The following is a 60,948-nucleotide window of genomic DNA, read 5'->3' as shown; positions in this document are numbered from 1 at the left end:
TCCAAACTTGAGAACCAGACCAATGGTATTACTCTGAAGCTTAAGTCTTTACATTATTAATCAGTCAAGGGAGTTGGGGGTCTCTGACATTGATGTCTTTGGCAGCATGTGACAGGCTGTGAAGAGGGAGAGAGAGAGAGAGAATCATGTGTGCTAGTGAGTGATTAAAAGGTGTTATTTAGAATAAATGTGATACAGAAACAGGAGGTAACAGGAACTTTCGTCTTGCCATCACATAAGAAACCATATAAAATGACAAAAATCATATTAACAAATAATATCTTGTTTTCTATAGATGTCTGTCCATCTTTTACTGCTTTCATTTTTCTTTTGTGTCCTTACATTTTTAAAAACACAAAAACACATCCCACCCCTGACAGTTTGTTATTCTATATATATATATATATATATATATATATATATATATATATATATATATATACACACACACACATACTGTATGTATAATACATGTTGTGGGGCATGTTGTCCTTTTACTCTTTAATCACCAACTCTGTCACTCTCTGCTAATTTAACACCCCTATTTTCAGTAACCTGTCACTCATCCTCTCACTACACAACATCTCCTGATAGCTTTAGATGTAACTCACAGTCAGCTAATTGCCTTTTAAAAACACAATCTGAATGTCAAGCACTTGAAAGGTTTTTGGAGGGTTGGGGGAGTAGCTGACGTAAAACAAAAATGGAGGAAGGATGAGCGACTGCAGTCCCTCCAATGCCCTGTAAAGTTTTCATCCACTTAAGTGTATGTTAATTTAATTGCAGTTCATTTTAGTTTAAATACAGTTAGCTGAATGGTGTGCTTTTTGACCCAAATAGGGCTCAATTAGTTTTATCGCCTTAATAATGTTTCTGCTGAAACATATGTAATTTATAACAACACATCAAAATAGGTGTCCTCAAAAAGCTTTATAATAAACAAAAAATAGATTATTGCAATATAAAAAAATTAAAATCAACTTTTTCATCTGGCTTCATTAAAAAAATGACTTTTTAAAGAAACAGTCGTTAAAATGTGTTCTCATTAAGTACACTTAACTGATATTTTATCGGTATTAAATTATGCAGTTTTTGATACACCTGCATTAGTGGATCCTGAACTGTTTCTGTCCTTGCACAAAATGGAAGCCAGAACTTTGCAAGAGTACAGTGCGCTCTATGAAAAACATCATTAGGTATCCAGACATGGTTATTTCTGTCCCATTTGCAGATGTGGATAATTTATATAGAGACCATGGGAGTTGGTTCAGTGAAGAGCTGTTGCATACAAATGGGAATAAACCCATCTACACTCTTGAATGAGGCAATTTTCTGTAAATAAATCTTTAATGAGAACATTGGATAGATGAAAATATTTTGTAGCATTATGCCTCAGCTATTTGACTGCTATTCTGAATACATAACACATATATATAAAACGCGCACACACACACACACACACTGACATCTGACATTTAAAAATAACAAGACATCTTATCTACAGTGAATTATTAAATATTAGAGTTATTTGAGCTACATGAGCCTCCAAGAACGGCCTTCGCATTTCATTTTCATATATTTAAAAGTAGATTCACATACTGAAACAGCAGAGCTGAAATGAAAAGCAGCGTAATCATGCCTTCATTTTACTGAATCGTCCATGAACGGTCCATTTGAGAGCGGAATATACGCCAGTATTAAATGCAAGCGAGTGGCCAGGGTCATGTTTCTGATTGCAGAAGCGGTGCACTGAAAATTCCTAAGTGGCTCAAAAATGAGCACATTTGCACACAAATTAACACCTAAAATAGGCTCATGCACCACGCTCACATTTACATTTGTGGAATGTTCCATTGACAGAATCTCTTTCGCTTTTTCTCAGCAGTCATGCTGGGAATTCTATAAAGGCTTTAGTACAACAAAAAAGATGTAGAAGTACCCACTTACAGAAACAAGCATACATACACCTATCAGCATTTACATATTCATACATACCGAGATAGCAATTAAAGGAATATTCTGGGCCTTACGCAAGTAATCAACAGCATTTGTGGCATCACATGTAACATGTTGAATAATTAATGTTCACCTTTTTCCCTCTAGTTTACTTTAAAGGGGGTGTCTAGTGCCGTTTAATGCATTCTGACTTTTTCCACAGTGCTAAAGAGTTGGATTCTCATGCTAAAAATGAGGAAAATCTCCAAAATAAATACATAAATAAAAGCTTGAAGTATTTCTGTTCAAAAGATACTCCTTGAGATTTTTCAGAAGTTTCAGAAATGTATTTTATTTCATTTACGGCCACTTTGAAAATAAATAACTAAAGGTTTTAGGTGTTCTGCTTTCATTGCAGAGGAATTTACACAAAATAGATTTGTCTGTGTTTTTATTGCTTCATTTTGTGCTTGATTATTTTAACATTCACATATTTTTATTTTACGTTTTATTTCAGATGTCTGCTTCTTTATCAGAGGTTCAAAAGTAACTTTGTGACGCAATCAACCCAGAACATTCCTTTAAACAGTGAAACATCAGACAACACAGCGATGGACAACACCTTAACCGTTTTATGCAGAGCAACACAATTGAAAAAAAAAAAAAGATGTACACATTTGGAATGTTTTATTTTAGTATGCCATATGGTTTCTGCCTGAGCTAGAATACTAAAATGTATTTTTTTTTTTTTTTGGCACACACCCTCGCAGTCCCGTTCTTTATCCGTCTCACCACAAGAGCACATACTCATGACAGTATTTATCCTTCTCTATTCAACTCTCTCCTCAAGCTTTTCTGTCTATGCTCTTACATTTGCATTAAATAAATGACAGGACATTCCTTCTTCGTACCCAGTAACCTTCACTTGAACATATACGTCACTTTCATCCACTCAAGGGCTTCATCTTTATTCTCCAGCGCTTCATTCAAACTGAGACACGTCCACTTCTAACAGTCTGAGAGTAACCATTTTAGTTGTAACCCCCGATCTATCATTGCTAATCAAGGGCAAATCTGAACAAACCAACTCTCTGTCTCATCTTGAGATTTGTTGCATTTCTGCTCTCACTTTATATGCACGTTAGCATATAAATCGCTTCCCTTTCCAAACCTGCAGCTCTTCCTTGTGACATGCTAACCTTGAATTTTCATTCTAAAGGCATTCTCATCGTGCATCCAGTCTATTTTTATCTCATAATTGCTTCCTAAGGCAAACAGTTTAGCAGACAAATGCCTCTCTTGTGATTCCTTAAAGTGGATTTTCATATTGTGACATCTGATCTTGCTGCTAACTCTAGTGCTTAGATGCTAATATTTTTAGGCCTGGGTGCTTTAATCTACTATGAATTCTATGAACCTTCATCACAATCTTTCATCCAAGCCTTCTACTTCTTCTTAGGGGGTTCTCAGCCCATTGGTCTGTCCTGGTGTTTCTGTTTATGTCAGTTCCCCTGATCACCTGCCTGCCTCCTATAGGCTTCATTAAGCAGCTGTATTTCCTCCTGGTAACCTCCAGCCTCCTGGTGCTGTCTCCGGCTGTTCTGTCTATGAGCTTCCACTGTATCTGGAATGTGTATGTTAATGTTGTCCGCATCGGGGTTACTTGTGGGGATCAGCAGTGAGTATGAGGCTGTTTCACCTAGGTCACACGAGACAAAACGGTTCTCACGACGAGAGTAGCGCAGTGAAGGTGAGCGTGCGTGTGTGGATGACTGGCTGATGTTGGAGACAATAGACACACTGTCCATGGCCTCCTCATTGTCACAGATCTCCAGAACCTCCAGGTGAATTTTCACATTGGTGTCTGCGACTCCACCCCCTACTCCAACTCCACCACCCCCAGCGCTAGAGTTGTGTTCTTCAGCGCTAGGTTCGTGACCCACCGATTTGGAGCGGTACACCTCAACTTTCTTGGCATTGTTGGGGGAGATCTTCAGGCCATCGCTGCTGACTTCATAGGTGGAGAGGGACAGTGTTTTGCCCGTGGGGGCGTGGAGGGAAACAGTACCCTGGAAGGCACATAATGGAATGGCCAACCCAGCTGTGGATCTCTGTTTGGAAATGGAAAAGATAGAGAGAGATATGCTGTCAAGTCAAGCAAACAAAGAAAATGGAAGTGTAAAGGGTTAGTTCACCTAAGAATGAATGAAAATTAGGCTGTGTGTTACTCGCTTTCGAAGCATCCTGGGTGTACGTGACCTTCATGACCTTCTTGTATTAAAAATGGTCCTGGTCCTTCTAAGCTCTATCATTGCAGTTGGTGGGTGTTTCCCGTTAACCGTCCAAAACAGCTCCGAGCTTAGGGGTGGGACGTTTAGGCATGCATGAGAGACAGTTTAACCAATCACAACACACTCGGCCAGCTAACCATTTAGAGCCCATTACGAATTTCTGAGAGAGGGGCTTCATAAAACCATTAAAAATGATCAGCGCATGTTTCAGAGAAGTGATATAGAAGTGTGTAATAAAGGTAATTTAGGTGAAAAATAATGTTTTTTTATAGAATGATGCATTAACACATGTTGGGCTACACCCCAAAACACAATCAAGCCTAGAAAAAAAAAACTACTAGTCAATAATATGAATAAATATAATAAAAATACCATATAATAAATCGAATTAAATATATAGTACATTTTGAAAGTCCAATGCTCTAGAACACACAAAGTCAATGACATTTAAAAAGCAATCCAATAAATGTGATTCTTTTCGCCAGGCGTTTTCTGAGTTAATGAACCCTGTGCATATATCAGGCTCAGCGAGAACAAAAGCTCTGGTCAAATTATGACAAACACCCATGGCTCCATTGTGCCATCTTTCCCCTGTCTTCAGTCATATGCAGTAACGTCGCACTACAGAGAGACTCAGTTTAGCGTCATTGTCACTATCATTGATATGCTCCTTTCACGATAAAGAGACACGGTCGGCATGGAGCTTGCGCATAATAGATTGAAACGCCACGCTTGACTGAGGACTGCGAATAATTGAAGCATCTGATCTGATGTCATCTGACCATTCTGCACAGATAGGATTTCATTCCACCTTCTTTCATTCCTTCTCTCTGCTTACATTATAGAAAGGCTGACGAACGAGATGTCAGCAATATGATTCGTGCCTCCAGCAGGCTTTGCCCAAAACACAGCATATCATTCAAATGAAATAATGCTCATCAGAGGTTGTAGAGACCATGTGACTGGGGAAAGGGTATGAGCTGCATGTGAGTTCACCCACCAGAGGAGTTAGAGGCACTGGGGCGGTGAAGGATAATAACCACATCAGAGTCAAGGCAAGAAAGCAGACAGAAAAAATGGCAAATGCAAACAAGACCCAGGCTTTTTTATGATGTTTATGATTACGTGTGCGAGTGGCCTAGTTTCCCATAATTCCCCTGCGAGTCAGTCTATATGCAGCGAGTAGTGTGGATGCATACACTCAATCACATAAATCTCCCGTCACACCTACATAAATATGATGCCTCACTCATACTTTTAGAATTTGAATATCAGGGTGAATTTGACTTTTGTCTTCTGGGAAACTATGTTCTGTAGCCTCTACCGAACAAAAAAAAATATGATGTAAAATAAAAGTACACATCTCCATTTTGATTTAATTCAAATCAATTTTGCATTTACAATACGTTTTGTGATGTGTGCAGACCTTCTCTTTTGCACGTGCATCGTTTCAATAGCTTGCCCCCCTGATGTCCGCTCTCAACCCAGCATCACAATATGCCATAATTCCAACCAATCAGAGACGAGGCTGATAAATTCTGACTGGCTGCCTTGAAAATCTACTGCACTTTAGCATGCGAGTCTTAATAAGCAGGGGTCATTTTTTTAGGATTCTTTACTTAACCTAAGTCTCTGAGAATCTCACACCTTGTACTTCAGGAGACTCCAGGAAGGTTGCATTTATGGAAAATAATGTAGTTGGCGACTAAATGGTTCCTGGTGATTTCACGCCTAATTATTTACCTTATTTCCTAATTCTTTTGCATGTTTTTTCTCCACATGTTTTTGTCTGACCCTGCTGACCCACTGAGCATTTTGCTTTCCAATGGCCAAAAGATGGTTTGTAGAGTTTTAAGCAGTAAAACTGTCCCTAAGTTGTGAGCTAGCTTCCTGCTTTCAGCAGCGGATACACAGTGACAGTCTTAGTGTGGAGCGGCCCAGTGGGGTTTCCAGGTCACAAGAGACTATTTTATAAACCTGCTGTTTTGGCACCAAACATGCTAAGAGCCTAAACTAACCCAACTGTATTTTTCTCTTTGCAACTCCCAATTACCCGCTGTTTCAAAGTGATGGCTTGAAGCAGACCACTGCAGCGGGGCACATAGAGGAACTGCCTTTGTTGTCATCAATCCTATATTTCTTGTAGCAAAAGGCTTTTAAAAGAGAAATACAAAATTGTTTTCATCATACTGAAAGGTACCAAAAGAAGGGAAGAAAACACAAGACTTCTGAAGAAATATCTCATGTGTTTAAATGGGTCATATATAGTAAAAAAAAAAAAAAAAAAAAAAGAGTTTTGTACTATGAAAAGAAGCAAAGCGACAAATTTGCCGGAAGTAAAAGCAGTTAAAATAAAAAGGAAGTTTATAATACAACACAACCAAGAAGCATGTCTTAGCCTGTTGCATAGCTAAATTGATAGCTAATGTAATACAAGTTATATGGATTATTATTAGCCTACAGTTGCGAATCGTAATGAAAAATGCATTTAGGTGAATTAATTAAATAAGATTGTGCCTCCAAGGCTAATACAGAAATCAAAATGATGTTATTGGAGGAATAAAATCAGATCGACGCCAGTCCCCGTATTCCATTATTCACAATATATAAACCTTTAATACATAGGCATACATTAAGGCAGCATTAGTTTACGATAGAATTGACCCCACACTGGAACAGTGAACTGGATGTGTGACGGTGAGACCATGCCTGTCCAAGCCAGCAAAGCAATTCTTAGCAAAACGGCAGTCAATCATGTCAGTGTGTCTGTCTAAGAGTATCTGCTTGTCTCAGCGTGCACTGCGTTCCTGACACTATACATTCAGTGTGGAAATACACATAAACGGCTTGCTTGTGTATTGTAATAAACACAATCCACGTAATAATTTGTTCAGTTGGAGGAATTGTCTACGCATGAACACTATTGTAATGTTGATTGAATGACTTGTTTTTGCGCGGCTCTATTATAACTGGATAAATCCGTTTTGGAAAGCATGAGGTAATTTATTTTCTGTTAAACTCATCAGCTCCATTAACACTCAACGTGAATAATCCTTCTTTTTTTTTTTCACAGCACAGTCCAGCTCCCGCAGAGCAGTGTGTATCTAAGCTTTATGATTTGCCCTTGTAAACATTAAATAAATCACTGATGTAGCCAATGCAGCTGTCTAGAAGTGATTCAGATATTTAATAATAACCATCCGAGGTTGCCGTGGTAGTGAACATCTAGTTTAATGTTATCAGCATAATTCAGAAAAGCCAGAAGAATACAATTATCAGCAGTACTGAGTGAGAAAAGTTCTTGCAGAGCTTGATCAATTCATAAACGCGGTATCTGTGGTAGACTATACACTAAATGCTGTGATGGAATGGAAGTAGAGGGATCTTTTCGTCCATAGTTTGATGAATGTGACCGATGAAACAATGAAACAAAATGTTTTTACACATTGGATTTTAATTGGAGATTGGAGAACCCAAAAATGAATGTGTAGATGTCAACAACCTTACAGTATCCGGTTGAAAATTGGAATATCAGAAATGAAATTTGTTCCAAAAATCCTAAAAAGCAATATTATTTAGAAAAGTCTTCATGGTTTCAATAAACCTACATAACATCCTCATAAAAAAGCGTAAATTATCTCATATAATTATGAGAACTTTTTATTGATGGTTGGCAGTGATATGTACAATTTCCTGTTGATGTAACTCTCATTTCTCATTGCATTACTTCCCTTAAATAGTTTATATCTGTTAAGTGGGTATGCTCTCACCTGTCTGGGCGTCCTTTCTGATTTGCTCCTGCACCATTCCCAGTCAGTCAACTCGATTTTACGACACTCCTCGTGGGAAAGCCTCCTCTCTGGACCATCGAAAACAGATGAGTTGTCGAGGTGAAGATCGTCATGATCGCAGGTAGAAACACGAGGTGAGACACTGCACTGTCCATCCCTTTCTGTGGAGCTCTGAGGCTGGCTGTCAGCTCTCTCTTCAAGCAGCAGCTCGCTGTGGAGGGAGCTGTCCTCCGCTGCTGTGGTGCTGAACTTACCAATCTGACCACTGTCCAGCACCGCTACTCTGCTCTCAGAGAAATCGCAGCTGTACAAACTGTTAAAAGAGGGTTTCTCAATGGAAGGTGACTTGATGTGGGAGATCTTGTAAACGCCGTAGCCTTGCTGGAATGAGAGGTTGAACTCAAATCTCCTTTTCTTCGCTGCAAAGAACACACAAATGATAATGTGGCAATGCGGAAAGCTATTTTCATTGTATTTCTCACACAGACATAAGGTATATTTATAGAAGTAATGTATCAAAATATGCCATTCGTACTATAAATGGATTGTTTGAAACAAACCACCGGGTACTTTGTAAAAAAAAAAACACAAAAACAAAACTGATGAGTTGCTTTATTTGTATACCAACCGTTGGAAACCTCCGATCCTAAGCCTTGATGGCAGTTGATGAAGCAGCCGCATGGCAGATGGATCCAGCGCTCCGAAAGCACAAACACAGGGGTGACCGCCGCGGAGAGCAAGGTCAGGAAAAAACAGAGAGTCTCCAAGGACGAGCTGTGCATGTGAACAGCATGACTCACCAGGATTTGGGTCTGCAAGGGCAATGTTTTCCAGCGAAAAATATAGGTGAATCACCATTCATTTCAGTTTAAACCGAGTAGAACAAATAATAATCATTTTAAAAAATGAAATGAAAAGAAACATTTATATTGACAGCTTATAAGGTCAACCGACCTATATCATTGCCTTTATACCTTCCCTGACGTCGAACAGAAATATGAATAGAGTTGAAGATGACATTTTGAACACTGTTACACACTGTAAGTAAAGGTACTTCCTGGGGTTTCTCAGATTTCCAAATGAGTAAAAGCCTTATGAAAATCACAAGACTCTCTTTCAAAAAAGGCCAGTTTACATCATGGAGTTCCTGCTTGAAATCTAAAAGTTGTCAACAGTTTTCACAGTCACCCACTGTAAGGGGACAGCAAAAGCTCGGAGACACTTGAAATATTAAGTTCCTTGACTACACAATATGATGAACTCCAGAGTATTCTGCCCAGTGTGTCAGTCTAAGAAAATATGGTGTGTGTTTTTGCAACAATCATTAGATATCAACATTAATCCACAACGCGCATTATGAATAAACTGAAAAACAATAGTGACAATAGCCTTTCTATAGCATGAGAAAAAAAACACACAAAAAATGCAAGCAGCCTTCCTTTTTTTTATTTTGACATTGTAACAATAATTAATAGTTCAGTGTAACAAATAAATGACTTTCAAGTGAAAAGTAATCGCCTTTAGATCTCACCATCATTGGCATCCACAGAACCATTCGCGCCATGGCCAGAATCATCGAGAAGCGCTTCTGAGAGAAAAACACAGGGGAACGTCGGGCACTCCGAGCTTCATCTTTCTGGAAATGACCGGTTTCTGGAGAGTACGAGAAAGAGCACGTCTCCGTTTTGTTCTTAAAACTGCCCGCGTTTGAGCTGAATTCGTTGTAGGCGTCCAAACTTTTCTCCAAACTATCCCGTGACAGAGAGGGGATCTCACAAAGCGGAGCCGACCCGGCAATTTCAAAATAGCTCGGGTAAAATGTTCTCAGGGCCTCCGTGGAGCACATGAGCTGGTAGATGAGAGGAATCGAGCAAACTACGAGCCCGCAGAAGCACAGCGAGTAAACGGCGAACAGCAGTAGCACGTACAGGCTGTCGTTCTCCGGGAGACAGCCGAGGGAAGCGGGGGCGAAGCGACCCCAGCCGCATACGGGCAGGACGCTGACCGCGAGACTCACTGTCCACACCGCCACCACAGCCACAAACACCCCGAGAGGTCGGTGAGCCGTCTGATACACTCCAAAGCGTTTTGTCACGTAAAAAGTGTAGGCAACTATGAGACAGGCTTTCATATTGCTTGACAACCCTTGGAAAACGTAAAGGAGCCCGGAAAGGGTGCACATTGCGCCCGACCGGTTCGCGTCTCCGCTCCTCCATTGCAAGATCATGAAAAGCGTGAGCGGCACGACGCTGATCAGGTCGTCTATGGATAAAGAAGCCACTATGAGACAGAGGGGAGACTTGCTTCTCATCCTGAGCAGCGATACAAGCGAGTACAAACCTCCCAAGCAAGTGACCGTGGCGATGGCGAATGATAACCCAAAGAAAAGCCGCCAGTTGCCCTCGACCGCGTCCTCGTCCTCATATTGGTTGGTTTTGTTGGACAAAGGTGAGGCGTGTGTCGCCGACATTTTCCTTCGGGCTAACTTTCACGACTTCACTCTTCCCATTCCCTCTCAGAGGATCCGGTAATCAGACAGAGCGCGTGGAAGTTTCCTCCAGCCACAGCGCGCCACGGAGTGCTCGTAGTTCTCCATCTGTTGGTCTTTACGCACTTGCGTTTAACAAATGCAGAGCACAATACAACCGTTTCCATTCAGTCTGCTGCTTGTAAGGCGTTGGGATTGTGGTTTCTTCTCCGGGCGCGGATAGATGTGTCGCGCGCGCTTAGGTTGAGCGCGACTCGTGCGGCACGTTTCTTCAGTATGAATGAGCTCTCTGATGGGAGATGTTAGTAGAGGGGTGGAGCCACCTTCCTTCATCTGTCACTGCCGAACCGGGAACGTGCGCTTTGTGTAAAAGACTAACACTGTATGTTACATTTGCTAGGTACCAGAATAAACCAACCATTCGCATTCTGAGCAGTTCACGTTTAGGCCTATTGCAGAATAATCACGAGCAGTGTGTATGGTGCACGCAAAATGCATTCTCTAAAATAATCTGGTTAAATTTACAGGAAAAGATGGCAGCTGTGGTTGGAAGAAGAAGCTTTTCAGCATTGGAGATGCCATGGTATGTGATGCCAGGAATCTACTTTTTATTATAAAATATAGGCTACTAATAACTGCAATAAAATTGCATATCAAATTAGGCCTTTCCTTAAGCAGTATAGTTTGAGGATAGGAATGTATACAGTACAAGGTTTTGCTACACACACACACACACACACACACACACAAATTATATTATTTTATGTTTCTTCTAAATCAAATAAAATATCTATTATACATTTAGATCAATATTTTTTAAATATCAGAATGTATGAAATGTAATACAGATTTAATTTAGTTAAATATAATACAATGTTTCACCAGCATGTTTAAATGTATACTGTATATTTTGTTTATCTTTTCATTTTTCTTCTTGTTTAATTTTTTTTTTACAGAAAATATGAACAAAGTGTAAATTGTGATCTAAATTACTAATATTTCCAAATTGGATATCCCGGCGTTTCTAACGGTTGCTAACAGAATTCAGAATTCAAGGCAAATAAATCAAATAGGATACAGTCTGGAGTGTCTAATAAGTTCTCTCTCTCTCTCTATATATAACTCTGGTTATATTCTGTAAAAAAAAATTTTTATCCACAATAGGGGAAATGACATGCACCATGGTTCTTTTGATGTTTATACGAAGATAAGTATGTATTATCTATGTAATTTAGGGTTCGTCATAAATGTACATATTTCATTAGTATAATAAAAATACGCAGCTGCTTGAACACAACATTAAATACAAATATCTTTAAAAAAACATTGGATTTAAAAAAGCTAACTTTGATTTAACAATCTTCAAGCTACAGAATTCAAGATAAACAGCATATTAGTAAACTGGTGAGGCAACTCTCAAAAGACTCGTATTTGCTCACATTTTTTTAAACCGGACTTTCTGCCCGCAATTAAAACAGATATCATAAACTTAACGGTGATAGGCCTTCACCTACGGTACACCAGCTCAGGCGTCCACTTTGTCCTTGAAGCATATAATCGTCATAATCGACTCCTATATTCACCCTTACTCAGTCTAATGGGGCAGTGGGAGAGGGCATAATACCTTCTTCCCTAAAGCTGATTGTTTTGTTATTTCATACACAATTAATGTAATACAAGAATTGAAGCAAATGGCAGTTTGCGTGTGCAACAACGTGCACTGTAACGTGGTTAAAGCCAGTCTCATGACCTCTACAGGCAGAGCACAGACACAGCTGGAATAAGGGGCAGAATTGATCAGCGGCTCCGCTTAGAAAGCTTGGACACATTGATTTTTGAATTATTCTGCATGAGACGGTACCAGGGTGTGATAGTAATCTAACCTTGGTCAGCGCAATGGGGAAAAATAAAGTTTGACAAAATGGCCAGTATTGTTTATTGTTGTACAAAGAGAGAAAGGAAGAGAGCGAGAGATATAATGAATTAGATGTTTGTCATTAAGTGTCTACAGTAGTTCGCTTTTTTTTTTTAATTTGCCAGATTGATATGTAATGTGTTTGGTCAGGTTATGTATTCAAGGGTGAACAGCGCCGTGTGCGTAAGCATGGCCTTGTCCTCTCTTACTGACATGCTCAAGGCTCAAGCTTGAGTAATGCACTTTTTCAGCATTCGAGAAACAACTTTAGTGGTTTCATTTTATTTGAAAGTCTACTTTTACTGATTTAATCTCGTTTGAAACGTTGCTATTTTGTTTGGTAATTTTCACTGTTCCTGCTATCATTTTAAAATGCTCTTCTTTTTATTTTGTTGCATGCCTGGAGATCTTTTATTCCAGTTTCTCTTGGATTATACAGCGTGCAAAAATTTGTGGCAGATATGCCTTTCATATTTTGTTACATGTCAGGTGCAGCTTTTTTTTTGGCTTTGTGAACAGCATTTCAGAAAGGTTTGGATGCCTAAAAATCTGGTCACATTTACTGCAGGGAGCTGTGGATGTATTTTATTTATTTATTTACGAATAAAGAGATAGAAACTTTTGATAGAAACTGCATTAAGGTATATTTTAGTTTTCTACAAATTCTTCTCAGTACATACTCTTTATCTACATTCAATATAATTAATTATAAACATTTAATAGGATTAAACTATGATTTATTTTCATTGAACTGTAAGTAAAATTCAGTTAAGAGTCTGATAACATTATATTCAGTTTGTACCTCTGCTTTATCCGTCTATAGTTTGTACTTCTAGTATTTTATTATACTATTAAAGTATATTAAGTGACCATTTATTATTTATTTATCTTTCCATGTAAGAACACCAAACTGTCTGGACTCTAAGGAGACTAGTTCTTTTATTACTTGTCCATTTGTCTCAAAGTATATTTGATTCATTTGCATGTAAGTGAATTGGGATTTTTTGTCATTTACTTCAGAGCGATTTCCTGGCAAGGTGAAGTCTAAATGGGGCCATAGAAACAGCACACAGACATGATTCACACCTACGATCTCTGGAATGCCAAGGGGTCCTGAAGATTGTAAGTATCGAGTGAGAGATCTATTAATAAAAAATTCACATTAAAGCGCACTAAGGAGGTAGATTTCTGAGTAAACCGAAAGATTGCTTTCTTCACCCTCTTTTTCAGCAAATGGATCCCAGCATGTAGAAGCGTTCTCTGCCATGTTAACCATAACAAATCTGCTAATGATTATATCGGATGAAAACTAGGCCAACACGAAACATCAGCGTGTATGTGAGTATTAAAAAGAGACTTTTTTCAGGTTGCCGTACAGCAGTCCTCTCTTCTTTTGAACATCAGCGTGAACAAAGCGGTCTAAATTAGACACAAGGCACGTCAGCGTCTCTCTCTGCAGACCCTGCGTGAGGGTGCCAGTGTGCAATCTCCAGCTTAAATGACAGAGTAATAAAGGTCCTGCAATTTTATGCTCGCAGACGAGCCCTGCTTTTTGAATTAAGCATCTCTGATGGAGAAATAATACTTCTGGCTCTCCTCCGCTATCACTCTCTTGTGATTTCGTGGTTCTTTTACATATTCAGCCGCCGTACTTACGCCTGTCACCTCTCCGCTGAATATGTGAAGGTGTCTGAAACGCTTAAGGATCATGTGTCATAATTTCATCCCTCTCTGCCTGTGTTGTCGTGGAAAAATGCGAATCGAATGCGAAAAATATTACCTTTATACGCTCATCATTTGTATGCCATTTCCACACTTTTTTTCTACTTGCGCTTGACACGCGCACACAGACCCAACATCAATCAAGAAACAGATTCGTATGTGCTGCCTGGCTTCATCTGGAGTCACTTAATCAAATTCTGGATCACAGTTGGTGGGTCAGCCAAAGGAGCGTGAGCGAGGGGAAGCCAGTTGATGAGCTCCATGCCCTGGGTCTTCTAAATCCCTCTAGTGCTCAAATTCAATTTGAGACGCTGGGGCGAAAAGCATGTTGGGGTCTCCTGTTGCTCTGGCCCTTTAGTTTGAAATAGGTTCACGGTTCTCATCTAAAAACTAGTCACCTGCATAGACCCAGGCACAGTGGCGCATATGAGTGAGGCTCTTGAGGGATAGCTAAGTTTATCCAACAGTCCGCTGGGTGGCCTGGCATGCTAACAACAACATATGACATTCCTCACGATGCAGAGAGTGGGAGAGGTAGTCCATATGAGCTTGTAGAGGGCAGTCCTCTGCATGAAATATTCACCATGCCAGCAGTCGTTCGCACGCAGACGTCTCGCAGACCACATACGCACATATTTCCGCCAAAGCAGATGGTTTTGGAGCACAAAGAGCCTCCGCAAGCGTGCGATTGTGATACTGCAATGAAGAATAACAGAATTATGCGAAGCTTGATGGGGAACATCCAGCTAGGCAAACCTGCAGATCAATTATTGAAGTACACCGGCAAAAGAAAAGTAAACAGATATGAATCTTTTAGTGGGCAATGTCAAGTTTTACACTGTGGAAAATGTGAACTGAAAGAAGAAGACAACGAAGCACCAAGCGATGGCACTACATAACATTGACTGCAGAAGCCAAAGTGCGCTAAAGATTCAAGTGACCACATGTGCATGGACACAGACCTGCATCTGCTGTTATAGTTAAGGCCAGCCAGTGGTAGCAGCGCGTCACTGTTAGCACAGCATGATGAGCTGGGACTTTCACGTCAGTCCACGTGTGAATTTGTGTGAATGTGTGCTATATAAAGATCAGTCAGCTATAAATAAGATGGGTCGGGCCTAACGCATGCATGTAGTAAGTAACATCCAGAGTATGCAGCATATGACACTGTTGTTTTTATGCTCAGCTTTATGTCTTTATACAATACGATATGAAACTATATTTGACGACATGATGAATTTTAATAAAATTAGGAGCCATCCATAAAAGCCAACTAAATATAATAACACATGATTTTGCAATTGCAATTCGCAATTTATATGATAAAATATTATGTTTTTTATGCTTACTTTACTTTACCTTTTGGTCAAATGATTGACCTTGATGAGCATATAAAACTTTTGTAAACATCATCTTGGTTTGTGAGGGTGTGAGTATCATGAAAATCTTTTTTGATCCCAAGGCACCTCTATCTTAATCTCTCCTTTTATCTTCCATAACGCTCTTTCTTTCCTTGAACTCCTGAACTCATGTTTACAAAATGTAACCGGAATATCTGAGCGGTCTAACATAACGGCGCATGCTGTATATTAGAGTATGTTTAAATAAATGCTTTCATATCTCTCTGACAATGTCTTTCTGATGCACTGCCGGTGGGTAAAACAGACACACACAGATTCATTGTGACTTATGTGATGGTGAAAAACATTACTCGGTAACAGCAGCGATTAGTTTTATATGTATAATTTAGTTTATGGCGATTAGAATCCTCGACTTACCTTGTCTTGTCTGTTTATGTGTGTATGTGTACTCTAGAAGTGTGAAACTCTAAATGATATGTGATATAAGAAGGCCTCCTAACACCCTGCCTAACACCAATGACTTGTTTCTATGGATACAGTGAAGTCACCGAACGCAAACATGGGAGTGTTTGATTGTGGGAAATAGGCGTTACGTCATTCGTGTAATAAGAAAAGTGAACGGATATGCCATCTGGCACCACCTAATCCATAGTTGATCCATATTATACTTTTGAAGTCAGAGCATCGGTATAAAACCATACTGAAGAAGCATGGATGTCTGCGATGGCGTAACCTTTCGCAGCCTACATTTATAAACAAGAGCGGTCCACTTGCAACCTGTCCTGCTCTTGTTTTTTCGGAACTCTATCGGTTACCATGGAAACTATCAATTTTATCTAACACTTCAAGGCCGGTGTTAGAAACTGCTAATGAATTTGACCGATTTGTCAGCGGTCGGGACTCAAGAACCCAAGCCTTGTGAAATGTTGTCTTGAGGCGCTAAACTTTCCATGTGTCTTCACCCTAATGATTAGATCAGACAAACAGCATGTTATTTACTAGCCTAATTATACCGTGAGGTTAAAAACACACAGGGACCATTTGATTCCTGTATCTGGTCATATTTTTGCTAGAAATGTGTGTGTGCGCATTCAGTATGAGAGACTCATTTATACATATATATATACACTCATACATACATACATACAACATTTTTTTCCCATGCATATTCTATAGAAATTTCTGTTGTATCAGCTATGTGCCTGTTCAGTACTTTATGATTTGTCATTTCTTTGATAGTCAGTTGCATTCACACTGCCACGCTTGTTCTGTTATTAGACAGAAAAACATACATCTAGCAGTCCAGATCCAGATATTGACTCTTCTATTCAGACATTCACTGACGTCAAAGGTGCCAGCAGGATCGGACCCCACGACTTATACAAGGAGCACCCTTAAAGTGGCAGTGTGTAATATTTAGGAGGAAAATTCAATAAAATATTTGTTAATTTACCTATGTAAATAAGCCTCATTAACTACAACATCTTAATTCTGTACTTGTCACAGTAGCTTCTCTAAAGTGAGGGTGAGCAATTCAAAATCTCAACAGCTAGATGCTGCTACAATTTACACACTGCACCTTTAAGGTTGTGCCACTATATGGACCTGTTGGAATAAACGTCAGTTATATATATAGTGTGTGTGTGTGAATCATATTTGTGAAGCTCTAAAATTTATTTGTCAATCTCATTGTATTTATCTGTCAATATGCTTTTGTTCATCTATTTATCATATTAGATTTTCTAATTAAAGATAAGTTCACACAACACACACAAACACGTCACGTTCTGTTTGCATTCTTACGCTTTCAGATTTACAACATAATGTACTCTTTTTAATATTTCTTTCCACAGGATGGTCTCCACAAAGTTAAAAAAAAAATGTTTTTTAACAGAATCAATTAGCGCGATTAAAAAAAAACCCCACTTTGAGTAATTATCAAGAAAGTGCCTGCAACAACAAACATAAAAGAATAGTTCAGAACACCAGACGCCTCCTGGAGAACCTGTATTTCGAGTGCTAATAGAACAGACCGATTGCAAGGTTTATGTGGCCTGGATCATGCGTGCACATGCTCACTCCCACACGTCTTTCACACCCATCCATCTGGACACTTCAAAGATCAAATCGCTGTAAAAAGAACCCAGATCTGAGGGATTAAACATCAGCCGTTACAAGAAGGTGAAAAGGTGGAGGAGAGAGTGGCAGAGGGGTGATTTGATGCAGGTAGAGGGATCTCATTCAGAGTTAATAAAAAGACCATCTGGTGGAGAGGTCTGGTGAGGTGTGTGTGTGTGTGTGTGTGTGTTTGAGAGAGTACATGTGCGCTAGTCTTTAATAAGCAGTCTGGAAACAATTAATTAGCCGACACCTGCACTTTTGGGAATTGCGCTTTGATCTCCTGACAACCGCAATCATCTGAGCATTTGAGGAAGTGTATATGAGTACATCACCTCCTTAAGTGTAAACATACATATCCTGGGAGTACTGCGTAATAGAAACACTTTGCACCCATATTCACTGCTGTAGGCGTACTGTAATTATAACAGGACTAGCAATAATAACTCGCGTTTATGCGGCAAAATTCTAAACAACTTACAGTATATTAAATGCGTGTGTTTATTTATTTATTTAACATCCATTTTCTGAGAACTGAACACACAACACCGAGCTACAGGAAAGCAATAGCAGATATAGATCAAATAGAATTATTCCAATAGAAATTCTCGAAAGAACAAAACTTAATAAATAAAGTTGCATTGGTGATTTGGAACGTTTTAAAATCGTTTTAATGGCGCGTTAGAATTCTTCAGTGGTTGGTTTCCTGTGTTGAAATGCAATTTGCAAAATAGTAAATTCCATTCCATTTTGTACACTAGAGGGCAGTGGTTTTGCATGGTTTCTATAATGGCTGTCATCAATTACGCTTCATGCATACTGAGAAATGTATTGTTTTGTTTTCAGACCGAAGTAAAAAAAAAAAGATTAATGCTTTACTATAAACAACAGTGATAATAAAAAAAGGACAAAGTAGTTTAAAAGAGCGCACACTCGCAGTCGCTTTCTGGCAGTAAGTCGGTGGAACGGTCAGCTCCATGTGGGCCTGTGGTTTCCTTGCTGCCTGTCAGGGAAACAGTCGCAGTGCCAGAAATGAGCGGTTTCTAAATAAAGCAGTCATATAGTCAAGTGTAAACAGAAATAAATAATTTGAATCTGACTTGATGCAGTCCCGTGACAATTCAGACCGTGTGCGCTATATAAATGTTTCTTTTCTGAAGAGGCCTAATGAGGTTTTAATGCGAGAGTTACATGAGTGTGTTTCTAAGCACCATTGTATCAAAGTTTATTCACTATAGCCTCCTGAGACCTGACAATTTTATTTAGGAAACATTTTTTTTTTTTTATGTCATTTAGAACATAAATGATTCATTTATTACATTTATTTATTTTTGGAAAAATTATATTTCAATCATAAGTTGTGCTGTATAGAGGTAGAGGACACCAAGAAGACATGAATAAAAATGCATAGGCAAAAACAATTATATATATATATATATATATATATATATATATATATATATATATATATATATATATATATATATATTTTTTTTTTTTTAAATATTCAATAAATCTTTAGGTCTCAGGATTTTAATACGTTATAACACGATTGAATATACATTTAATGATATACAATGTATTTATATACTGCATCTAAATTGCATATTAATGTTTTTTTGGAGTAACGTAATGAAAAAGAAGTGCCTTAACGGGAGACAAGATTTTCATAGGAAATACTGAAATATAATTTATCCATTTTTTGTGTCTCTCAAATGCATAATTAACCAATTTGCTAAAGTAATATCAGCCATTTCTGATGACAAAGGAGGAGAAGTGGCCATGGTGAAACATCCAAACATTTAGTATCTATGGAAAGCCGTGAATGCACTCCGAACAGGACGTCCAGACTTAAAATCAATCTGTGGCGTGTATAGTTTATCTAGAAATGTAGCAAAATATAATGTCCTCGTGTGAGGACACAGGATCTCAAGGGAGGATGATGCAGAAATATGAGAAGAACACAAAGTTAAATTCATCTTAATAACGTCAGATAACTTACAATCAACCAAATATTACTCAGCTGTTAAATTTAAGTGCACATTTAGATACGAAAAATGACCAAGCAATGTTTAATTTAGTCTGTGGTGTAAAAAAGTTGCTTTAGCAATTGTAAAAACAACGTGGTCAGTTCAAAATGCTAAAATGGTTTTTGAATTTTACTGCTAGTTCACCGCTAGTTCACCGTATGAGGAATTTTTTTGGTGTATAATATCATAGCTCTCTTTATTTTGCCATCCCTACTAGTAAAAAAAAACATCTGGTTCAACTGTATTTTCTTACATTTTTGTTCTTTGTTTATTTTACTTTGTTGATTTGTAACACGTGTAAGCCAGCGGTCGCAAGCAGTTGTGTTCTGCACTAAAACGCACACCCCTCCATCTCTGTTTTGGTTTCACTTTAAGTTCCCTTAAAGAACGAAAGTAACGGCCGCTATGACGTGCTTGTGCGGGTGTTTTGCTGCACCCGTATATCCACGCGCTCAATCCTTTCGTCCCATCTCTGATCTCTATCGGTTTGTCGGCCAAATCAGCACTTCGTTGTAGCTGCAGATATCTGTGAGTGGCAGTGTCAGAACAGGAATGCAGAGAGATAGCTTTCATCAGCCACTGCCTACTTAACATGCCTGCCGTGAAGACAGATCACCCGCTAATGTGGCTCGGGTCCCTGGGACACACCGACACTGATAAAAACACACCAAAATATTCCATCAAAACTAAGCGCAGACTCACCTCCTGCCGCGTCAGCAGAGAAACGCACGTGTGCGAGAAGTGAATTGCGGGCGTTACGGATAGGTGGGCGGAAAACAAAGTCTTATTATGCTGGAGAACTTTATAATAAATGATGTAAAATTCCGGGAACGCGTGGGATGTTTGTTTTCTTTTTGTCGTCTGCATTCATATGAAATATACAACAATATTAAAACAGATGGCACACATGCGTCATCATGGTCGCTGGCTCATATTATGCTATATTGCTTAATAAGACGAACTACACTGTAATTTCTTGTAATAATCTTTCCATTTGTACGGACGGCAGGCAACTCTTTAAATGAAACCTGTACTATCTTTTGAGCTAAAGCATGTTGCTTATTTAAATCTTTAATTTTTGATATCCATATAGAGAATTTCAGTAAATCATGCATAATGTTGGGATAAAATGCATGTAAAAAAGCCAAGGTCCATCACTGTCATACATAGTTTTGTTAACATATCCCGGCCCTCTAACCCACTGGATTCCTGTGACACTAAGCTCACTCCAGCCTCATACATATCATGAAACCCTGCTGTGTTTGTACGCTAAAAATAACACGTCTCTTCATCACAGAGTAGTGCGGCTAGGGGGTAGCAGACCAACACAAAGGTAGATCTTACTTTCTAATTATAGTCTCCTGCTGGAATGTGTTTGCATTTGTCTTTAAAAGCAACAATGCAGACGTGAATTCTGAGGAAATTGCAAATAAAATGTTTACCCGGTGCCTCAGGCCTTCAAACTAGAGACTGGCGAAGCAGGGTCAGCCGAGCTGTTACCAGTTAAACGGCTTTTTGTGAATCCTCTGGCAGTTGCGTGTTCTGTTTATAAATCATTAGTTATATTTTAGCGTCCATTAGTGTAATAGTTTTTGGGCATTGTGTGAATTCCTTGACTGAGGTGTTAGCGAGTGGTTCACTCTCATGCATTTACTCGGTATTACGAAGCACTGAAACTAATTCAGCCCCGCAATGAAAACATATCGTGTGTTTATAAATGTAAAAAACAGCTTCTGCATTAACTCACACACACACACACACACACTGCTCTGAAACAGACATGCTAACATCAATTATTCATTAAACACTTTAGAGAAGAAATTTGCTGAGTGCGTTGGTAAAATGTTCACAAATATATCTTTATGAAAAAACGTTAGTGGTCAAAACACTTTAGTGGTCAAGTTTAGTGGTTTAAGTGGTCAAAACATAACTAAAATATCAATTATAAGTGGATCAAATAGTATGTTTCATCGTCGAATAGACGGTGAAACACAGTAGCTAAATAGTGACTACTGTAAATAGCAAACATATCAAAACAGTATTAGGTTATAACAAAATTCTGGTTTTACAAAAGCATACTATAATATATCGGGCTTATTATTTAGCATTTTGGCCCATTTTGTCCACAACATTCTTTCACAAAATATTTATCAATGTGTATAGTCTCTTTTGATAACTGATGAGAATAGCGTTCTACTTCAACCAAGTAATCAGTAGCTCACAGCACCCTATGCTGGCGAAAATAATCATAACCATACAATTGAGATATTCGCCGGTCTTTTACAGTGCATTAGCAGTTTTTTAACGTCCTGTCTTGAGACAGCTTCAGTCCTGGACAGGACACCAGACATCGGGGGCCGTCATTTTGCATCCCTGGAATACAGTATAGTGATATATTCATTTATTTAGCCCTTTTCAGAGTGTTCCACCTTGTCGGCAGAGGCTTTTTACACTAACTCAACACACCAAAGTGTGATGTTGCTAGTAAATATAATATGGGTAATGAGCATTAGATCTGGTGACGTTGATGATTCATTTTGATGCGATCGACCCAGGATCGAATCTGTTATTTGTCTAACTTTTTTCTTCCCTTTTCTAAGTCTCATAATGTAGGCTACTAAAACACTGAGGTTTCGATAACCGCCACCATTTGCATTAAGTAGCATAAAATCCTGTTCATTTACCATAGTGCAAATGCAATCTATGCACACGCTTTTATTATAACGGACATAGGATAATTATTCAGTAATTCCATGAGTCGCACGTACATTTCGGACACCGATTCAAAGCTGCAGGCTAACTGAATCTGAACTGTTATTAAGAGACAACTGTAAATGTATTCACACCCCAGTAGTGGGGTAAGATGGCCTCTCTGAATCGTTTGCATGTTTTTCTACGTGAACTACATCGGTGAAAATGTTATTTTCCTCAGGGCAAAAGAAATTCTTCCTAAAAAGCGCTGTCTTCACTGAAACTGCGTTAAAGGACACAACAAAAGCAATGTCTGTTCCTGTAAAGCTGTGGTCCAATCCATGTAATTGTGGTTTTCACTTCTCAAGATTGAGACGCTGTAAGGGACACAGCGTTTACTTGGCACGAATCTTACTGAATGCCAATAGTAATTTCGGGGAATGGAAAAATGCTGAGAAATGATGGTCTTATGCCAGCACACTAATATCAAACAGACCATCCAGATAAAGGCACAGGAAGCATGGGGATGACCCGATCCCAAAGCTCCCCGAAGCAAAGTCGATAGAAGTTTTATTGTGTACAAAATAGATGGATATACATCAGAAAAGAAAACAGAAAAGGAGCAGATCGAGTTGTGGATGTGGCGAAAGAGAAAAAGGAAATGAACATTGTGCAGAAAAGAAAATAAATCTGATGATGGTATAAGGGTCTTAAAAGGGTCTTCTCACTGAACTACCACCTTCTAACTGGTCTGCGGTCTTTTGGACTCCCTTCGGACAGTCGGATAACAAACCACATAAGAGTGTTCCTCGTTACTCCTAACAAATGCATTACGCCACTACAATATGTCAGATCTCAAATAACCTCTAGAGTCACCAAAGACATCCTGTCCTGGTGTGCGTCATTATATTAAGTGCACTGGGCTCTCGGCGACGGTGGAAGAAAAGTTGGTTCGCGATACAACCGATTGCACAACACAACTGAGTGACTGCATGTGGTAATGTGAACTGCGTTGCGGTGGAACAGATTGTTTTCTAAAGTCCCTTTGTTAAAATAAAAATGCGGATGCAGCGATTCTATCTCTTCTAACTGATTTAGAGCGAAACGTAAAAACAAAACAAAACAAATTAGAACAAAAGGGACTAAAACTTGTAACCGTTTCAGAAATCTTGTTTTAGGGGGATCGCTCCCGTAGCAAATTGAACATATTGAAAGATATTTAATCTTGCGTGGAGCTAAAATATGTTTAAAATGACTGCGACAATTATAGTCCGCTGCATAGAACGTTAGAGCATGGTGTCAAATTGCCCTATAGTTTCACCGCTGTGTTAAACGCGTGGCACGTCACTGACCTCGCAGCTTTGTGCTGTATTGACCTTCTGTTAAATAACAAAACGGAGAAACAGCAGGCCTTTTCAACATGCGAAAAAACCAAGGAACGCAAAAGCACTTATTCAATTTTACGCTATTTTACCGTACTTATAGCACGATCGAGCTTGCTATTTTTACACTGACTGCAAATATAATATTTAATGTCGCGCAGCTGCAGTTATCACACTTTTGCACATTTACAATATTAAAATAAACAGTATTGTGATTACTTAGAAATGGCCTGTGTTTTTCGGATGGTTTTAAGTGTGATAGATATTAGAGCCAGAAGAGAGACATTTAGGGTAAAGCTAGACAGAGTAGTTTCACGATCAGCTGCCCTTTAAAATATCAGAAGGCAATGAAAGTCGACAATGATTAGCGCTTGCTCCAAGGGTCTTGTTTTTAATTGCCTTTATTTGTCTGCCATCATCAGTGTGGGCATAGTGTGAATTATGTGGGTTGGGGTTAAAACATTAACCCGTGATTAAGGTCAAAAAACAACAACAAACCCCCAAAACAACAGAAGTTAAATTGTTGCACGTGAACAAAAAGCGTTTGAAGAGGTTGCTATAGCAACAGTAAGCAATTACAGAGCTTGAGGATATAAATAAAAGAAATCTACCCCAAAAAAACTGAAGACATTTGTAGGTCGTGCCCAACTGCTCTAGAGGAGCCAACAGAACGTTTTGCGCGAGAAGAACGTAAAGGACCGTGGACTCCGAAAATGACTGCCGCGACCCTTTTATATCATGGCATGACTCTCGGAGGGAAAACGATACGGCTTTTAGAATCAAAAAGTGCAGAAGTGCCTTTAAGTGGAGCGCAGAGTTTACGCGCCGATCCTTCAGTGGCGAGAGATCAGCGCACGTTTGCGCGCTCGACTCCGCGCTGGCATTGCTGCCAGCCTCAGTCACTCCTAAACGCCGCCTTTCGTGGGAGGCAACATTGGACACCGGCTGAACTTAAGTACTTCGCTGTTGTCTCACATCATTCGTTTCGCTGAATTAATCCTAATGCGTTTTCCAGGTGTTTTCTTACGCGCGCCAATAATAACTGTGTGACACAAGGACATCCCGTTATCGCGACGTTAACAGGTAGCCAAGGGAACTGACAGCATTGAATGATTTGTTATCGATAACCAGGGAAGCCAGAATACTCTTAAAAGTCATCGATCTGGAAGGAGGATATCTTTCTCACGGATTTGATGGATGTTTGATCGGTTGGTGATGCCCATTTATATCATCGATCGCAAATTTCCAGAGACACCTGGTGAGTCTGTTGCGCATGCTGCACATGGCTTAGAAACATGGTACGCTGACCAGGATTTTATTTAGGCACTGGTTGGGAAATGCGAAAAGTTGTTATTTTCTGCTTTTATTTAACAATATATGTTGATATGTCCTTTTTATTATATATCAAGATAATGCCTAGTAATGCACAATGCCTTTCTGCCTTTAATAAGCATCTCAGACAGAAAAAAAGTACAAATAAATGCGTAATTAACTGCTGATGTCCATATTCCTTGGGAATTTAACCACTTTTTTTATTCATGTGGGATTTCTGTCAATGATTGTCACTTATAGGCAGTTTAAAACAGTTTACTGTACACCTCTATGTGTTTTTTTTTTCTCTTTGGCAAATATTCACATCTTTGTTACAAATAGTATTCAAAAATGCATAACATGTTTATACAGTACAACCTACCCATAGGATGCACAGCCTATAGGAAACAAATGACACTCGAAACAGTCCTTAGAAGAATATTGAAAGTGTTGCAGATCCTCACGTGATTATCCATGATATTACTAGTTTTATATAAATATCAAATAAATAAGAGGGTCATAGTAATGCATGATGGCAATACGTTTGCACACTTAACTACTTTTTAATTCAATAGGGTTTTGCAGCTTGCCACACGGTGCTCTCAATCAGTTCGCTAAAGTTGAATTATCGCTGTCCGTGATAAAAAAAATGCAAATTTAAAAGCAGCGGTCTAGTTTGGAAACCTTATAAGACACGGATGTGTTATCTGTTCAGGTCGTCCCAGATAAATGTTCTAAAGTGACATGCTGTGTGTGAGGAGATAAAGATGAGATGGAGAAAAGTACATAACAGGACCTGAAAGGTACAGCAGTGGTGACACCTCCTCACTGAACACATGATAAGCCGTGTGGTCATAGGTGGTTTATCTCAGCTCAGCGCAACGTATTCAACCAATCTGCTGTTGCTGATAGACTTTTAGGAACAGTTTTTTTTCCAAAACACCAAAGAATGAAACCTTTTAGAAAAATGTAAAAAAGAAACAGGCGTTTGAGTCTCTGGCTCGTTGTGTCTTTCACATCTATATCTGTGACCGCAACATCCGCAGTTGTTGTTTTAACACGATACGATCGTTAACACAACTGTCATTTATCTTAAGTTTTTATCTTAAAACTGAATGCAGTGTTCCCGTTGCTGAGTGACATTGCTCTCCGTGACACTCCTCTTGAAGTCCCCGTCATTTTATTATATAGCCCTAGAAAAGGTGTTTTACAGATGTTTCCAAGTAAAACAGACAAATTGAGAGGTGTTAAAAGAGGCCTGGCAAACCCAGTCCAGCTTTTGAAGTCTTGTTGCTGACGTTGTCGTCAACTATACATAAAAAGATGTGGTTGTAACATATATATATATATATACACACTTTCTTCTTTAACCAACACTTGTTTAATTGAAGTTAATTTTACCATAGGGAAAATAATTTTGTCAACACTTACTTTCATATGGTCCCTTGCACTATGTTACTACGTTAACCCCCTTTTTTCATATAACTAGCTCCATATGTATGGCTTTTTCTGATAATAAACTATATAATAAAGTTGCTGGGTAGTTCATGTTACGGCAATAAAATAGCACAAACACTTGTAAAGACAAGCTGAAATGGCATGTTTGTTCATGTCAGCAAATGCATTTTCACCTCACTTCTGCTTTTGTTAAAATGATCTGTCAGGTTTTGTGCACGGTACATTATTTCCAGCCTTTTTAATTTCATTTCCAAACTGCACAGCAACCAAAGAAATAACAGCACTTATTTCCAACGAAACTGGGTTTAAACTTTTTAACACCTTCTGATGTGAGTATCTGCTTATCACGTATTACCTTGTTTTGTGCACTTTTGAAAGATATGAATGTTGCCAAATTAGCATGAATATTCATATTTTCCGTTCCTTTTTTCAGTTTGCTCAATCTTTTCCTGATTACATTGACTCATCTTAAACATTAGTGAACAAGGAATTATTATTTTAACAAAATTATTCCCTGAATAGTTTTGACGTTGGTTTAAAGATTTTATTGTTGAGGTCAGGGCTGGCGGTTGGAGTTAGTTGCAATGAAAATACATTAAGTTTCATAAAATGCAGTTCATAGGACTCACACCTCACTCCATGAGCTAACCATTTTGTAGCAATCTTGTAGCAACACTTATTTTATTAAATAGTGAGAGGCAAGGAAAGATTTGAAAATGCAAACATGGGGAAAAAAGACCACAGCAGATGCAGAAATCTGATGTCCCAACTGGCAGCGTTCAAAGTACACCGTGAGACTTATAATAAATAATGTCATTGCGGACACATCGTCGTGTATTCAGCCAGAGTGCAAAACCACAGAACAGAGATTATGGGATGCAAGTTTCTATAAAGTATTTAAAGGCACAAACATTGGGGCTTAACGGCAGCAAAAGTTCAGAAGCCCGATCAAAGTCATTTAAGATGGAAGTGTAAACAGTGTGGTTTAGTTACGGAACAGATGTATTCTCTACGAGCTGTACAAACACAGCAGAGCTGTTCTGAGAGCTCTTACGGATACATTTTGATGGAGAAGTCATCTGTAGGGTACGAGGATGTGTATGTCTGAACAGACACGCATGGAGAATTCACCATCGCTGTGCCAGAAACGAAGCAGACGGCGGATATTATAGCCAAGTATGTGATTCACCATGGCGGTGCCAACAAGAAATCAAACAGAAGCTCTTACAGTAAAAGCTGCACTGAAGCACTAAATTTGCATTTACGCTCCAACTTCGAATCTTTAAAGCAACTGTTTAAGTATTAGATTGCTAATTCCATTCTAAAGTTTCCGCCTGGCTAATCGTGACTGTGAAATTTGGAATTTAAACAAATTTGCTGCTATCTTTATTTCTGAAAAACATGGAAAAAGCACTAACTTCAGCCGATAAAGGACATTGATGATTAGCGGCTTATTAAAATTGAAAGAAACCCTTAAATTGTCTGTGATTTGTAACTGTTTAGCAGACAGCGATGAAGATCTTATTGTTTCACAACTGCCTACTTTTAAAGGTTCTATAAAGATTAAGATTCTGTCTTAGAAGATGTTTTAGAAATGAACACAACCAGGAAAATATATAGGGTAAGATGCATTTAAGGCTATTTATGTATGTATGCATATATGTATGTATTAAGTTTGCATATCAGCATTTGTGAGATTTATTCAGCCAATTCAGCTTATTCAGTTGTGAGGGTTGATTTGATTTTATTTTATGTTATTTTATTTCTTTCTTAGCATGTGCGCTATATTTAAAGGTAAAAATATAAAAATAGACCTATGAGGAAAGAAGGTGGAAAACATGCAACAGTCAAATTAAACTGAGGAACTGAACAAATCTTGAAAACGAGCTACTGTATGAATGATTTTCTGGTTTGAGACGAATCGGTTAACACTGGAAACAAACTCTGTGTAAATATGGAAACAAACTAGAAATGGGAAAAAACAAAACAGGGACTACAAACTAATCCATAAAAGAGAAGACAGGACTGAACCAGATTGCTGCAGGATATTATTCAATACTCCACAAATTAGCTGTACATTATAGATGTCTTTACTTCCATTTTTTGTAATAACATTAAAATGAACAAATGACTAATGCATCATCATCCCGCACATATCTAAATACGTTACAATTTAAAAGCACCTTGTTCTTAAGGAGGCCATTATTCACGTCTCACCCAGTTCATTATAATAAAAACCCATTGATTTAAGATATTTAGTTATGTAATTTTTTATATATTTTTTCACTTCACTGGCTTATTAAAGTCTGTGCATACTGAGAAGATATTTAAACATGCACTCTTTCTCAAAACCCCTTATCTCACAGTGCGGTGGGGATCCTGAGGCCTATCCCAACATCTCACTCCACCGGGAGGGTACGCAGGACAATATTTGAACATAAAAATGGCATATCCTTTACACAGGGTTGTTAACTGCCATAACTTCCCGGAGTCAAAACAAGTTTCATTTTCTTAAGTTTGGTTTGCAGACGCACCAGCACGACTGTGCTGGAAGAGATTAGGTTGAAAGGTCTTCCTGTTCCCTACTCCTTCAGGGAGATGCAGTACCCCCTCAAAGGCGGGTTGGTTCCCTGCCGATCCACATACGTCAGACGACATCCGATCCGGGGGTCCTGGGACTCTCCAGGCGTGTTAGGATTATGCCTGGTGCGGCAAGTGACGCATCTGTCACTATCTCTTGCACACTCCCTCCCCTTTTACAATAATCTAAATCAAATCCCTGCCTGAGTGTCCTAGATGGATTTGGAAAGTCAAAGCTGATGAAGACGCCCTTGGTTCTGATTTGATCCAGACCTGTCGCAGTCACGAGCAGATAAACAAGGAGAAACTGTTCTGCCCTGAGCTCTGATCATGTCCACAGTGGGGAGTCAGAGGACATGCATAAGCTGTTACACAGCCACTTAGGGTAATATCACAGGCCAGGGCTGGGAGAAATACACAGCTTTGTTCATCTCCGTAGATGTAGAATCCAGTAAAGATTTTACCCACGAGATAAACTCTGTATGTGGTTAAGATTTGTATTTTTTTTTTTTTTATGTGAATGAAGGAATTTGAAAAATTGTAAAATTACAGAATGTTTTGCTGCTGGCATTATATTCCACCAGTGTAGTGTCTATATAGTATACATTACATATTGTACATTACTGTTCAAAACCATTTAAAGAATTTTTTTTTGAAAGAAGTAAATGCTTTTCATCAGCAAGGACGCATCAGTTTGAAAATGGCAGTATATTATAATGTTTATACGTTTAAATGCTGTTGTTTTGAACTCAAAATTCTAAATTCTAAACTCAAATTATGGTTTTATCATAACAAAGGTTCACTGAGCAGCAAAATGTCATATTGCTGCAAAACAAAAGGAAAAATATTCATCCTTGTGATGGAATATCAATTACTTTTTAGTTACGCTGAATATAATTTTAAAGTTTGAAAATGACCACGCTTTAATTTAACTACAGATCTCTGACACAATCTCATAAACTCCCTGCAGTTTTAAGAGAACCCCCTGTTGAGAAATCCTACTCTATGCAACAAAAAAAAATTAATTGCAGCTAGTATTAAAGAAAAAAAGACTTTGAATTTTAGACTTTCTCTGCATCAGCTATAAAGGCTGGATCTCTACATGAAAACACGTAAAACTGCCATTTAGTGGGAAGCCCTGGAGCAATTCTGCGGCCAGTAAAGCCTCTCAATTATCCAGCTCAGAGTACAACACTCTCTATTTCTTTAATGGCCTATTATCAGCACATATGGAGGAAACTACAGTCTGACAGCATATATTAAGCATTCTAAGCCACGGTCATGTTCTAAATAAAATGTATCTTTACCAAAATACTATACTTTTAATGTAGTTACGATAGTTTATGTCTAGTATTTAAACTAGCAGTAATGTTATTCATTTTGAGTTTTTAAAGTGTAGTCTAAAATTATCACATTTTTTTGAAACAATCAAGCTCCAAAAGTCAACCAGAACTGAATTTAAATGTTAGAATTTCAAATTGAGTAAATGAGCCACCTGCTTTCGAATGCAACTTAAAAACTAACCTCACTGATATAGATAGAATCAATCCGATAACACTTTATTTTGACAGTCCACTTTAGACATCCAGTAAGAAACCTATATGCCAGCTAGAAGTCATTAGAGTATTAGTAGACTAGAAGTCAATCGGCTTCATGGGTGGGCCTTTGCCAATGAATGCTACCGTAATATCATGGCTATGCTAGACTACGATAGGGTTCTTGGCACATGCAAATGCTTAAACATGAAAGAAGTGTCATGGTATGTGTTACAAGTGTGATCAATTGTGTGATTAAAAGTGTGCCTGACTCCAGCTTACAGTTTTACAAGTTGTTTATTAGTCATGTTTAAGTATAATTAACTGCAGCGCAGTTATAAAACCAGCCTCTGTCAAGAATAGTTACGCCAGGCACAAGTTTTCCTGTAAAAGTCCAGAAGATTAATCGGCCGGATCTGACCCACGCAGATGTTGCGATGTGACTGAGATAAGAGCCACTGCCCCCTGGAAGTACAATTTTGCCAAATTATTCCTGACATCTATCCTTCCTGCTAGTCTTTACTTTTATTATCCAAGAATACAACAGAAATGAAAAAAGACAAGATTGTGTGAAAGTTCCGCAGTGTAAATATGAGTATGGGTTTGTGTGTATTTGGCCTGAAATGCTGTGTTGTGTATTTGTTTATGTGCGTGAGAGAGCGTCAGCCTCCTTCAAAGGACGAGTTATAGACTTTGTCCCCAGGTCGGGGTCCTGTCATGTCAGCCAGAACACAGCAGGAGCTGCCCATCTGCAGAGTCAGGTCTCTGCCTCAGATAGTAATTCTGTTTGTGAGCACTTCATTGTATGTGTGACTAGAGTTAGGGGTTATATGTGAATCAAGAGTGTGGCATAGAGCGATCAATAATTAATTACCTGTTATAGGAGGAAATATTAACAGCTTGAAGTGTGGACTCTGCATGACTAAAATCATGACTAAAAAAAAACTAAACTGGTTCTGTGACCAAGGACAGGCAGGTTTTGAGAGACCATGCTCAAAGAAACTTGCATTGAAATGACCTGTGATTGGGTTCCACTGACTCCAAATCTCTTCAACTTTTTTTAGGTGAGTTTCTACAGGCTGCCCCAGAGGGACAGCAGACCATGGCTGACAACAACACTCAGAAAAAAAAGCCCAGCTGGACCTCACTGGAGATCGGTCTTCTGACAATTGTTTCTCTGCTGTTTGTCATTATCGTGGCTCTCATCACCCTCTTCATCACACAGGGTGGCAAAGGTAAGTGCGTGAAATAGTTTTTGTCACTTTGTGATGGAAATACTATAAACATACCACGGTGAACTTTTTAGTGAAATACGTGCCAATAAGTATATATCACTTCCCAAACGAAAGGAACACTAGAGGCAGTAAAACTCTGACACAATTTATTCCTTTCCGCACAAATTTACAGAGTTTCGATTAATGTATTTTTGCAAAATTACTTGAAGAATATTACGTTACCTCGAAACAGTCACTGGATATTTAGCGCAATAAAAGCACAGCGGTATATACCTATATCAACATAATAAAAAGGTGGCAAGGTTCGCATATTAAACCTGTGTTCAATTTCTTTGAAAAAGACAAAAAGTGCACAGAGGTGTGTATTTTTATAAGACCAGATTGAAAAAAATTCTGAAGTCAAAGGGTGCCAGCAGTCAATGCAGTGTTCTGCACATCAATACTCAATAAAAAATACCATTCGTTCATTCTATAAGATGCATTATGTCATTTTTATCTAGCTAAATGAAACGATGGAAATCATGGCTTTCCATTAGAACTATAAAATGCGCTTTTAATAAATGCGTCGCTTTTTTCAGTGTGCCATACCCTTACATAAATGATAAAATCTGTAATTTCGCTCATTTTGTATTGCCAACAAAACCACAGTCAATAGGCCCGTAAATATGAAATACGTTGCCATTCCTCACTAATAATGTTTCGTTTTAATCAGACAGCTATTTGTACTGTACATGAAAGCATATTTAGATTTTGTGGTTATTTTCCCAGGGCAGTATTGAATCATGCTGGCGCATAATGGAGTTCCCCAAACAATATCTACCCTGTAATATGGTCGGTTACCCATGTAAGCCCCTTTCCCTCGTTAGGCCTCTGAGCAGCAGATGGAGCTTATAGCGACTCACTGCAGCTTGCCTTTCACACCCTGATCATCTGCCATTAATGTGCTGGATAAATGTTTAAACAGCAAAGGCAGATAGAATGCTGAAATACAGAGATGATCTCCGCATGCTCTTCCTCTCAGCCATGGGGGTCTGGATAGGAGGGCAGGGCAGTAGGGACTAAGGTCAGACTGCATCTTAGTTCAGTGAGAGATTTTCATAAATAATACCGCATGTCTATGGACAGATATAAAATGTACAGAGAGAATTTTCTGTGGAGATGTAACTGAAACCACCACAGTAAAAGAGATGTTAAATAGTGGATTGATTTATTATTAAATACATTTTTAATAGTGCTAATTTGCTCCTGACCTCTGATCCCTTGTGCTTCTTTTTCCTTTGTAGATGGAGTCTGCATAACAGCTGACTGTACACGTTCAGGTAAAGATATTTTACAACATACTGAAAAGAATTAATCATGTCTGAGAGTCAACTGATAGCCTTTCTTGCAGACACACACACACATATATATATATATATATATATATATATATATATATATATATATATATATATATATATATATATATATATATTTATTTATATATTTATATATTCTCTGGCATTGTAGCATCCCGCCTCATTGAGAACATGGACCCCACAGTAAACCCCTGTGACAACTTCTACCAGTATGCCTGCGGTGGCTGGCTGAAGAAGAACATCATACCTGAGACCAGTTCACGTTACAGTACCTTTGACATTCTCAGAGATGAACTGGAGGTGGTACTCAAAGGTAGAATGACACCACTTTACTACTATAGGCTGCTAGGGCTAGTTATCAGCAGCTGAAAAGATGTACGCATGCAATCCAAAGGCAATAAGACCAATTAAAACAAAAAACTTATACCTGCTAAGTAGCGGTGCAATGGATCGTAGATGATCTGCACAGATCGGTCCCCACTGTTCGGCACGCATTTGATGTCTAACTGTTAAGTTCAACTATCAGAATGAAAGCTATCTGTACGTGTTTTGTCTCACTAATTTACACATTTAAGCAATTTCAGATGAAGGAGAAAACAACAGGACACGAGAGACGTTTTTTTTTTTTTGCTCTCGGCCGCTACACACACACACCCATAAGTGCACACAGAGGAGAGAGAGAGAGAGAGAGAGAGAGAGAGAGAAAGACAGAGAGAGAGAGAGAGAGAGAGAGAGAGAGAGAGAGAGAGAGAGAGAGAGAGAGAGAGAGAGAGAGAGAGAGAGAGAGAGAGAGACAGAGAGAGAGACAGAGACAGAGAGAGAGAGAGAGAGAGAGAGAGAGAAAGAGAGAGAGACAGAGAGAGAGAGAGAGACAGAGAGAGAGAGAGAGAGAGAGAGAGAGAGAGAGAGAGAGAGAGAGAGAGAGAGAGAGAGAGAGAGACAGAGAGAGAGAGAGAGAGAGAGAGAGAGAGAGAGAGAGAGAGAGAGAGAGAGAGAGAGAGAGACAGAGAGAGAGAGAGAGAGAGAGAGAGAGAGAGAGAGAGAGAGAGAGAGAGAGAGAGAGAGAGAGAGAGAGAGAGAGAGAGAGAGAGAGAGAGAGAGAGAGAGAGAGAGAGAGAGAGAGAGAGAGAGAGAGACAGAGAGAGAGAGAGAGAGAGAGAGAGAGAGAGAGAGAGAGAGAGAGAGAGAGAGAGAGAGAGAGAGAGAGAGAGAGAGAGAGAGAGAGAGAGAGGGAAAGAGGCACGATGAAGTTAAAAAATGTTAAAATACCCATTTTGGCAACTATTCTGGTAAATGCAATAGGTTATTTTCATGTTTTAAGTTAAGTTTAAGAGCTTACTAAGAATTTATGTCAGTATTAAGCGTTTAGTCCTAAAGAGACAGCAGCCTAGAAATCTCTGATAATCAATATCGCATCTTTAGGAAAGATTATTCTGTGTTTAGCTTTTGCATTAAGCATTACTGTGTTGTTTTTCACTTAATTTCTACATTTCTGGACCTGATTTCTACTGTTACTGTCTTTATATGACCTATAGTAATATACGTAGGCTGTTCATCTATGCTTGTAATTTGTGTAATTGTTCTTGTTGTGTTTAATAGGACTTTAGTAGGTAAGCTAGTAGTTTCTTCTGGGGTATAGAAGTACTTCAAATAAGCTTTTAGTAATAAATGAAAAGCAAACTTTTTTTGTTGATCCGCAAAGTAATCTGATCAGTGACTTAAAATCTGCAGTATGACCCGACCATGTGTTTGGTGATCTGTTACACCACTAATTACCAATTAAATGACAATATTGTAATGTGGCTTGTTGTTAGAGAGATGCTTGCTGTATCCTACGTAGGCAGTTGTCTACTAAGATAGCAGACTAACCAGTTTAGAATGCTTTACATAGGCAGCATTTGTGCATGTTTGATGTTTGATGTTAACATGTATAATGAATGATCACAACAATTTGGAGATATTGTGTCCACAAATTAACATTTAGCCTACTTTCCATTGCTTATTAATTTGTGGCTGTGGTTTATTAATTTGTATTTGTGTTTTCAGTAAAACAGTTCTACATTCAGATTGTATAAAACTTGCTGCAAAGTCCCAGTCAAAGTAAATGCTATGAATGTGTGTGGGAAAATAATAATAATATGTTTTAGTCATTTACTAATAAATGGCTAATCACCATCTCCTCACAGATTTCCACCTTAAGTCACCTTTACGGATTAAGATTATAATGAAAGAGTGCTAATTTAAAGCTTTATATAGCTATATTTATCATGTCTCTGCACTTTTTTATGTGAAGCTCTCCTGTTCAAGAAAAGAAGGCAGAACATGCACCATGTCTGTTTTCTTTATAAAATAGCAATGTTTTGTGCACACAAATAAAAGTAGGCCCTTTATAGTTCAGAATGATGTTTTACTTTTAGATTACCAGAGAAAATGACGTGACCTGCAAACCGTGCTTTAGTTTCCATTGTCCGCAGATATCGCACATTGTTTTAATGCAGGTTTAAACGTTTTAAACATTGCTATATGCTTTAACTATTTTAGTAATTTTTATTTTAGGCAAGTCGTTAAGAAGGCTGAATCGATCAAACATAGTCTGCCATTGAATGCTTGCAGAAGCCATGGAAAAACAGTAGCTTTAGCCTTATTTATAATGCATGTAATGTATAATTATTGTAATCAGAAAAATGAATGACTCACATGCAGCTTAAACTGAAATGAATACAATCATATGCCGTGCCACATTTTTACCCCCAATGCTCTCATCCCAGGCCAGTTGCATGCACAAACGGATATATCAAAATAATATAACTGTAATTTTTATTCTCAAAACATAAACTTAATTGCAGATATGAGTTTAGATAAAGACCACTTGACCACAAAAGCAGCAACTAAAAACAGGTAGAATCCATTCAATCTACAGTTTAGCTGTGTCTAAAGTAAGCTATTTTAAGCTCAGTGAGACTCTGCCTCAGGCTCTGATGTTGAAATCTAAAGTTGTGCCTCTTGTTCCTTCACAGTAGTGAAACCTGTCAGACAAATACAATTTCATTTGTAAATGCCGACAGCACTGTAGCATGTCTTCAAGGGTGGAGAGAGTATTGATGTTATACTGTGGGGTTGTACAGGATGTAGGAATGACTCTGGGGTGATCGGAGGCCTCAATTTGAGGGCCCTCAGCTCCTGGAGCCATGAGACCTCAGCTGTCTGACCAGGAGCAAGGAGCTTATTAACCCCAGCATGGGCAATCATTCACAAGGACAATTTCAAAGCCACTTCTTGAGGTCAAGATATGTTTTAGACAGGGAGAGGAGATAGATGAGGAAGCTTGTGTGCTAATGATCATGCTCCAGGAGATAGAGGGAGGAAGGCTTGACCTGATAAATGCAGGAGGTTTGGCTGGAGAGCTTAGGAGCTCTAGGGGGCTGTGCACAGACAGAGGCTTGTGGATGTGTTGTGGAATTAAATGTTATTGAATCTGAGGGGAGCTCAAGATTCAGGGGTCAAATGCGACCAGAGCTATAACTTAACCTTGACAGTAGTGCCTGTCAAAACATAGCTCGTTCAGGGCTTATTTTTTACAACCCATTTCTTGTGCCACCTTTTACAAATGAATGATATGTTACAATCAGCCTTTTCTTTATCAGCTTTTAATTCAGAGCGATAATGAGTTCTTGATTCACAGCAAAATCAACTAGGACATACTTCATTTTTCATTTATTATTGCCTTGATGAGAATTTGTATGACTTTTCTGACCTTATTTAACATTTAATTAATTGAAAATCATTGCTAATCAATGAACAAACACTGAGGGTGAAATAAAAATAACCATCAAGGAGTAGTGAGGATTGTGTCTTCCCCAGAGAAATCTAAATCCACTCATTAGCATTTTGCAGTGTGCTGAGCTTTTGAGGGATGAAAGGAATTGCTGATTGGAAAATAAGAGTCTATTTAGAGATTTGATTAGACTTTTATGCAAATGCTGCGGGGTTGAAATTAGTGTTCAGAGCCTATTCTTCGATTTCCCAACCTCACTTTTGTATTTCAGCTGTTGGGACTTTAAAAGATGGGTTTAATTTGTGGAGTAAATGCTTATGAAGATTCAAGCATCATTATGCAACCATAGCCACTACGGGACACATACCGTTTATTTATTATACCAAATATTATTTACATCAACTTTTAGCCATAATGCACTTTTAGTAGCATCAAATAATTACACTCAATTGTAAATATGTAAAAGCAGATGCTTACTGCATAGCTATTGTGTGTATAGTTAGTTTAGCCAAAGTTCATGCCATAAAAGCCTCTACAAGCCTGTGTTGAAAACACTGTAATAATGCTTACATTGCACCTTTGCCAGTCCAGAGTCTGTCATCTCAATAATGAAAGCACTGACCCTTCGCAACAGTTCAGTCTGATGGGGCCGCAAAGAAACATGTTCCACTTGGTTCAGACTTTGATCACTTCTATTTAATATTTATCGATCCTGATGCTTGACACCAGAAAGCAAGCCTGTATTAAACCCACCACTAAGAACATACATAAAAGAGTATTTAGAATTGTGTTCTATTTCATTTTATTCTACACAACCTATTAACTACTTAGCCTTCCATCTTCAGCATCAAGCTTCACATACTTGAGGCATTAACTCAGTACCTTATTACAGAAAATGTGGCCGTTTACCCTGGATGCTGTTCATATGATGTATCTGGCCAGGGGGTATTTTCTGTTCCTGGCTGAGAAGCATGCGCTTTGCTCAGGTGTGAGGAGTCAGAAGAACCGCTGGAAATAGCCAGAGTTATATTGTGTAATTCAAAACTTATAGAGAGTTTAAAAGCTGATAAAAAAAAAGAAGCAGGGAGGAAATACAAAGAGAGATCACTGACATTTTTTTACTGGCTAATAGGAAGATAAAGAAAAGGGAAATGGAAAGAAAATAATGAAATTCCTTTTCTGCAGGCAGTGCACTTTGCGTTAATTCATTCCTGTAATCAGGGATATTTTGCCATCACAGAAAAAGGAAGATAAATACAGTGCATTATGGATCTTAATGTCTAAATGTTAACATGTCTCTAGCAGACTTAGCCCTCTGTGATAGGCTGAGAGAGGCATAATCCAGATCAAGCTGACAGAAAATGGGTTATAAATACGAGAAGCTTTCTGAACAGAGCCAGCAGAATACTCATGCATATACATGCAGGAGATGCTCGAGGGAAGGGCTGTTTCCTGCCGGGACAGAGTGGGCTTTGTCAGGAGATGTGGGTCAGATAAGGCTACTGATCTCAATATCAAAAAGTAACTTTCAGTGGAGCTGTATACAAGCTTTTGTGGTCATTCCATTAAGAGAGAGAGAAGAAAGAGGGAGAAAACCAACAGTAGTTTGGCTTTGATATAGATACATCTGTTTTCATTTATTTCCACTTCAATGGGTGTGTTTGGAAATTCAGTGCTGTTTTAGGAATTATTTTTTATAATTTCTAATTTATTTTCCACAAATTATATCTTAAAAAAGCAGCATATAAAACATTTTATTGCTGGTTAAAGTACTGTTTGAGCTAACTAATGACTAAATCTGTGGTGTATTTAGTCAGTAGTCTGGAAAATTTTCTAAACAGTTGTGAGAGAATTCCACAAGATGCTGCTACATCAAAGTGTGCACAATACAAGCTGATCGCTGATTTCAAGACTTTTTGAAATAAGCATTTTTTCTATAAATCAGCTCTACATATACAATATAAGAGAATAAAAAGCAATCTATACATGTCAGATGGATGGAGAAATAGAGTGACTGAGATGAAGTGACAAGAGTTTTGAAGCTGTAGGGGTTCGTGCCACATGGCCACCAGGCGGTCTCTAATCCAATCACTCACACATGATCTGTGCCCTTTCACAGGAAACACTGAGACCCAAGCACTAATTAAAACAAAATCTGAACACAAGTACTACAAACAGGATATAAGAGATTTAAAGCAACAGCTGGGCCACTTGCTGAAGGAGAGGTAGACAGGAGCAAAGTAGTCAGAAAAGCATGACAGATGAGATTTACATTTGGGATGATGTTTTTGGACATTTTGAAATCCATCTCCAAGACAGTATGTTATACTGTCCAACAAATGCAATGACAATTTTTATATACTTTTACTATAGGAGTGCTGGAGAGAGAAGAGAGTGGAAGCAGTAGCTCACAGACCAAAGCCAAAGTCCTCTACAGGTCCTGCACTAATGAGAGTGAGTATCGATCGACTGAATAGTTTTACTATTATACCTTCATAAATAAAGATGCTGTTACGGCTCTGTCAATAGAAGATGTCTTTATCAAATCATTATGCAGTTCTTCAAATGAGCTGTCAAACGTGAGATACATAAGAGATTCTCAGCAAACAACTTCAGTATTCACCGGATGTTTAAATAGCCTTGGATTACTTCAATATTTTCCTGACAGGCCTCATTGAACAGAGAGGTGGGATGCCTCTGCTTACAGTGCTGCCAGATGTCTTTGAGTGGCCTATAGCAACAGATGATTGGGACACCAACTATGGTAGGAGAAGATTTCTCAGTAGGTTTTTATGCAACTGCCCAATTAGATACTTTGTATACCAATTTCTCCTCTCTCATCTCCTCTATAGGAATGAATTGGCGAGCGGAAGATGCCATAGCCAAACTGAATGAGAAATATGGAAAGCAAGTCCTAATTAGCTTTTTTATTGGTACAGATGACAGAGACTCCAATGCACACATCATTCATGTAGGTGTGCGCAACAACAGACTACCTCTTTTTCTTTTTGCATACAAACACAAATGCATGTTCAGTTTAGTTAAACCCAAAACGGTCTCAAAATCAAATGATTGCTTTAAACAAACAGTGTCCTCGTTTATTGCTTTGGAGTAAATGACACAGTTTTATTGGGGTGGCATTACATGTGCTAGTGTTGGATTTTCTATTATGATGAATGAAAGACTGATTGTCTCCTGGTTTTATTCTCTGTGCCAGTTTGATCAGCCAAGTCTTGGTCTCTCCTCAAGAGACTACTATGTGTGCACCGGACCATATGAGGAGGTAAGAATAGCCTGTTAAACAGGAACAGGTGGATTTTGTCAAGCTTATCTTTGTGCTTCTATCTAACTCTTCTTTTTTTCCTTTCACCTCCCTTCTCCCTGCTAAAAAGATTAGCTTAGATGACAATGCATTTCATGTTGGTTCAGGCTGGTCTAACCAATGAACAAGAAGTGTCTTTTGTTGTCTGTCTTTCTCTTCATCTTTCTCAAACATTTTCTTTCTCACATTTTTCAAAAAGCCCTTATTTATGAAACTGACAAAATGTAGAAGTGACAGATAAAGCAACACAACTTGGATTTGCCCTGACCACAGGCTAAAAGTGAAAGATAAGCCCAGTCCACCTAATAAAAGATTAGAACAGTTTGCTCGATTAAAATAAGCAAATCAATTTGTATATAATTTTTTTTTTAGAATGTCACTCTTGTACTGGAGTGTTCAGACTCAGTGGACACAAACAGTTAGTTATCATCAACTGATCGCTATTCAGGTCAGACATATAAGTGCTGTCTGCCTTTATTATGTTCCAGGCTTAGCTAATTTATTTACAAAAAGGCAATAAAGAAAGTTAGAAAGGGACAAATAGATATAAAATACTTGGACCAAGATCTTGTCTTTTGTTTCCAGTTTGAACTTCTGATTATGTAACCTTTTGCAGGAAAGCAGAGAATGACAGGAAAGAAGGAATTAGCTTAAATAATTTCTCACAGAGTGTACAAATACTTCCTAAACGACTGGGAAGCCAGAATCTGACTGCTAATGTAAATGAAAAAAGAAAATATGCATGCTAAAAGGTATTGAATTTAGCACTCATGTGTTTTCAATATGTGTTTTTCTCAGGCCTGTGTTACATATGAGAACTTCATGACTGACTTGGCAAAGCTTATCCGAACAGACCGGGGGCTGGAGGTCAATGACACCAATATCAGGCAAGAGGTTGCCCGGGTGATGATGATGGAAAAGGAAATTGCAAATGTAAGCATAGAAAACTTCTAAAATTAAAACAATAACCACTTTGATAAAATCTACTGGTGTCTTATCTGATCTGAGACTCTTTCAACTTATTAATGTTATTCAGATATCTGGAGATCACTCGAAAAACATATATATTGTTGCAATCGTGAATGTATTGTCTTTTTTTATTCAATATGCATGCTGGATAGCTTTGTCCAATTTAGGATTTCTTGGCACGTCATAAGTTATTACTTCTGTGAGTCCATTTTGGACTTTCTGCGTGAGAGTGCTTTGAGTGGAGTCTTGTTTGGTCTTGTTGTGTGTTCCCTCCTGTCTTGAGACTCCCTGCCTGTTGGTTCCCCAAGGCAGTCTGCCAACCAAACCTGGTAGTGGTACATTTATGCGTATTCTGAGATTTGATCTTGTGTACACTTAAAACCATGTCAATGCTCAAATTTGTGATGTCAGTGTCTGAGCAGAAGTACCTACATTTGCTTGTCAGAATAACTGCTGGTTTTGAAAACCTAAGCTGTTCCTGCAGCTCATTGTTCTAAATTACAAGGCAGAGAACTCATTTGAAATATATATATATATTTAACATCTGAAAGAGGTGTATGTGTGTTTTCTGTGCATAAGTTCACACGTACACATATATAATAATAATTTGGGAAGGCTTCTGAGCAACATTTTATAAATGAGTCCTCTAATCTCTAATACTGCCCAGTTTAGCCAATAACCCAGGCATAGTTCTCTCCCTGCTGGTCGGAGCTGTCTCAAGTTTGTCCACCCCTGTTTTGTGTGCTTTCAAAAAATTTTTGTTTTACTTACTCTGAGTTTGGGTACCTACCTGATGACCTAGACGCTCCAGGTAGCTCACGACCAAGACCAAGTCTGCCACTGCATCAGGAAATGCAACTTAAATCTCTGTTACTCTAGGTAAAAACTACATCTCAATTCCCTGCAGTGATGCCGTCAGGTTCTCTGATCCAGAGCTCAACTCAGATAGTAAAAAAGACAGTGGAAATGTGTGCTGTGGTAAGATAAGTCCACATTTCAGTGTGTTTATCAGTCCCAAAGACCAAAGGAACCATTCAGACTTTAATCAGTGACAGAAGCAAAAGCAAACATCTGTCATGGTATGGGATGGCATTGGCACAAAATTAATGGTTGACTGCCATAGGTGTGAAGGTACTATGTACATTGAGGCATGAATTGGAATTGTACAGAGAAATACTGACATCAAGATGATATCTTTCATGGGAAGTCCAAGGTCATTAGGTCAAGACAATGGCAGCTCTCATTCCACATGTGCTACAACAATGTGGTTTTCGTAGAGACAGAGTGAATGTGCTAGACCGACCTGCCTGCAGTCCAGATGTGTCTCCTATTGAAATGTATGACCACAGAATCAGGGAATGATCACAGACTGCTGACCATCTGAAGTCTTGTGTCAAGTGACATTGTATAAACATTTTGCTTGCAAAACTTAGTCAAAATTGCTCAAATTAGTATTCTCAATTCTCAAACAATTCAATATTGTAATTCTGTAAAATTGATCTGACACACCTGGCACAATGCGGTGCAAGGCACAGTGCAAGTGTGTTTGCTAGTTTCAGTCTGACGGAGTTATTTTCCCATTGTCTTGCAACGTACTTTAACTAGCAAATGCATTTGTGCAGCCATGGACATGCTGAAACTGGGAACTGAAAATAGACTGCACCATAGACCAACTCAAACCTGGTCTAAAGTCAATGGCGAATATTTTTTTGTTATTTAAAGAGTTTGTTAGTGAAAAATGCGCCTCTGGGTGGTTCCACAGCGGTTGTTGACTTTTTGCTTATTACACACAAAGATGCGCAGCAACACACATGCCAAATATTAAAAACTAGAAGATTACAGTGTAAAAGTATATTATTGTATAGGATACAAAATTTTTATGAGTCAGTCATTGCGCGTATCAGAATTAGCCTCCCGCATGAGCAGATTGGTTTCTTCGCTTGAGAAGCATTCAGCTTTTCCACCAACAAATTTCATCATGTAAACTGCGATCACAACATGGCGTAAGCACGACTCGCTCTTAAAAGGGAATGGGAGATTAGACTCTGATTGGTTTATTGAATGTTACACCTAAAAACACCCATAGGGACTACCCATTTCAACTGTGCGCCTGAGTACATGGACGGTTTTCCCCTTGTTAGCAAAAGGGGATTTGGACATGCCCTGAGAGCACCTGCACTTTAGACTTTGCGTTTAAATCGTTATAATAGGGCCCACTGTGTTAAACATGCCTTTGTCCCAACTTTTTTTAAGAGTGTTGCATATATATACTGTGTATATATATATATATATATATATATATATATATATATATATATATATATATATATATACACACACACAAAATATATTTTTTGCGGCTGAAACTTCAGCTGAAATTTGGGGTTGTATCAGTATAGTCTTTGGTAATGATAACATCTTCCCATTTGGATACGATGTCCAAATAAAATGTCAGGTCATGCATAGACTGAGGTGACCAGATGTGCCTCTTTCCCGGGACAGGATTTGTAAATTAAGATATAAATTCAAAGAAAAATATACTATGCTAAGGTGATCAGACGTGGCACTTGATCAACTTGTGCAGAGTGAACAGCTCCATGCTTTAAAAATCTCTCTCACGGTACTTTGATGTCACACAATGATTACTTGGCGCGAGATTACTTTTCACTTTGAATTTAAATCTAGATTTATTTACATTGGCCTCTGAAAACCTCTATGTGAACACACTTAAACAAAAAAGGTTATCTACATTTACAGTTAATTTAGGTTCGATTTACGTTTTATTTAATATATATTGTAATCATAATATTTAATTGTATGCACATATATTTTATTTAACATATACATCATTTATTGCACTGCAGGATGTCTCTTTCTGATTAAGTGGGTTCTACATTTAATATATTTTTAGCTAAATCTGGAAAATATTTAGGAGTTACTTGAAACTTTATAGTACATTAATTGGCCAAGAAACAGTATATTTTGTTGTTTAAACCATATAATGTGTTTATGCTTCACACTGAGACTGTTTGAGTGGCTGCACATCTTAACATTGTTAAAGATCTTTTCCATGTTTTCCCCAATGTTCCCAGTGATGTTTTTACCTTTTATGAAAGTGAGGTCATTTCTGTTTAGTTTACACAGTATGGATTACAGGCTTGGTAATTTGTGTTGGAGCTCGAGTCAGACCCACACTGCTTTAGACCCTTCCCTTGACAATAATTTCTCATACTCAGTAAAATCTGCATTTGTACATTTGGGGTTAAGTTTAGAGCACTGTGCACAGCAAAGTTATGTTCTAAATACTCTTTAGAGGCATTTCAAACAGTTCAAAATTAAATATTTCAGTATTATAGGATTGGGCTGCTGTATGCGTAAAGTGAAGAGACTGAAACAACTGGACAAAAAGCTGTTAAACCTCATTCTTGCATCCTATGAAATGCTGTCACCCTTTTTGCAGTTTCATGCTGTCCTTGTCTTCACAGGCAACAGACACAACAGAGGACAGAAACAACCCAGTTCTGCTTTACAACAAGACGCCTCTGGAGATCCTGAATAACAACTTCACTTTGGAGTTTGATTCCAAGGTAAAAAAAAAAAAGAGTTTCACCTCCCATGTAGTGAACAGTATTACTATCTTTTTCTTATAACTGAAATGAAATGATGGATTTTGGTTTTGCACTACTCATATTCAGGTGTTCAACTGGACGCTCTTCACTAATAAGATCATGGACACAGTTGGCATTCCCATTACAGACAGTGAGGAGGTCATTGTGTATGCACCAAACTATTTTAAGAGGCTGAACCCTGTCCTTGCCAAGTACACAAAGAGGTAATTTCACAATATCAGTTTTTATCAATTCGACATGTCCTTGCTACTGACCCAAAATTTCTGAAATTACTGCTACATAAAATAAAAAAAATATGTTAAATATGCAAGCAACTTTTATTATAGTAGAATCATGTAATTACAATGTTGTGAAGATATTTTTAAATGCCTTTCACAACCTTTATTTCTTCAGAAGACCTTGCAGAACTCTTGAGATTGTGGCATGATGTCACCACAAAGCTCAATAGCAAAGTGACACACAGTCTTGACGGGCACTTGCGTGTCTAATTTACCATTTCCTTTTTTTTTGTAGTCTGCTTACTTTTTCCATGTGTATGCATGGGGTTTTGTTTCCTTGCCGCTGTCGCCTCTGGCTTACTTGGTTGGGGACACTTAACTTCTAGTGATTTAACGTCGAATTGACTACAGAGACCGTCTCTGCATTTAATAAGAAATTGGTCACTCTCGTCATTATACATCCCTGTCATTATACTGTACAGTGCTTTGATGCAACCTGTGTTGTTAAAAGCGCTATATAAATAAAAATGATTGATTGATTGATTGATTGATTGATTGATGTGACTTACAAAATGTCATTTTAATGTAAAATTGCATTAATAACCACAAAAAGGTCTGCATAAATATGTCAAGAATCAATTTCCATGGAATGTACATGCAGAATAAATAATTTTGCGATTATATGTGTAGGGATGTTCAGAACTACATGGTGTGGCGTTTCGTTATGAATCTGGTAGTTGGTTTGAGCAGGACATACAGGGAGACAAGAAAGGCATTCAGAAAGGTAAATTGCCAAAAACAAACAAACCTTTGAAACTGTGATTTAACAGGCATAATTTTATACACATTTCTAATCTTGCTACCACCCCTCTCAGGCTATCTATGGGACCACCTCTGAACCAGCAGTTTGGAGACAGTGTGCCATCTATGTGAACAACAATATGGAGAACGCTGTGGGGAGACTGTACGTGGAGGAAGCCTTTGCAGGAGATAGCAAATACATGGTGAGCTGTATGTGTACGGTATATGCCTGTATGGTTCCTATAATGGCTCTTGAAAATGTGCTTGTGTGTGTTCGTACGTACTCTTGATATCTGTATTGGATGATTTGAATCAGGTCTATTTTCTCATATGCATGCAAGAACAGCTGAGCATTGCACTAGTACCACCTGTCATAAAACACACTATCTAACACTTCATTAATCACTGAACTCTCCTGGCCTCAAGCCCACCACATGTACATAGCAGCAACCTGCAAAGTTTCTTCAAATATGGCCTGTGGGAACAGGATAAAAAATTTGCACTCACTAATTTCATTTTCTTACTGTCTATCGTTGTTGAACAGCAGCCATGCATGCATATATTTTTGTGAAACCCTGACATAAACAATTCCATTGCATCTCAACCGGCTTATGTCAGCAGCATTTGGGTTTACGACTATACTTGCCTACAAAAGCACATGCATAACAGCAAGTGTTAGTATTGTGGGTGTTTGTCCGTGATCAGGTGACCCGTACAAGGCCCGCCCATAAATCATTCCTCACATCAGTGTCATGCCAGTGGATTTGAGGTCACCAGGATAATGTTACAGATATTCACACCAAGTCATATGTCAATAATTAGCCTTATCCAGCACTGTCTCTCTGTCAGAGAACGGCATTCCGAGAACTATCAATGGTCTCAGTCTGCCAGTTTTATAAATGAGAGAACAAGATTTCTTGTAAGTTCCAATTAAAACACATCCATCATGCAGTGTGTGAACATGCTTTACAGATAGTTGATTGTTTTTCCAATTTTCCATAACTTTATCACTGTCAAACAAAAACAGAATGGATACAGTTTTGGTATTTGCACAGGTCATTGGTTTTAAATGGGTAATAACGAACACAAAACCATTTTTATATTTTTTTATAATTAAAGGGTTAGGATAATTTTGGGTTTTCCCTCATAGATAAGTTTTTGTAATAATATTTGTTTTGGATCCTGACCTCCTAGCTACATGTCTAAACCACATTGAAACTTGGTCATGTACACAAAATGCACATTTCACTGTATCACAAACAACTTCTAGTAGCTAATTTATATTAGACTTTCTGAATAATGCCTGTTCATCCAACGAATGAATAGTATAAGCATAATCTTCTAAACAATTCCCAACCGCAACGAGTATGGAATTTCTTTGTAAAAAAAAAATGTGTCTGATGATATTCTTCTTTGTGATTTTCTCAGATGGATGAGATGATCACTAACATCAGAGAGGTATTTGTGAGTAATCTTGATGATTTAGCTTGGATGGATGCTGAAACTAAGAAAGCTGCAGAAGAGAAGGTGAAGCTTATTTTAATTATATGTTTCAAGTTAAAGATTAAGGATACTGCACAATCATTGATGATCAAAACTGCCAGGACAATTAGTTGACATGTAGTTGACAGAATGGTTTAATAGGACTTTCAAAATAATGTGCAACCACAAGTTTAGAAATAAAGATTTTCTTTGACTTTTTGATTGACTTTTTGCTGTACCAAAGACACACAATAATAATATTATTTCTTTACATTTATACAGGCACGAGCAATCAGAGAAAGAATTGGTTTCTCAGAAAACATCATGAACAACACATACCTGGACCAGGAATACCAAGATGTGAGTGCCTACAAGATGAAGGGCGAACTGAGTAGTCAGGAGGAGATCAAAAAGATCATGCTAATTAAAATAATTAAAAACTAATCTTCTATTTTTCTATTAGTTAAGCTACAATGCAGAAGAATACTTTGAGAACATTCTAAAGAACTTGGAGTTTGGTCAAAAGAAACGCCTAAAGAAACTGCGAATCAAAGTGAACAAAGAAGAGTAAGAACTCATAAGATATATGAATGTATAACTGGGCTCTAAAATAGTATTTCCATTTGCCCAATTTAGTAACTGCCATGAAATCATAATGAATAAAGAGCTGCAATTAAATATTAAAGTGATATGCACCTTTAATTCAAGGTGGATCACAGGAGCTGCTGTTGTCAATGCATTCTACTCATCTAGCAGAAACCAAATAGGTATTTGAAATGGATTTACACAATGTAGCAGTATCAGTTTTGTCTAACCAACAATAATTCACTTGAATTATCTGCTTTTCTTAGTATTTCCTGCAGGTATTCTTCAGCCTCCATTCTTTGGTAAAGGTCAGCCCTGGTCTCTGAACTATGGTGGCATTGGGATGGTCATTGGGCATGAGATCACTCATGGTTTTGATGACAATGGTATTAGACGTCAAATAGATATCTCTTACATATTTTGTCACTTAACAGTATTGCAAGGTTCATTTTTCAACATTTCTTTCCTTATTCAGGACGTAATTTTGATAAAGACGGTGACCTAAAAGACTGGTGGACTTCGTCTTCGACTCAGAAATTTCATGAGCTTTCCAAATGCATTGTGGACCAATATGGAAGCTACTCTTGGGATTTGGCGAATGGACAAAATGTATTCAATAACTGTCTACAGACATAACCATTTTTTTTTTTACATTATCTGTAATGTTTTATTAAAAATATAATAGTTATATAGTTCTTGATATCCAGTCAAATGAAGCTTACCATCTTAACCATATTAAACATTTTTTAACAGAAAATAATAGTTCTAACTACCCTACTGTGCTATTTTTATTTTATTTTTTTTAACATATGTGACTTTCATTTCATCGGTTCCTTATAGCTATCTGTGAGTTTTTGACAGCAGTAATTTGGACCTTATTAGTACCACAAATAGTTTTCCTGGAACAAGAATGAGCTGTGATTCTTTAGAGATGTAGAAAGACATCTAAATTACTGTCTTATTTTCCATCCCCTTTCTTCTTTTTTTCTCTCTTCTGTCCTTTGTGTGAACAGTTAAATGGGAATAATACCCTTGGGGAGAACATTGCTGACAACGGGGGCATTCGTCAGTCGTATCAAGTAAAAAGAGGGCAACTTAGCCTTCACTGCTGCTGTTTTGAAATCCCTTTTTATTGCTAGAAAAAATTATTTAGTTTAATATGCTTTCTCATTTTAAAATGTGATCATAATTCATGTCTGTGCAGTCAAAATGAGTTAGGTTGGAAAAAAAAAAAATGTGATGATAGATATTCATATGCTGAGCAGAGAGGGCAGCTCAGTTTGTTCCACTGCAGATGGATTTCTGTCAGACTGTGATGACAGAGGAAATCGGCTTAATAGTTTGGATTCTTAGAAAAGCCAAAGGGGTAGAAAATGGCTCATGGACTACAGTTCAGTGTGTTTAATACTAGGCCTCACTGAACCATCAAATATAGTCAACACTAATGATATATAATCCCAAATCTGTCACTTAGTAAAGCCTTCAGAAGGCATTTGGCTGTAAGAAAATATGTCATGCCTGATGTTAATTATTATTTAGAAATTTGAGAGATAAGAGTTTGTTTTCAGTAACTGCTTCCCAATATTAATCAGAATCACTGTGTTCATTTTTAGGCCTATCAGAACTATGTGAAAAAACATGGAAAAGAAGCTCCTCTGCCTGGAATTGACCTCAATCACGAACAACTCTTTTTCCTGAACTTTGCACAGGTAAAATATTTAATTTTAACTGAGAACTTGCAGAAATGTTCCATTGTGAGTTCCACTGTGAGTACCTCTGAAGCACTTAATAGGCATAACTTTATTGTTTATTGTCATGACAACACAAAGAGGCCAGGTTTACTAATGGCTTGCACTACCGCAAACCCTCTTTGGGCCTAAAACACAAACTAGTTTGTCCTGTTCGGTAAATATGGCCCATAATGCCAGTTAACTCTTTTTTAAAACAAGGTTTGGTGTGGAACACATAGAAAAGAACATGCTGTCAACTCCATCAAAACTGATGTCCACAGTCCAGGGAAGTTTAGGTACGTTCTCACAATTATGCACTTCTGTTTTATGCCTTCAGAATATGTTGCTAATAACTATATTGGCACTTCTCTTTGAACAGAGTCCTTGGGTCATTGCAGAACTTCCCAGAGTTTGCCAAAGCTTTCCAATGCCAGAAAAACACCAACATGGTGCCTGAGAAGATTTGCAGAGTGTGGTGATTACTTGAGGAACAGAAGATATATTGAGGGCCTGTGGTCCATATACCCTCTCACCTCTCTGCTGACTCTTATGGCAGATGCTGATAAATGTTCTTGTCGTGTAAGCTGTGGCCACTACTCCACCAGTGCACTTGAGCCATATATAGGAGAGAGAGCTGCCTCAGAACACTCCTACAGGCTTCAGCCAATTTCTTTGATTACAGTTTGTGAGATCATTACTCAGTTCATGGCTCTTACTGTTTTATACACTATGTAAAGTAAGTCTGATTAAAGTAAAAAAATGTAGAGATACTGTCAAATTATCACATAATGTTAATCAAGTAAAACTGTGAATTGGAGATATCAGTAGCATTATGTATATACACATTTAACTCAGTACTAGTATACATTCACTGCTTATACTGGTCAACTTGATTAGTTTCAGTAAGTAACTATGAAGCTACCCAAACATGCCCAAGAATATTAAGTATAGTACCATGGGTGTTAATCGATATGAATTCCAAGAACATTTTTAAACTATGTATTCATTGGTCTCATTAGAAAAAAAAAACCATTTGATTTGTACACAGCACATGGAAATTTAAACTATGTAGATTACATTTTTTAATTTGTGTCATTGAATTTATTTTACTTAGAAGAGTTGCTTATTATAATGAAAGATTAACTGAGACAATATACATTTTCTGTAAATTAGACACTGAATGTTTGATTTCAAATCCCAAACATGACAAGACAGATAGACAAATTAAAATATATATTTTTTATTTCTTATTTCATTGTGTTGTCCTTGATATATGTATGAATGGGTGTGCATGTGAAAAAAAAATGTCATTCTGTCAAGCGTCACTAAATTAAAGCCTTAAAATGTTTTTAATTCTGTTGTTTTCAACATTCGTCAATGTTTTCACATTATGTAGAGGACTAAATGAATCATACTGAGACCAATTAATGCAGACAGTATGTTTATGCCAAAGATTTTTACACATATCATTACTTTTTGCTTTTTTTAAAGAAACAAATCTTATACATAACTGTTTCTGAAATGCTGGTCCCAACGTGTCTATTACATCTTCAATCGTAAAGACACAAGCTACCAAATTAGTGTTTTTTCCTCACATTTATGAAAATGTAGAAGTTTATATTTGTGATATTGTTAGTTTCCAGGTATAGTAAATGTATTTTACATTAGCATTATATATTCATTTGCATTGGCATTGGGATACTGTAATTTTAAAAACAAGACGTTCAAAAGAATTTTGCCTAACAGCAGCTCCTCTGCGCTGTGTCAACAAAAACATCAAAATGCTGCTGTTTTTTTTTCTTTACATTTTCGTTCTATTCTGTCTATTTGACCCCAGGGCTCTTTATTTTTAGTATTGTTTGCTATTTTACATCTTTGCACATTGTTTTCCTCTCTCCGATAAAATACTGTTCACCAAAATCCATCTCAACCACTTTGCAGACAAATATACCTCAGATGCCTGTATTTAGATACTTTGTAATAAGCATATTCAGAAAAGAACTTTGTTTTATTAATAAATTGTTAATGTAAAAAGAAAAAAAAAAATCTTTGTTGTGCATTTTGTTTTCTCAAGGTCTCTTGCTTCTTTGATGAAAAGTGTTGAATGAGGAACAAAAGCAGGCCTCAAAAACCTCTGTGCCATTTTCTTTGGCAGGCAAACAAGCCCTGGGAGACTGTAATGCAGAATATCAACAGCCCAGTGAAAAGAAACACTGTTATTTTATTTTTAATGCTTTTACACTGCAGTGAGACAGATTTGGTTGGGCTCCCATATGGGTCTTGCCAAAATTAGGAGTGTACAGCCCTTTGCAGTGCATGCTCACGAATCTTCTGACCCTTGTTAAGTTGTAAAGCTTCACCATAGGGATTTGCTGCTCTTCATTTTATATTATTCCTGTAGGTCCTGTCCACCATCTTTACTGGCTCTATGCAGATGAGTTAAATATACCTCATGCTGCCACCCACCTGATTAAAAACAGATTTGTTGGCCGGCTGGTGACAGGTTACAGTGAGGGCTGAAACTTGAACTGCGGGCCTACCATACTCTTCACTCCCTGCTGCATATCACTCTTCAATTTGTAGTGTGCTTAATGTTGAATATTAACACAAATTGTATTCATCTATTGATTTATTTTTATTATGAGGACTTTCCATTGACAGAACATGACAACACACAGATGTATAAAGGTATAAAATCGCAAACAACAACTAAAAAATCATTTGGCCATTTATTTAAATTTATTATTATTTTATTTTAGTTTAGTTTGCTGTCTTGTTTTGACTTTTTTTTCAATTAGATTGAAAAACAGATCAATATATATAATTATAATTAATTATAATTAAACCAAATCTTTGTACACTGTGTGTACAATAATTTAGTGTTGGTTTAATGGCTAAATTTGATCTAAATTTGATGTCTTCATTGATTGCACATTTCACCAGTGAGAGCAGAGTGTCAAGGTTTAATTATCAGAGAAATAGCACAGTTTTGCTTAAAATATTGCAATGCACACAACATTATGGGTGACATATCAGAGTTCAAAAGAGTACAGATTGTTGGTGCACGTCTTACTGGCGCATCTGTGTACCAGACAGAAAGTCTTTGTGATGTATCAAGAGCCACAGTGTCCAGAGTAATGTCAGCATACCACCAAGAAGGAGTAGCTCCACAGGGTCTATATACACGGCTGGGCTGCTATAGCCAAACATTTAGTCACACTCATGCCAATGCCAAACGTCAGTTTCAATGGTGACAGCAGAGAAAATGGGTCGTGGACAATGAGAAACATACATTGCTCTCTGATGAGTCCACTTTCACTGAGTTCTGGTGTGGAGAATACCCAAAGAAGCGTACCAATCAGACTGTTGCATGCCCAGAGTGAAGCAGGGGCGTGGATCAATAATAGTTTAGGCTGCAATATCATGGCATTCCCTGAGCCCTTACTTGTGCTAGATGGGATGAGTCACTGCCAAGGACTACCAAACCATTCTGGAGGACCATGTGCACCCAATGGTTCAAACATTGTATCCTGAAGGCAGTGCTGTGTATCAGGATGATAATGCACCAATACACTCTGGTGACAGAGTGGTTTGATGAACATGAAAGTGAAGTTGAACATCTCCCATGGCCTGCATTGTCACCAGATCTAAATATTATTGAGCCACTTTGGGTTGTTTTGGAGGATCGAGTCTGGAAATGTTTTGCTCCACCAGCATCATGTAGTGACCTGGCCACTATTCTGTAAGGGGAAGGGCTCAAAATCCCTCTGGCCACTGTGCAGGACTTCCCAAGACTAATTGAGGACCACACCATGCTAATGAATTATTGAGGTCTAAAACCAGGTGCCCTTTTGATGGCTGTAAATCGTACAAATGATCACACCTAACTCCACACTTAAACCTACTCTGCTGAAAAAAAATGCTAAAACAAGCCTAGGCTCATTTTAGCTGGTTTCTCAGCCTGGTCTTAGCTGGGTTAGGTTGGTCAGCAGGCTGGTTTTAGAGGGGTTTTGACCACATGTCCAGACTGCCTGACTGGTCTTAGCTAGGAGACCAGCTGGAATGACAAGCTAAAACCACCCTGATTGCTCTAGCCAGGCAGGGATACCAGCTAAAACCAGCTAATTCTAGCTTAAACCGGCTAAGACTAGCCAACCAGCCTAGGCTGGTTTTAGCTGTTTTTTTCAGCAGAGTACCCATTACAGAAATTCAGCAAAATCATAAATTCTAACATATTTACATATTTTGAGTATAATATAATATAGTAATATAGTACAAAACAGTATATGGACTAGTTTTTGGTGTCCTGTCTCCAACTGAAGCTGTCTCTGAAAACTTACCCATTTTACAGTAAGTTCAAAACAACCCACAATTTAATTTTATAAAGCCAAATTGTCTGCTGTTTACCAAAGCAATCATGTAGTGGTCAGTTTTACCAACAGAGGGGGCTGATACACGGTTTCAGTGTAGTTACATTTTAACTGAAAAGAAAAAAATCCTACTATATGAAGCAATTTTAAAGCCGGTAGCAGAAACATTTGACTCAGAAAATTCTAAGAGGCTGTTTCCACCTTCCAGGAATATTGAAAGATCCCAGGAAGGGAATCTCATTGGGCAGATAGGTCTCAGGTGTCTGGCATCACGTAAAAAGCAAGACACTAGCACATGCCTTGTGGCAATGGATGCCATATATGCCTTAACTGTTACAGTGGCCAGCCGCTTATGGGGAAACTCCAGCACTGAACCAATCGGGCAGTGGACTAGGTGTTAATAAGCCTCTTCACACCATAATGCGAAAGGTCAACGCTTCAGGCTGTATAATCTCCTAGTAAAGGGAGCTCTCAGCAACATCAGTTGGGAGAGCCAGATTTATGAATGGGCCTCATCAAGAGCATAACCCACAGTTTCTACATGTCCAGTCAGGGAGGACAGTAGGTTGGTTTGGCAATTTCACTTCAAATACGGGTGGATTTAATAAAACAACACTATATAAGACACAATATAAGACACTAAGACACTTATCTGTGTGGACAGTAGCATCTCTAACCTCTATCTCTCATCTCTTGACAATAGAATGTTTTTAACATTCTGAGATAAATATTCTGGTTTATGAAAAGAATCCATTCATTTAGCAACAACAAAAACACCAGATTGAGAGCCATAAATTACAAAGAAGAAAAAATACTCTACTACATGGATTGCCATTTATAGCAACAGCACCCTATTGTTAAAATATAATATATATCTTCACTGTTTCATTTTAATTTCTGGTTTGTTTGCTACTTTGGTTTACTCAGTAGTTCTTGATTAATCTAATAATGCTAATGTTATTGCCTGCTTTTGTGTGACAAATGTTGCTTTGCGCTTATTGCTTCTGTTTTGTTTATAAATCTTTTTTGCATTACATGTAATTGCACTAGCTGAATACACAACACAGGATTATGTTGATGACCTCTTGTGTCAGTATAAGGTACTGCAGATAATGATCAAATTCTATAAATGTGCACTTCACTTCCCTGTGTCTAAAAAAAAAGCTTAATTTAAACATTAAATGTGTTTTATAGGAAAGTCACAAAGGGACCATGAGCGCAGGGAGATTGATGATGATGCTTTCTAAAACTATCTTGAACTTAGTTATCGTCTGCCTCTCTGTTCCTATTTCTCATTCAGTCTGTTCATACATTTTTTATGTATCATTAACTTTGATACAATCTGTATTGTTAAAAAAGCGCTATATTAAAAAAAGTGATTGACTTGTGTGGATCAAAACTCAAAATTTAAATGCCTAAATAATGTAATGATTCATAACTTAATGATGTTGAAATGACAGCATAGTAGAAGTCATTCACATTGTTGGAAACACTTAATATTAGATGAAAATACTTGAAGTTGGATAAAAAAATATTTAATTAAAAAACAGGTTTCATATATATATATATATATATATATATATATATATATATATATATATATATATAAGCATGCATATTAATATCTTTGATGGAGGCTTTTAGAACACTCTCAAAAAATGTTCAGATAACCCACTGGTCCTATGTGTCGCCATAGCAACATCATCCCTCTCAACATGCAATGTTTAGTACATGTCTCTGGACCTCTGCACTCCCCCAATCACTCTCATGATCACTTAAGTTCAAGAGCACTTAATAAGACACCCTGGCAGAAGAAGAGAGAGAACGTTGTTCTTTCAGAGTGACATGTTGCTTGTGTGTGTGTGTGTGTGTGTGTGTGTTAATTTTGCTTACCATTAACTGTTACAAAACAGCCATATTTATGTCACTGTATGGTTACTGAGTTACCTTGTTCTTTAACAGCTGAAGAATGTTATTTCAACAGGCTGTTTTTAAATGAATGGTCATGAGAGGCAAAATATTGATATTTTTGCAAAACATTACATTGTGTTTGCAAATTGAAAACTGAGTCAAAGGCTGAGAATTAGCTTATGGTTTGGTGTGTGGTTCTGGTTTTTGAGTTTCAGGTTCAGAATTATGTCTCAAGTAAAGATTTAAAAAATGAAAGGCAGTGCTGCAGTAGGTGGAAGAGGAATAGAGAAACATTTTGAATGTCCCAGGTCAACACTGGTAGCATCACAATATGCTGCAGTCATGCAGAATCTGATCCTGGTATCTGGTTACATTATTCCAGTAATGTACTCTTCCTTACCTTCCTTTTTGTTTTCTCACTTCTGCATTGTAGTGGAAAGTTTATGATCTCTCTGACCTATGTTATAACCCTCATTCAAGCTATGGAGGAGTCTTGTGACCTAATAAATGCAGATTCTGTGTAAGAATGTTCCCTATCAAAAGCTACTTTTAATGCTGCATATCAATACACTGATGAGAACATTCTTTCGAACAGCCTTTGAATTGGCTTAAATAACCTCGGTAGGTAACCGAATTGACTATGTGCACCTGAGGTTATAAATAAATGTGAAACTGAGATACCTCCAGATTTATTTGTCTTCGAAGATGGCTTTGTGTGTGTGCATTGTCACTGACTTCTGTCACTGTTGGGAAAAAAAGTGTAAAAAACTTTGAACACAAGTTATTCCTGATGATGATTCACATGATTATTGTTTAGAGTGCCTCCGATGGTGTAATTGTCTCACCGTTTACACCTGTGTCTTGTTTATTAAGTAATTCTGTTGAATATTTAAGTCCTGTGATTTCAGTTCTGTTTGTCCGATCTCATCTTTATTTGCGTGTGATGTTGTCCTATCTGCCTGTCTGCCTGCCTGCCTGTATTTATATTGTTTATTTCATCATCAGAGTAGATTAAAACGCTTTATTTTCATTTATACTCGTTGTGTGCTCTCCTGCTTATCACACCCGTGACAGTCATTGCACATGCTAGCCTACCGCACAAACAATTTGCTAACTGCATGAAAGTAATAGCCATGAAGTTTTCAAATCCAGTCAATTCATTAAGCTAAAGAAAGTAAAAACTGGTCAAGCTTTCACCATCAGTAGCTGCATTAATGGCTCTCAGAGGAGATAAAAGAGTCTGGACATAGGCTATATGGTTAACAATTTTATTTACGGACCTATTCATTGTGGATATATATATTGTCACAACCACCACACGTTCCCGCAGTCCCATTCACCATGACACATCACCACCCGTTCAATCACCACACTCGTGAAAAATCACCAGAGTACTAATCACCATCACCTGCACCAGCAATCACCAGCACCCTACATATACTTACCTCAACCTCTTCCTTTCACTTGGTATCGACGTTACATGGACACTTGTGCCTGGATCTTCTCTTGTGTCATTCTGAGTCCCCTGTGTTCCCAGGATATTTGCATGTCGGATCTATGGACACATACAAAGACTTGTTTGAGGTGGTTTAAGTGAAACTTATTAGTTCTAGACTATGCTATGAACTTGAACTTAGATACAACATTTGCAGGCTGTAAATTAAATTGGTGCTTGTTCCTCTCTTATTCTATTGCAGTTAAAGGGTAAGTAGCTACAATTTTTTTTCTAAAGCTATTGTTTATACAGTAGGTCATATTATGTATCAGATAGTATAGAAATAAACATGAAATTTGGGTTTTTAAATTAAAATCACTGTAGCATTTGGACCAGACGCAAACAATTTTTTATACTTGACAAATAATCCTTAATGCCCCTTTTCTGAGCCAAGGGGCTAATAAAGGCACAACTATGCATCTGTGGACTCTTCCCCCAAAATGCATGTCCAAAGCAATAACAGGCTAAGTTTTCCCTGGCTTTATGCTTGTTGATGATAGATGACTAGCTAATATCACTTCTTCTTAGCCATGTTTGATATCTATGAGATGTTCTGATTGAGAATGTATATTACATGTTAATACCTATGCAATATTTTAATATTATACTAATCTTCCCTGTCCACAATTCTATATTAATACAATTTCAAATTGCTCCACCTGCTTCTGACTTTTCTTTACGGAAGATTTCACCAGTAGATCCAGAGAGCTCCAGCAGCCCTTTATCTACTCACTACTGAGGTATCAGCTCAAGCCTCAGTGTTAGTGTCTCAGCAGCAATCGCAGAAACCCACTTCACTCACAGAGGAACTAGTGAGAATGCTGCAAACACTCCAAGGGGCTCCCCCGTCATTAACCACCACGCAGCTAATGCTGACATCGGCAACTCCCACCATGAGTCATGCTCCTGTTAACTTGAGGCACTCACTCCCTGACAAATGCAACGGCTCCCCAGAAAAGTGTAAGGGATTCCTTCTACAATGTTACATCACTCTGATCGGGGCTACTCAACTAGGTTTTGCTGGGTTCTCATCTTGAACAGGAGGGCTTCAAAGTTAGGTTTAGATTAGGCTTAGAGTTAGGCTTAGGGGTAGGCAAGGTTAGGGTTATGAATAGGGTTAGGATTATTTAATAAGAATTTACAGGAAACATTACTTGAATTGTTCTTATTTGGTTCCCAAGAAAATAAGCAAATGGGAACGTTTGGGGAACATTCTGTGCTTGCTGGGTTCTTGAAAAGGAGGGTTTCACAGTTAGGGTAAGGCTTAGGTTAGGGTTAGTGTTAAGGTTTGGGTTAAGGTTAGGTTAGAGTTATTGTTAGTTTGTTGTTTAAAATGGAACCTTAGGGTTGGGTTAGGGTAAGAGGTTAGGGTTATTTAAAAAAGAACCTTAGGGTTAGAGGATAGAGAGAATAAAAGAACATTACAGGGAATATTCTGTGTTTGCTGGGATCTCATCTTGAACAGGAGCGCTTAACAGTTAGAGTTAGGGTTAGGTTATGTTATGTTAGAGTTAAGGTTATGTTTAGGGTTGGTGTAGAGTTAGGGTTACGGTTAGTTTTAGAGTTAGGGTTAGGATTATTTATAAATAACCTACAGGGAATTTTCCTTGAATGTTCTTATTTGGTTCCCAAAAATATCCAAATGGGAACATTTGGGGAACATTCTGAGCCTTCTGGGTTTTGGGGACATACTCTAATGACAATGATGAATTAATAATGGTCAGAATAGGATCTAAAACTTCTAGAAGCTCTGGGTGATCTGTGTTCACTCCCTCTGCTGCTACTTCCTGTTAAAACACTATAAATACTGTAGCAGGCCCCTCTCCTGCAGGTTGCATTGTACTATTGTTCGATTGTTGTTTCCTTGTGTCTCCCGAATTCTTTGGTTTTGACCCTGCCTGTCTTTTGATACTTTGATTGTTTGCTGCCTGACCCGACCTCTGCCTGTTTTTGGATTCTGTTGTTGCCTTGCCTCTGATACTCCTGTTTGCTGTGTTTTGACGCCTGCCTGCTTTGACCATGCCTTTGCTCAATAAAAGCCAGCGAATGGATCCGCATGCCTTAGACCCCTCAATCATGACACTGACAGCTGCATAATTATAATTTTATCTCTGATAGTATCGATCCTGGAAGTAAAGTAGCTCATGTCTGAATAATTACTGCTGTACTATTGAGGAATGTTGGCACCTGTTGACGCTTTATTTTCCGTTAATTTATTCACTGAATAATAAACAATAGTTTGTTTTCTTCTAAAAGAGAGGCAAAATTATCAGATCTAGCATTTTATTTCTTTTCTGTATGATCGGATGCTTTCCTGCAAGGCAATACAGAATACTTCTAGCTTTGTTTTTTAGATTTGAACACACTCTCCCCCCTTAGACTCTTTCTGTCTGATCTTTTTCCCTCTTCCTAGATGTGATTTTCTCCCCCTAGTGTTCTGTAGTATATATGATCTATACATCCTTCTACATGTTAGTAGGGTTCAGTCAGTCATTGGTGTGTGTACTATGAATCGTGAGGTGAATGAGTTTGCGCTACACTTTTGATACTTGACAAAAAGTGTTTTTCTGTTTCCAAAAGTATTACTTGTATAAGATAAAGGAAATTATGAACATATAAGTACATAACTTTTGGCATGTATACAACATATGCCATCTTTTGTTTCATTGGCTAGAGGGGTAAAATTCCACTCTGAAAATGCCTATATAAACCATTGTATTCTGGAATAAACTTTGGAGTAAGGATATTTATTGCTCTCCGGCCGTCACACCCTATGAGTAACAGTGGGCCCTTAAAAGATGTTAATTATTTAACAGTATTATAAATAGTTTTTATTTATTGAACATGTAACCCGGACTAACTTTTGTTCCAGGTTTACAATTATTTTTGTATATATTTATAAATAGTTTTGTGTTTATTATTGGAAGTTCATGCGTATATAATTGTAAATTTAAATTAATTAGTGAGAAAAGAAAATTACGTAGATGTGACGTAGTTGACCAATGAGCCACTTTATGCGTTTTTTTTCTAGAAAGTAGAATGAGGAAGCCATGGAAAAAGATTGCGAAGTTGAAATAGAGCTACTAATTAAGGAAAATATACTTTACAAAAGTAAAATAAAGATTTTGTTTTTGTAGTGATTCAAGAGGGTAGATTTTGATTGCTAACATCCAGTAATTATTTTCGTTTCAAAGGATTTTATTTTTCGTGAGTTTCGCGAGGGAATACTGGATATGGTGAGTTATTCAGTTAAATGTTGTTAAACTGGGGTTATACACGTATTTTTACAGTTTTACAATGTATATGTGTATTTTGCACTGTTAATCGTTAAATTGATGATCGTTAACCGCACGTGGTTGCAGTTCACGTGGCCGCAGTATCTGATACCCGTGAGCCTATAGAAAATTTTACATATTAGGCAATTTATATTTAATATTATTGTTGTATTCTGTGAAACTAA

The 60,948-nt window shown here is 37.9% G+C and overlaps 2 protein-coding genes and 1 long non-coding RNA gene across 4 annotated transcripts; 2 read left to right on the top strand and 1 right to left on the bottom strand.

Annotated features, from left to right (window-relative positions):
- Positions 1-1,327: 1,327 nt before the first annotated feature.
- LOC122362447 (probable G-protein coupled receptor 149) lies at positions 1,328-10,780 on the bottom strand. Its single transcript, XM_043263886.1, has 4 exons — positions 9,549-10,780; positions 8,646-8,829; positions 7,997-8,436; positions 1,328-4,046 (listed from the first exon to the last, which is right to left on the bottom strand). The coding sequence occupies exons 1-4, from the start codon at positions 10,485-10,487 to the stop codon at positions 3,438-3,440; spliced, it is 2,172 nt and encodes a 723-aa protein (XP_043119821.1). The 5' UTR covers positions 10,488-10,780; the 3' UTR covers positions 1,328-3,437.
- On the top strand, positions 10,746-16,172 carry LOC122362448. The gene is made up of 4 exons (XR_006253119.1): positions 10,746-10,887; positions 11,033-11,088; positions 13,441-13,542; positions 13,651-16,172. It is a non-coding gene; the product is annotated as an uncharacterized LOC122362448 (long non-coding RNA).
- An 8,270-nt stretch (positions 16,173-24,442) lies between these two features.
- LOC122363004 (neprilysin-like) lies at positions 24,443-50,343 on the top strand. 2 transcript variants are annotated; one of them, XM_043264854.1, is made up of 23 exons: positions 24,443-24,982; positions 31,673-31,843; positions 33,127-33,162; positions 33,353-33,514; positions 39,350-39,430; positions 39,645-39,740; positions 39,829-39,947; positions 40,194-40,259; positions 41,097-41,231; positions 44,753-44,854; positions 44,963-45,099; positions 45,805-45,898; positions 45,990-46,118; positions 47,344-47,442; positions 47,680-47,757; positions 47,861-47,964; positions 48,106-48,164; positions 48,249-48,368; positions 48,458-48,591; positions 48,996-49,061; positions 49,596-49,691; positions 49,932-50,008; positions 50,092-50,343. In XM_043264854.1, exons 1-23 carry the CDS (start codon positions 24,922-24,924, stop codon positions 50,189-50,191), a joined length of 2,322 nt encoding a protein of 773 aa, XP_043120789.1. In that variant the 5' UTR covers positions 24,443-24,921; the 3' UTR covers positions 50,192-50,343. The 2 variants fall into 2 exon arrangements, with proteins under 2 accessions (XP_043120789.1, XP_043120790.1); XM_043264855.1 differs by lacking the exon at positions 24,443-24,982 and adding an exon at positions 31,475-31,580.
- The last annotated feature ends 10,605 nt before the right edge of the window (positions 50,344-60,948 follow it).

This window comes from Puntigrus tetrazona, chromosome 18 (assembly GCF_018831695.1).
Source record: "Puntigrus tetrazona isolate hp1 chromosome 18, ASM1883169v1, whole genome shotgun sequence".
In the NCBI taxonomy this organism is placed as follows: Eukaryota; Metazoa; Chordata; class Actinopteri; order Cypriniformes; family Cyprinidae; genus Puntigrus; species Puntigrus tetrazona.
Note: the sequence above shows the minus strand (reverse complement) of the source record. Positions and strands in the feature narration are given on the sequence as shown.

Bases quoted from the DNA above. Each gene is read 5' to 3' on its own strand.
- LOC122362447 (XM_043263886.1), bottom strand. From the start codon at position 10,487: ATGTCGGCGACACACGCCTCACCTTTGTCCAACAAAACCAACCAATAT. The intron at 8,830-9,548 runs GTGAGATCTAAA...TTGCCCTTGCAG, and splicing joins TTCTGTGGATGCCAATGATG to ACCCAAATCCTGGTGAGTCA. The intron at 4,047-7,996 runs GTGAGAGCATAC...ATTTCCAAACAG, and splicing joins CAGAAAGGACGCCCAGACAG to AGATCCACAGCTGGGTTGGC.
- LOC122363004 (XM_043264854.1), top strand. From the start codon at position 24,922: ATGTTTGATCGGTTGGTGATGCCCATTTATATCATCGATCGCAAATTT. The intron at 31,844-33,126 runs GTAAGTGCGTGA...TTTCCTTTGTAG, and splicing joins CATCACACAGGGTGGCAAAG to ATGGAGTCTGCATAACAGCT. The intron at 45,899-45,989 runs GTAAATTGCCAA...CACCCCTCTCAG, and splicing joins CAAGAAAGGCATTCAGAAAG to GCTATCTATGGGACCACCTC.